This window comes from Alligator mississippiensis, chromosome 8 (genome assembly GCF_030867095.1).
Source record: "Alligator mississippiensis isolate rAllMis1 chromosome 8, rAllMis1, whole genome shotgun sequence".
Lineage (NCBI taxonomy): Eukaryota > Metazoa > Chordata > Crocodylia > Alligatoridae > Alligator > Alligator mississippiensis.
The window spans coordinates 42,716,701-42,787,588 of record NC_081831.1 but is presented as its reverse complement, the minus strand read 5'-3'; the positions used below and the strand labels follow the sequence as shown (position 1 = coordinate 42,787,588).

At 49.4% G+C, this 70,888-nt stretch overlaps 1 protein-coding gene across 4 annotated transcripts; it reads left to right on the top strand.

The window, feature by feature from the left end:
• Positions 1–23,733: 23,733 nt before the first annotated feature.
• ARL13A (ADP ribosylation factor like GTPase 13A) lies at positions 23,734–48,160 on the top strand. 4 transcript variants are annotated; one of them, XM_059732720.1, is made up of 10 exons: positions 23,734–23,873; positions 27,265–27,371; positions 29,648–29,718; positions 30,921–30,973; positions 31,087–31,170; positions 41,968–42,173; positions 43,663–43,708; positions 43,860–44,067; positions 46,237–46,335; positions 47,650–48,160. In XM_059732720.1, exons 2-10 carry the CDS (start codon positions 27,313–27,315, stop codon positions 47,724–47,726), a joined length of 903 nt encoding a protein of 300 aa, XP_059588703.1. In that variant the 5' UTR covers positions 23,734–23,873; positions 27,265–27,312; the 3' UTR covers positions 47,727–48,160. The 4 variants fall into 4 exon arrangements, with proteins under 4 accessions (XP_059588703.1, XP_006266076.1, XP_059588702.1 ...); XM_006266014.4 differs by adding an exon at positions 38,330–38,435 and having other exon boundaries at positions 23,736–23,873; positions 30,921–31,170; XM_059732719.1 differs by lacking the exon at positions 27,265–27,371 and adding an exon at positions 38,330–38,435 and having other exon boundaries at positions 23,736–23,873; positions 30,921–31,170.
• Positions 48,161–70,888: the final 22,728 nt, after the last annotated feature.

The following is a 70,888-nucleotide window of genomic DNA, read 5'->3' as shown; positions in this document are numbered from 1 at the left end:
CTACAACCTGCCGGACATCCGACTCCCCAGGTACCTCTCCACTTTTACCTGCGCTGCTACATCCCCCTTCCCCACCCCAGCCTGTCCCTGTCTCCATTTCCATTTTCACTAACTGGCTTTCTTGCCTGCATTGCATGCCAGCCTTTGACTTCTTTATTATTCCTTCCACCCATAGTCACATACACACCAACTGCAGGTGCTTACTCAGCCTGAGAAAGGGTTTTTCAACCCAAAAGCTAGCATCCCAGGCAGCTAAGCTGAGCTCACCTGGAGCCTCACAACTCCACTGCAACCAGCAAGTCTCAGGCCTGTCAAAGACGTGACAGGTCTGGGCTTTTCCCAGTCAGGACTGTGTGTGTGCATGTAGTACCTGGAGGGTATGGCACCTCCTACCTGCCTTTCACCAGGGGGAGCCTTGGTCCTGGCATTTACAGGGCTGTCGTGCTGCCAGCAGTCCCACCAGGTCTCCCTGACCCTGGCAGAGTGCAGTTTTAGTGGTCATGCACAGGACCTGGGGCCTTCTCCTTCCCCACAGCTCCAGCCCATACCTCCAAGTTCATTCTAGCATGGAAGCTCAGGGCATGTTCTTCCCCTGCTAGCTGGTGATGCAGTGAGTACCCACTCCAGCTCTGAAAGTGGGGCAGTAACGGATTTAAAAAAATAAAATGGAAATAGGTGCAGACGGAGTGAGGAGGGTGGCACTCAGTCCATCTGCAGGTGGAGCTTGGGGAACCCCAGAAGCAGGAGGTTCACCTTCAGGAACACCAGCTGCTCCATCAAACCAGGATCCAAGCAGGTGCGGTGGGGTGTCACAACATCCTCAGCAATGCTGAACACCCTGTCTCTTGGCGCACTGGTCGGTGGACAGGACACGTGTTCCCGGGCAACCGTGACCTGATCCTGCCACATCTGGCTGTGAAGTAGTGCCACCTGATATCTAGCCTGAATCTACTCTCAGTCAACTTATGGCTGTTATTCCTTGTTACTCCCGGTAGTGCTCAGGGGAACAGGGACTTTCCCATTGCCTGCTGGTACCCCTTGGCCAGTTTATAGATGGGCACCAGATCCCCTCTCAGCCTTCTCTTGTGAAGGCTGAACAGGTTCAGGTCCCGTAGCCTCTCCTCGTAGGGCCTGCCTTGCTGCCCCCGATCATGCGAGTGGCCCTCCTCTGGACCCTCTCGATGCTGGCCACATCCCTCCTGAAGTGCAGTGCCCAGAACTGGACACAGTACTCCAACTGCTGCCTGACCAGTGTCGCATAGAGGGGGAGGATCACCTCCTTGGACCTGCTCGTGATTTATCTGCAGATACATGACAAGGTGCACTTAGCCTTCCTAACCGTGTCCTCATATTGGCGGCCCATGTTCACCTTGGAATCAATAATGACTCCAAGATCCTTTTCTGCCTCTGTGCTGACGAGAAGAGAGTTCCCCATCCTGTAAGTATGCTGCTGGTTCTTCCTCCCCAGGTGCAGTACCTTGCACTTGTCAGTACTGAAACCCATCCTGTTCTCATCCACCCACCCCTGTAACCTGTCCAGATCTAGTTGCAGCCTGTCCCTCTCCTCTAGCATGCCCACTTCTCCCCACATCTTAGTGTCACCTGCGAATTTGAACAAGGTATTTTTCACCCTCTCATCCAAGTCACTGATGAAGATGTTGAACAGTGTGGGCCTGAGGACCGAGCCCTGCGGAACCCCACTGCCCAAATCCCTCCAGGTCGAAAATGACCCGTCCACCACCACCCTTGGCCCACATTGGCTGCGACTGGCATGGAGAAGACTGGCTGGTGCTGATGCTGGTGCTGGGAGTGCTGGCACGGGTAAGTGGATCCCCCTCTTTCACATCCCCTTGCCTCTGCCCTTCTGCCTCCTTGACTCTGTTTACCAGTACCTGCATCCAGGGATTGAGGGTTTTGGTGCTGCCAGTGCACATGCTCCCCTTCACCCTTGGGTCACACATGCCTGCCAGCATGTGGACCATACTGGACCGCAAGGGATCAAGCCACTTTCTGATGCCCTTCAGCTGCCCTACCAGTGCCTGCACGTCTGGTGACAGCTTGCCCCAGCCAGGAACACTGATCACCTGGAAGTTCTCCATTTAGCTCTGAAGTTCCCTCACTTCAGGGATCACCTAGCAAAGGAGAGCATTGCCAGTGCTGTGAATATCGGTGGCTTTGAGGAAGGGCTTGTGTGCCACACAGTGGATACGAAGGAAGTTGACATCATGAACGGCCGTGACCATATTGGCTCCATTGTCGGTGACCATTGTGGCAGAAGGCCACCTTTGTTTCTCCCCAAAAACTCTGTTCTGTGACAATTTGATTAGGATGGGCCCAGCAGAGGAGACACACCTTTACCCTATCTCTTTAGGTAACCTGAGCTGGATACATTCCTGAGGGAGTGGGGAAACCTGCTCCCTCTGCCTACATGACTAGTATCACATACCTGGGTGAGGGGCTTCGTCCCTGGTGGGCTAGAAACTGCCAGTCTTCCCGGCAACTAGTGATGTATTTCAAATTGGTTGGCTGACAGCCAACAGGTGCTGGCCTCCATTGGACCAGGTAAATGAGGTCACAAGGGCTATATAAGTTAAGGACTGCCCAGGAGGTGGGGGCAACAACGATGAGAGAGACTCAGAGACAGAGAAGAGCTGAACCATCTGAAACTTGCTCTCTTTCTCAAAACTCATGATGAAGGAACTGCCTGCCTTCAGAGGGAATCTCCACCTACCTCTGGATGATACTTGTGAGTAAGTTACCTGAGATCTAACTAGATATATAGCTTGTAGTAACTCAGATGCATGATCAAAAGCTACCCAGCCATGCCAGTTTGCTCTATGGGATTTCTCTGATATTGCTCTACCCTGTATCCTATTCTAACCCTACCCTTTGTAGCAAATAAAGTTCTCCTTTGTACCTAGTGTGGGAGACTTATTGGGAGTGAGTCTAGATTATGCCTGGGGGTCCCTTGGTTCAGCTGACTAAGGGAGACCGCTACTTGTGCTTCTGACTGAGGGAAGCATCCCAAGTTCTTGAAGTGAATCAAGTACCCTCGAGGGCTACTAGGCCTATGTTTCCCAGGGTGCACAAAGCCAGAATCAAGCCCAGCCCTGGGTGGTGGCAGTGGAAACCTAGGCTAGTGATGTGCTCCAGAAAGGGGGTTGGCCAGACGTGAGGCGCCCCCAGGGAGGCACTCGGAGCCTGGAAGGTGGTCAGGCTCAGTGAGGTGGGTGGCTCAACGCAGGAGTGCCCCCTACTGGCCCGCCACAACCATGAACCCACAGGTGAACTTGCTCTGTCCAATGAGCCACCCTTGTACCATGTGGTTCATGGCCACCATGATCTCCCTTGCCAAGTGGGACTCATCCAGTACCTCGGTTTGAAGGAGATTCCACTGATGGCCTGACTGGTCACACGAGTGCCCTGTAAGGGAGAGGTAGGCATGATCACCACCCCGGCTGCTCCAGATGTCCGAGGTGAAGTGCAAGGCTACCTGCGGCCCTGCCTTGCGCAGCTCCTCCCTCAAGTACACCCTGCATGCAGGAAGGGCACCACCATCCTGCTAAAGGTGGTGCGTGTGGACACTTGGTAAGATGGAGCCCCAAGCACCGTGAGCCGCCTGAACCCTGGCCGCTCAATTAAAGAGAAGGGCTGGCTATCCAGAGCAAGCATCTCCCCAATGCTCTGGGTGATCTCACTTGCTCTTGCAACGTGCCCCCTTCTGTCTGCAGCTTCTCCCCCCCCACTTTAGGGTGGCTTGCCTCTGCTTTGGAGGTATGGGGGCTTTGGAGCAAGTGGGGGACTTCCCTTTGGGCATGTTCACACTGGTGCCAGGCTGAGAAGGAAGAAGGGCAAGGAGGTGATGCCTCCTGAGATGCAGCAGCATCATCGTGATGGTGACGTGTTCACCTCCTTGCCCCAGCTGATCTGCCTTTGGCAGTGCTGGCAGATAGCAAGCCTGAGATCATCTGCCACCTCAAAATGATCCCACACTACACTACTCCCCCTCTTCTAGGTTGAGGATGGGGTTCCTGCCTTATCCCCCTCCTCAGCAGGCTGAGGCACAACAGCAGGAAGAGCTGACTCAGCTGAGCCACTTGTCTGAGCCTCCACAACCTCAACCTTAACAACCTCTGGAGTGGGAGACCTGGGTCTAGGGGAACTTTGAGGGGTGTAGACTGTAGAGCACAAACTCAGATTCCCCTCGTTCCCCAGAATTTCTTTAGCTGGGGTGCTCAGGTCCCCTGGTTCCAGTTGCAGCTCCTCCTCTGGCAGTGGGAGGCTCATGCTGGGAGATGAAATTGTGGTGGAGGAGACTGTCATTTTGCTGCTGGTGCCTATTTCTGGAGTTAGGTGAGGTAGTGCAAGTGCAGGGACATGTACTGCTCCCACCTCCTTGCTTCCACGGGCAGCAGAAGCCTCATGGCTGCCAGGAAAGAGGATGCAACTATGTTGCAGGGGGGCGAGGGATGGACTTGCAGATCTAGCTCTCCCCTTACCCCTTCTAGCCCCTCTCCTCTCTCGCCAGAAGACCTGGCACCTGCCTTTCCAGCATGCTTCATATTAATCCTTCCCATGCTTGAAAATGTGTCTGTGTGCAACTACCTAATAATATAGTATATATCTTCTTCTTCTTCTTCTCTGATATATTATGTCTGACTTCTTCTGTGTTGTGTTTTACTGTTCTGTATTGTGTACCTAAAATAATATATCTTCTTCTTTTTCTTCTTCTTCTATGACTGACTTCTGTGTTGTGCATGTTAATCTCATTCTGAATCTCTATCTGACTTCTGTGTAGTCTGTAGTCTTATTGTAACTGTGATTAATAATAATAACTTTATATAATCTAATCTGATTTCTTCTTCTATGACTCTGACTTCTGTGTTATGTTAATCTGAATCTGTGACTTCTGTGTTGTGTTTACTGTTCATAGATTCATAGATTCATAGATGTTAGGGTCGGAAAGGACCTCAATAGATCATTGACTATGACGCCCTGCATAGGCAGGAAAGAGTGCTGGGTTTAGATGACCCCAGCTAGATGCCTATCTAACCTCCTCTTGAAGACCCCCAGGGTAGGGGAGAGCACCACCTCCCTTGGGAGCCCGTTCCAGACTTTGGCCGCTCTAACTGTGAAGAAGTTCTTCCTAATGTCCAGTCTAAATCTGCTCTCTGCTAGCTTGTGGCCATTATTTCTTGTAACCCCCAGGGGCGCCTTAGTGAGTAAAGCCTCACCAATTCCCTTCTGTGCCCCCATGATGAACTTATAGGCAGCCACAAGGTCGCCTCTCAACCTTCTCTTGCGGAGGCTGAAGAGGTCCAGGTGCCCTAGTCTCTCCTCATAGGGCTTGGCCTGCAAGCCCTTAACCATACAAGTGGCCCTTCTCTGGACCCTCTCCAGGTTATCCACATCCCTCTTGAAGTGCGGCGCCCAAAATTGCACTCAGTATTCCAACTGCGGTCTGACCAGTGCCCGATAGAGAGGAAGTATCACCTCCTTGGTTCTTTTCGTCATGCGTCTGCTGATGCACGATAAAGTGCCATTAGCTTTTCTGATGACTTCGTCACACTGATGACTCATGTTCATCTTGGAGTCCACTAGGACTCCAAGATCCCTTTCCGCTTCCGTGCCACCAAGCAGGTCATTTCCTAGGCAGTAGGTATGCTGAACATTTTTCTTCCCTAGGTGCAGCACTTTGCATTTCTCCTTGTTGAACTGCATTCTGTTGTTTTCTGCCCATTTGTCCAATCTGTCCAGGTCTGCTTGTAGTTGTTCCCTGCCCTCCGGTGTGTCCACTTCTCCCCACAGTTTTGTGTCATCCGCAAACTTGGACAGAGTACACTTCACTCCCTTGTCCAAGTCGCTGATGAAGACATTGAAGAGTATCGGTCCAAGGACCAAGCCCTGCGGGACCCCACTGCCCACACCCTTCCAGGTCGATACCGACCCATCCACTACGATTTTCTGGGTATAACCCTCTAGCCAATTCGCCACCCACTGGACTGTGTAGTCTTCCAAGTCACAGCCTCTTAACTTGTTCACCGCTATGGTGTGGGATACCGTATTGAAGGCCTTCCTGAAGTCTAAGTAAACGACATCCACCCCTACTCCTGCGTCCAGGTGTTTTGTAACCTGGTCATAAAAAGAGACTAGATTAGTCAGGCATGATCTACCTGCTACGAACCCGTGCTGGTTTCCCCTCAGCATAATTTTTCCTGCCAGGCTTTCGCAAATGTGAGCCTTGATAATCTTTTCAAAGACTTTGCCAAGGATGGAGGTAAGACTGACTGGCCTATAGTTGCCTGGGTCCTCCTTCCTCCCCTTCTTGAAAATGGGGACCACATTGGCCCTTTTCCAGTCCTCCGGGACCTGGCCCGTGTGCCATGAGTGTTCAAATATTCCCATCAGTGGCTGTGCAATGACGTCAGCCAGTGCCTTCAGTACCCTCGGATGGAGCTCATCCGGGCCTGCCGACTGAAACGCATCTAGTTCCTCCAAGTGACTCTGCAACATCTCAGGGTCAACTCTTGGTAGTCTGGCGCCCTGCTGCTGCCTCTCTACAATCCCAGTGAGAGATTTGTCTTGCCCCTCACTTAGGAACACTGAGGCAAAGAACTCATTGAGGAGTTCAGTCTTGTCCCCCCTGTCCGTCACCAATTGCTTATGCCCATTTAGTAGAGGTCCTATTCCACCCTGGGCCTTCCTTTTACTCCCTATATATCTGAAAAACAATTTTTTGTTATCCTTAACTTGGGATGCCATCCTCAGCTCCATGGTAGCTTTGGCCTGTCTAACTGCCTTCCTACAAGCACAAGCAGAGGAGGTATACTCCTCTTTAGTAATCTCTCCCCATTTCCACTTTTTATATGCCCGCCTTTTAGCCCGCAGGCTGCTCTGGATTTCTCTGGTCAGCCAAGGAAGCCTTTTGGCCCCTTTCCCCCTTTTTCCCTGCATCGGGATCGTCTCCCTCTGTGCCCAAAGGATCATTTCCTTAAGGCACAGCCACCCTTCCTGGGCTCCCATCTCTTCAAAACTCCTACTCTGCAGTGCGTCCTTGACTAAACACCTGAGTTCATTGAAATCAGCTTTCCTAAAGTCTAGCACTTTCACCCTACTAGTTACCTTACCCACTCAATGTCTTATGAAGAATTCTATTATTTGGTGATCACTGTCCCCCAGGTGACCACCAATCTGTAGGTCTCCTAACATGTCATCCACTGTTGCCAATACCAGGTCCAGTAAGGCATTCCCCCTAGTGGGACCATGTACCTCCTGCATCAGATGGAGGTCCTGTACACAGGATAGGAACCTGCGTGAACGGTGGGACTTTGCTGTCTGCGTCTCCCAGCAGATGTCTAGGCAGTTTAGGTCCCCCATGACTACCACCTCCCTAGTTTTTATGGTCTCCGAGAGCTGCCTCAGGAGCCCCAAATCTAGTTCTTCCCCTTGGTGTGGGGGTCTGTAGCAGACCCCTACCACCAAATCCCTTTCTCCTTGACCTCTGTCACAACCCAAGGGTGTGATTTTGTGTGTGCGCGCTTTGGCACTGCTGAATTATTTCCCGCCACAAGGAGCTTTCTTTGCAGGGTGCATTTCTCAGTTGCAAAGAGAAAACCCCGGTGCAAAGGAGTTCCCGCCACCCGCATGCAAATTTGTGTCCCACTATTGGCTAGTTCTAAATTATTCCCACTTGGCGGCTAGCGATTGGCTTGCTAGCTGTATAAGAGGCTTGAGCGGTTTCCACCGAAGTCGGAGGACTCCACAACCATCTCGTGGAGGAGGAGGACTTCACGTCTCGTGAAGAACTCTAAGCGCTGTGGAGCCTAACGGACCCAGCGTGTGCCTTAAGAAGGCTATAGGGGTCTGATCAACCTCTGGCCTCTCCCCGTCGCCTAGCACAATCCCTTGACGAACTCCTTCCCTGCGCGCTTATTCCACGGAGCCAAGCAAGCTTTGTGTGTGTGTATCCAGAGCTCTTCTCCGAGTTGTTTTCTCCGGTTGATTCGACGGGCTCGCGGTTTTAGAGCTTTCAGCCGGATTGGACTAGAGTTCGTGAGGTTAGAACTCCTCCTCCGCTCTTCTTTCCTATCTGTAACTGCAACTCAAGCAAGTTTTCCTGCCTGCACCGCAACCATCTACGGTGTAAGTAAAATAATCTTTAATCAACTGCTACGCGTCCGTGCCTAATTCTAGTCCGCCGGCCGGCATTCCCCGACCTGCGTGCCAGGGCTGCTGGCCACAGCCCATGCCGTGCGCCTCCGAAGGCCTCAGACCGCTCCCGGCCCGCACAACCTCCATGTAACCTAACCCACAATCCTTCTACTTTCTCCTCCTCCGATTCTGTTTTGGTAAGGGTTGATGTATATCGCTCATTGACATAGAGCGCAACCCCTCCCCCTCTCTTCCCAACTCTATCCTTTCTGTACAGCTTATAACCCTCAGTGTGTACCGCCCAGTTGTGGGAAGAATCCCACCAGGTTTCTGTTAGTCCTACTAAGTCGTAGGTGTTTTCTGCAAGCAGGAGTGCTAGTTCATCCTGCTTGCTCCCCATGCTCCTAACATTGGTGTACAGGCACTTACGCCCTGTGACTGGCGCCTTTGTTGTCCCCCGGTTCTGATGGGCCCAAAGGGCCCCTTATTGCTTACCTGCTTATTGCTTACCTATGGTGTACTGCTGGCCGCCCCATGGATTGCAGGGTCCCGATGTTCTCCTTATTCAGGCTGGGCTGTCCTTGTGGGTGCCACATGGTTTGGTGGTCCACGGCTTCCCCTGCCCTCATCTTCCCCTCCCTCCAACGAGCCTAGTTTAAAGCCCGCTGGAGGAGATCCGCCAACCTAGAAGAGAACACACGCTTACATTTGGGGGACAGGTGAAGCCCATCCCAACTGAGCATGTCTCTCGTCGTGATGTGCTGGTCATTGTCAAGGAAGCCGAAGCCTGCCTCAAGACACCATTGCCGAAGCCTGTTCTGTGTCGTGTACCTAAAATAATATAAATATATCTTCTTCTTCTTCTATGACTCTGATTTCTGTGTTGTGTGTGTTAATCTCAAGCTAAATCTCTATCTGACTCCTTCTTTTGTGTTGTCTTTAGTCTATATGCAACTAATTATAACTAATCATATTAATAACTAATAACTATATATAATTTATTCTTCTCTGAATGTCTGGCTTTTTTCTTCTTCTATGATGTATGTGTGTGAGTGTGTGTAATGTGTGCTTCCCTGCACAGTGATGGATCACACTGCCAGGGAAAACACAGCTTTCTTTTTTAAAAGTTTTGGGGAAAAAACCCCAAGAACAAATATAAATTGAAAAAAATGGATTGGATAGGGATAAATACAGTAGAGGGATTCTAGATAGTAAGCTAAATTAAGCTATATCTTATCCCAGGGGTGGGCAAAATATGGCCCATGGGCCAAATCCAGCCCACGAGGCCATTCTATCCGGCCCGCGGGGCCCCTAAAAAAATGTAGAAAATTAATATTTCTTTGCCCTTGGTTCCTGTCAAAAATGACAGATACCAAGGACAGTAGGACCCAGGGGAAGCCCAGTGGGCTCCAACAACAGCAGGCCCCTCCCCCCCCCCCCCCCCCCCCCCCCGCTCGAAGCCCCAGCTGGGGCTTCTGGCCCGGGACCACGTGGCTGCCCTGCTCCTAAACCACAGGTAAGTGGGAGGGTGGGGGGAGAAGGGCAGGGGGGACCCCGGGCAGGGAAGGAGCGTGGGGGAGAAGCAGCCCCTTCCCCACCTCATGGCTGGCACCCTGTGCTGCAGCTGGTTGGAGCTGCCTGTGCCTGCTCAGGACAGCCCTGTGCAGGCTGTCAGCAGCTGCAGCAGGAAGCGCCGGCCATGGGGTGGGGTAGGGGCCGCTTTTCTTCCCGTGCTCAGCTTTTCCCTGGGCTCCTTCCCTGCACGGAGAAAAGCAGCCCCTCACCCACCCCATGGCCAGCACTCCCTGCTGCAGGTGCTCGCAGCCCACACGGGGCTGTTTGGAGCAGACACAGGCAGCCCCAGGCGGGCTGCGAGCGGCTGCAGCGTGGGGCACCGGGCATAGGGTGGGCAAGGGGCTGCTTTCTCCCCTCCCCCCCACGTTTAGCACCACCTTGTAAGCCATTCTCACCGCCAAGCAGGCAGCAGGGCTGGGTTACAAGCTGGTGCTGAGCACAGGGAAAAGCAGCCCCTCGCTTGCTGTGTGGCGGGTGCCCTGCACTATGGCTGCTCGCAGCCTGCATGGGGCTGCCTGTGCCTGCTCCAGACAGCACCACGTGGGCTGTGAGCCTGCAGCAGGGAGTGCCAGCCATGTGGTGGGCAAGGGGCCGCTCTTCCCTGTGCTCAGCACCAGCTTCTTCCCTGCCAGCAAGCAAGGGGTCGGGGCTGTGCGCTGGCCCCTGCCTGTACCGCGGGGCTGGGGGGCACTGGGTGTGAGTTGGCAGGGAGCCAGTGGGAGCACAGGGCCCACACTGGTGCCCCGGGGTCAGTGCTGGCGGGGCCCAGAGCAGGATGGCAGAAGTTCTATGGAGCCAGGCCAGCTCCCCATCTCCCTGCTGGTGTAGCCCAGCCCAGCTTCATGGACCCTTGCCAGCCTGCACACTGCTTTGGGCCCCATCGGTGCTGGCCCTGGGACATTGGTCCCAAGACATTGGGACATTGGTCCCAAGATGGTGACCAGGGGGCAGGGCTACCCATGCAGCCCTCGACAGCCTGCCAAAACTGGGTAAGCGGCTCTCCGCCCAAAATAATTGCCCGCCCCTGTCCTATCCAATTCTTTCTAAGAACAAAAAGTAGTAGGCGACTGACTAGGAAGCCAAGGCAGTTCAGTATCTTTCAGGTGCTGTTGCTCAGTCAGGCAGAAACAGCTCACAAAAAACACAGAAAGCCTGCAGACAGAGGCTTATATGCTGTTTCTTTGTCCTTCCCCCAGACACCATGATTGGAAGGGGACTCAGGGAGAGATCATAGTCACTAGCCAGCTAGGGATGTTAGTACTTCCCCCCTGCTCCCCATCCCTCTTCTCAGTTTCTGTTTCCCTGAAAGACTACCTCCAAATCTCCAAATCTTTTCGGAATCTTTTCCAAATCAATTCAGAGGCTCCGAATCGATTCGGAAAGTTTTAAGTTTCTCCCGATTTGATTCGGATTTGGAGATTTGGCCTCCGAATCGGGCCGAATCTTCTCTGAATTGAATTGTGAACCGAAGCTTTTCACAGCCCTACTTGCTAGGTTACCACATATCCTGAGATGAGCTCTTCGGATGAAAAGCAATAGTAAATAATTCTTAAATAATAAGAACTTACTCCAGTCCTCAATTGGTGTAAATCCCTGTTGTTTCATGAACTTCAATAGGTTTATGCAAATTTAAATGAGGTGGGGATGTGGCCCCTTATTTATTTATGAATATCACCCTCATAGCTTATGTGCATCAACAGATCCCTCCCTCTTGTTTTCTCGGTCCTGTTTTTGACAGATCTGTACCAGCTGCATCTCTCCCTACCATGCCCACCTGCTCAAGCCTGCACTTTCAGTGGCTCCTCTGTAATCTCAGCCACATCCTCTATCACGCAACATGGGATTTCAGATGCCACTGGGACCTTTTGAAACACCCCATTTCCTGGTGACTTCAGACTTTCATAGTCCTGTACATTTCATGGTCCAGCACTTCTTGGGCTGAATGCCCAGGTTTCTACAGCATATTGCTTCTCTCACCCCCTTACCCTTGCATTTCTCCTGCAGAGTTTGTCATATGAACTGACCCCACACATATTGTATCACAGGAGCCTGCAGATTAATCTCTCCAGATCCATTGCACTTTGCTTGCTCTGTCCTGTCCCTTTGCTGCTTCCTTCTTTTTCACCCTCTGCAAAAAAAAATATCAAGTTACTTTGAAAATCCTAGCATGTAGCCTTCTCCAAGTCACTCATGTGTAAAAGAGATATGGGATCTTAGGGACAGGAAGCATGGGTGTGTGATGAAAGGAAACCTGGTGAGGAGAGATTAGAGGCCAGGAGGGTTTCAAAACGAGGAGCCCCTGCTTTCAGAATCCCTTCCCTACTTTGTTGTGCTCTTCTTCCTATCCCTAGAAAACAGTTTTCAGCTAACATCCTCTTGTGCTTTAAATATATTATAAACAAGCCTGGTGCACATGTGCACAGATTTCGATGCTTCCCTGAGGCATGGTCTTCCCCCATCTGTATGATAGTGTAGTCAAAGGATTGTAACGCACTTACTAGGCTGATTATCCTTGAACAGCCTGTTCCTTAGCTGAGTCTCAGTATTGCATTTTCTTCCCATCTCCACCGGTGAGATCAAGAATCAGTAGCCCCACTTGGGGCTTCCTTGTCTCCTGAAATGAGGGAATTCCAGCTTCTCTTGCTGACCCTCTGTCACAGAGCACTGAGGTGCCCTGCTCCTGAAGAGGGGAAACTGCTAGGGAGGGAGCCCTAGCAGTGACTAAGGAGCCCAGCTGTGGGTTGCCAGGGCAACCAGGAGGTCAGCTGACTGAAAGGGGCAGGGCTTGGCTCCTATATAAAGCACAGACCGGAGGCCAGAGGCAGTTCTCTGCCAGTGGCCCAAGGGGAAGGAACTCTCTCAGGAAAGAAGGGTGAGGCTTGACTACGGAAGCAGCGTTTTGACACTGCTGAGGGAAAAAGTGTTCCCCGGTAGGCCAGACTGGTGTTTTAGCCAGGCGGCTTCAATTTATGTTACAGCCCAGGGGCTTGTGTTTTGTTGTTTGTTACACCGGTGGTTTGGGTGAGGGTATTAGGGGTTGGAGGAGGCCTCATAGGGGACCCACAGTAGTGTGGGGACCCCAGCGCCAGTAGGGCGCAGTGTACGGGGTACATAGACCCCAGCCCCAGAGAGGAGCATTCTGTGAAGCCCCAGTGTGGGCACGGTTAGCCCCAGATAGGGGGCAGCATTATTAGGAAGCCTAAGTTGGGCACGGTGAGCCCCAGATATGGGGCAGCATTATTAAGGAGCCCCAGTGTGGGCACGGTGAGCCCCAGATAGGGGGCAGCCTCACTGAGGAGCCCCAGTGGGGGCACAGAGAGCCCCAGGAGAGGGCCGCATTATCGAGAAGCCCAGTGTGGGCACAGAGAGCCCGAGGAGAGGGCAGCATTATTAGGGAGGCCCAGAGAGAACAAGAAGGGGCCAAATAGTGATAAAATTGAGACAACGGCTATTCCATCGGCGAGGTGTGGACTGCGGTGTAGGGGAGGAAATGGAGCTGCAGATAGCACCCCCTAGCAGCGGGGCAGTACAAGGGCAGCCTCCCGCTAATTAACACCAGTTAATCAAGTAAGAACAAGGCATAGCAGGCGAGTAGGCGGGCGGTTGCCCCAGGAACAGGTGTGCGGGCCACATTAAGGTCGGCCCAGAGTCGATACCTGTTACACCCTCCTATGCTCATCTGACTGGTCTTCAGTTTTCTATTTATCAGTGGCACAGGTACAGTAAGCATAAGATTCCCCATTGATGCATGACCTATGATCTGCAACTGCAGCTTGGAGTAACCACTCTGTTGTTGTGATGCATCTGGGTAACTTTGACTATAACTTTTGAACTTTGATTATATTCAGAGTCACAGGAACTGACTCAGATTCTGATTCTTAATTTGTACCTGCTGCACTGAGCTACTGAAAGCATTGTCTGCTTGAAATACTTTGTTAATAAGAAATCTGTTTAGTTTACCCTATCTTGTACGGACCCCTGAGGCTGTAAGCAGTCCAGACAAGGACAATACATGATGTTGAAAGCCAGTTAGGTTGTTTATTTCTTATGTGTAGAATAATACAATAAACATGCTGCCAATGGGCTTAAAACAGGAAGCCTTGCCTAGAAGTGAACTGGGCAGAAGGAGTTCATGAAGCTGGTCACTGCAGGACCAGAGGTAGAGAAATGGTTTGTGGTCTTGAAAGTTGCTTGTTTCCTAATATGTGTCCAGACAAAAGGACAGGGCTATTAAACCTTAGTACACACTGCAAAATAAGGATCATCTGATTGAGCAAAATTAGTGGGATCCAGAGAACATTGACATAGCATTATGAGGAAATGCAATGTGAAATACAAATACAAGGGAAGTGCCAAAATCTATATTTCTATGTAATAAACATGCCAGAAAAAATAGAACGGGGACTGAAAGTATTCAAATAACTATGCTTGAAAAGAGTCCTAAAGGTAATGGAAGCCAGACAAAAAGATCTCACAGCAGAAAAAAACGGAGATATTTTCTGATACAACTGGAGGTATGGGAGGTCTCCCAGGACATTGTAAATTAAGGTGCCCCCAAAAGCTGTCTCCATCAATGTATGTATCACAATGACTGCCATTAACAAGAGGACCAAGTGGAGAGCAACTCCAATGTAGGTCAGAGTTGGGTACTGTATAAATGAAAAGGTGAAAAGTTCACTGAAATTGGTGATCTTTATGGTTGCAGTAGAGAAGAAAAATACTGGTGTGATATAGATAGTAGGCCTGTGCAAGTCGGCAGCGATCTGATTTGGCTTGGATCCGTCCGTTTTGGATGCCTGCAGTCCGATCCGGAGCTCCGGATTGGTTTGCCGCTTCAGAGATCCGGCTATAGGGGAGATGAATAAAATATATATAACTTTGTTATTTTAGCACCAATCTGGGTGCAACTTGCAGGGGTAGTAGCCTCTGCTGACAGCATGAAGCCTGCCAAGTTTCAAGAAGATCGGTGCAGGGGTTGGGGGGAACTGCACCCCAAGCTGCTGACAGGCAAAACTCATGACACAAATGACCCTGCGTGTGTTAAGGTGCAGGGGTGGTGGCCCCTGCTCAGGCCATAAAGCCTGCCAAGTTTCAAGAAGATCGGTGCAAGAGTTTGGGGGGAACTACACCTGAAGCTGCTGACAGGCAAAACTTGGCATGTGAGTTGGTACTTCTGTCTTGGGGCACAGGGGGGTGAAATCTAGTGCAGCCCTGGGTGCTGGGCCCTGCCAGGCCAGGAAGCCTGCCAGCTGTGAGTGTCTCGCTGGGGGACTCTGTCATCTGGGGCCCTGCACCCCAAACTGCTGAGAGGCAAAACTCGTGATGTGGGTGGTGACATTGTGTGTGTGTTAAGGTGCATCCTTCCTGGTGCTGGGGCCTCTGCCCAACATGGCAGTGTGTCCCAGCGAGGCCTCCTCCACCCCTACAGCCTCATGCCCGGTTCTCTGCTTTACGTGACAACAAGTACAATAACTTAGCTGGCTCAACACCAGTAACAGCAGCAGCAGCATCAAAGGTACCCAAACAGAACTGTCACAGAGCCTGTCGTTTTATAAAGGAATTGACAGCGAGAAGTAAAGATGTTGTGTTGTGTTGTGCTGGACAGATGATGCAATTCATGGTGTGCAATAGCTTATCTTGTGTTTCTATGTCTATATGTAGATTATGGAAAAAAAAAAGGAGTACTTAAAAAAAATGTATTTTTTGGAAGCTTTAGGGTTGAAAACCCCTTTGTCAGGCTGAGGAAGTACCTGCAGTTGGTCCTGGATGGAAGGAATAGTAAAGAAGCCAGAGGCTGGCCTGGCCCGCAATGCAGGCAAGAAAGCCAGTCAGTGAAAATGGAAATAGAGGCGTCAGGGGGTGAGGCTCTGGTGTGGGGTAGGGGAGGCGTGGGATGTAGCAGCTCAGGTAAAAGTGCAGAGGCGCCTGGGGTGTCAGATGTCTGGCAGGTCGCAATGTGCCAGAATTCCACTGTGTATATTGAGTTCATGAGTTTCTATACCTACTACCTAAGAGACTGATGAAGTGCAGTTCATAGGCCCAGCTCTGAAAAGTGGTTTGTACATTCAAACAAGCGCCTAACCTCATCACCAGAACGGAAGCCAACTTCCTACAGCTCAAACACAAAACCTGCCATCTCCAGTACCCTCACAAACTGCACACTAGAATTGATCAAAGACAAGAAAACCCAACTACCCGTGGGGACACATTCCTCACCAAAAAAAATACTCTGCCTCCAGTCTCTCAGGCCTGATCCTGAGAGGGAACAAATTACAATGCAAACCACTTTTCAGAGCTGGGCCTATGAACTGCACTTTCACCAGGGGATCGTTGGTCCTGGCATTTACGGGGCTGCCGCACCACCAGTAGTCCCACCAGGCCTACCTACCCTGGCAGGGGGCAATTTTAGTGGTCATGCCCAGGCCCTGGGTCCTCCTCCTTCCCCATAGCCCGAATCCCACACCTTCAAGTTCATCCTGGCAGGGGAATGAGATCAGCAGGGACATGTTCTTCCCCCGCTGGCTGGTGATGCAGTTAGCGCCCCCTCCAGCTGAGAGCAGGGCATTACTCATCTTTTAAAAAATTCAAAAAAGGAAATTGGTGCAGACAGAGTGAGGAGGGTGACACTCAGTCCGTCTGCAGGTGGAGCTTGGGGAACCCCAGCAGTGGGAGGTTCACACTTAGGAACACCAGCTGCTCCACCAACGTAGGATCCAAGCAGGTGCAGTGGGGTGTCACAACATCCCCAGCAATGCTGAACACCCTCTTGCTTGGAACACTGGTTGGTGGACAGAACAGAAGTTGCCAGGCAACTGTGGCCAGATCCTGCCACATCTGCCTGCAGTTTGTCCAGTAGGCCAAGAGGTCACAGTCCAGTGGCTCCACATCCTCAGCAAGATAGGTAGCCACTGTAGCCTCAGCGCTACCTACCCAAGGCTGGGGTCTGGTGTGTTTGGACCCCAACATTGAAGCCATGCCCATGGCCCACATTGGCAGTGGGCAGCGTGGAGGAGACTGGCTGGTGCTGGTGCTGGCACCGGTGCTGGTGCTGGGAGTGCTGGCACAGGAAAGTGGATCCCCCTCTTCCACATCCCCTCGCCTCTGCACTTTGGCCTCCCTGACTTTGTTCACCAGCACAACTGCGTCCAGTGATCAAGGGCTTTGGGGCTGCCAGTGCACATGCTCCCCTTCACCTTTGGGACAGACATGCCCACCATCATGTGGACCGTACTGGACCGCAAGGGATCCAGCCATCTCCTGATGCCCTCCTTCAGCTGCCTCACCAGTGCCTGCACATCTGACAGCGGCCTGCCCCAGCCAGGAACACTGATCCCCTCGAACTTCTCCATTTTGTTCTCCAGTTTCCTCACTAGGGGGATCACCTGGCTGAGGAGGGCATCACCAGGGCTAATGGTCTCGGTGGCCTCAAGGAAGGGCTTGAGGACCAGCAGGATCTGGCAGATGGTACCCTACTCAGCTCTGTTCAGGGGAGCACTGATCCCAATCTCTCCAAGCAAGGCGATCTCATGGATGGCCTTCTGTTGCTCCACCAACCTTCGGAGCATCAGGTATAGGGAGTTCCATTGAGTCTCCACATCCTGTATGATTCTGTGCTGTGGGATGCTCAGGCAGAGGCCTGTTTCTCCCACAGCATTTTCCCCCCTTGATGCTGTGGTGGAAGTAGCCTGCCACCTTCCTGCATTTCGAAATCAGCTGGCTTGTAGCAGTACTGGTGATGGCGCCATCACTGGCAGCCCTGTCCCACTCCAAGGCATCCCTCACTATTAGGTGCAGCCTATGTGCCACACACGGACAGCCTTCACCATATTGGTCCTGTTGTTGGTGACCATGAACCCGCGGGTGAGCTCGGCCTTCCCAATGAGCCACCCCTGTACCATGCAGTTCATGGTCCCCATGATCCCCCTTGCCGTGTGGGACTCATCCAGCACCTCAGCTTGCAGTAGAGCACACTGATGGCCTGACTGAGTGCATCAGTGCCCTGTGAGGAAGAGGTAGGCGTATTCACCACCCTGGCTGCTCCAGATGTCGGAGGTTAAGTGCATGGCTACCTGTGGCCCTGCCTTGCTCAGCTTCTTCCTCAAGTAGTCCCTGCACACCTGATACAAGGAGAGCACCACCACCCTGCTAAAGGTGTTGCATGCAGGCACTTTGTAAAATGGGGCCAGAAGTGCTACGGACCGCCTGAACCCTGGCCGCTCAACTAAGGAGAAGGGCTGGCTATCCAGAGCAAGCATCTCCCCAATGCTCTAGGTGATCTCGCTCGCCTTGGGAACACACCCCGCTTTCTGTCCACCTTTCCCCCACTGATCCAGGGTGGCCTGCCTCTGCTTTGGGGGTAAGGGGGGTTTGGAGTGAGCGGGGGACTTCCCTTTTGGCACACTCGCACTGGTGCCAGGCTGAACAGGAAGAAGGGCAAGGGGGTGGTGCCTCCTCAGATGCAGCAGCATCACCGTGGTGGTGAAGTGTCTCACGTCCTTGCCCCATTTCATGTGCCTTCGGCAGTGCTGGCAGATGGCAAACCTGGGATCATCTGCCACCTCAAAATGATCCCACACTACACTACTTCCCCACTTCTGGGTTGAGGGCGAGGATCCTGCCTTTTCCCCCTTCTCAGTAGGCTGAGGCTGAACAGCAGGAGGAGCTGCCTCAGCTGAGCCACTTGCTTCCACAACCTCAGCCTCCTCTGAGGTGCTGCTTTCCGGAGGAGACCTGGGTCTAAGGGAAACTTGAGGGGTGTGGAGCACAAACTCTGTTCCCCCCTCAGTTCCCAGAATTGCATGAGCCAGTGCACTCAGCATCTCTGCTTCCAGCTCCAGCTCCTCCTTTGGCAGTGGGAGGCTCATGCTGAGAGCTGAAATTGTGGTGGAGGAGGTAGTGATTCCACTGCTGGTGCCCACTTCTGGCCTGAGCGGAGGTGGTGCAGGTACAGGGCTGTCAGGTGCAAACACTGCTCCCACCTCCTGGCTTCCACTGGCAGCACTGATGTCACGGCTGCTCGGGAATAGAATGCGTCCGTGTCGGGGGGGGGGAGCGGGGGGGCTTACAGCCATAGGTCTCCCCCTACCCCCTCTCCCTCCCCTGCCAGAAGACCTGGCACCTGCCTTTCCAGCATGTTTCATATTGATCTTTCCTGTGCTGCAAAAGGTCTGTGTGTGTGTGTGAATCCTTTTGTATTATGTGTTTTATTCTCTCTGTTGCGCACGTGCACTGGCCTCTTCTTTGAATGTTTGCTTCAATGTTAATGGTTATGTAGAAATTGTGTGCTGTCTATCTTCTTCTGCTATGAATATCTGATTTTTCTCTATATTGTCTCTGTCTGTTTATGTGTGTGTGTGTGTGTGTGTGTGTGTGTGCAAACAATCTGTGCTTCCCTCCACAGTGATAGGTCACAGTGGCAGGGAAAACACACCTTTCTTTTTGCAAAGTTTCCAAAAAATAAGGGCAAATATAAATTGAAAGAAATACATTGAATCATAATGCTAATAATAATTTAATAGAATAGCTAAGCTAAGATAAGCTAAGCTAAATCCTACCCATTCCTTTGTAACAAGAAAAAGAAGCAGGCAAGTTCAACTAGTACTGAGCCAGAGCAAGCCGCAATGTCTCAGTCTGAGTGTTCCTCTCTCACAAAGTTCCAGACAGGCAACAAGCTGCAAAAAGGTACAGAATGCCTCAAAACAGAGGCTTTTATGCTGTTTCTAGTCCCACCCCACAGACGCTGGCATTGGAAAGGTAGCCAGTGAGAAATGTCAGTCTTCCACCCTGCTCCACCTCCCCCTCTCCCTTCCCCACTCCCCCTCCCTCTTCTAATTGTCAATCAAGGCATCCAAAGCGTCTGAAGCGGATCCAAAGTGCTTTGGACGCTCCAACCCACTTTGGATAACGTTACGGAGCCTGCACTTCGATCTGGGTGTGCCACTTCAGATGCCGAAGCGTCCGAAGCGGCGCCGGATCCAAAGCAGGGTCCGAAGCCTCACACAGCCCTAACAGATGGGCATTGAGCATTGATACCTAAACAAAGAAATAATGTGGTAACAATACCACCTACCATTGCACAAAGCAGCAGTTACAAGCTCTCTCCAGCAAACCTATTCAGTGTAATCTGTATTATAGTTGAACACTTTCAGATCAAACTGAACAAATGAGCAACAACACTCCATTTGGAAGAGGGGTATGGGTTGTAGTTGGGTTGGTCTAAGGACAGAGGCGGACAAGGTTCTTTGGGTAAATCTGATATCGTTTACTAGACCAACTCAAATATTTGGAAAAATTCTTCTTTGCGAGCTCTTGGGTATACATACCCTTCGTCAGGCTGAGGAGGCATCTGCAGCTGGTGTGTGCTCTTTCTGGATGGAATGAATAGTAAAGAAGCCAGATGCTGGTGTGCATGCAAGAAAGCCAGTCAGTAAAGATGTAAATTGAGGAATCAGTGGTTGAGAGACAGGTTGGGGGGGAGTGGGGAGAGACAGCAGAATGAATGTAGCTGGTAAATAGTGGAGAGGTACCTAGGGAGTCTGATGTTAGGCAGGTTATAATGTGTCATAAATCCAATGCCTATATTTAGTCCATGATTTTTTGTATCCAGGAGGTTGATAAAGTGAAGTTCATAGGCTCATCTGTGAAAGGTGTTTTGTAAATTCCCTTTGAGGATAAAAATTGAGAGATTGTGAGAAATGTGCCTCTGCAGGTAATTGGGTATTCTTGTCTTTGATAGATTTCTGGTATGCATTCATTCTGGTGCACAGTTGTTGTTTGGTCTCTCCTATGTATTTTGTATCAGGGCATTTGGTGCGTTGGATGAAATATATTACATTTCTGGAGGTGCAGCTGTAAGATCCAGGAATGCTTATGGTTCTGCTGTGAGGTATAGTGATTGTGGGGGCAGTGAAGATGTGTTGGCAGGTTTTACATTTCTTGTCATGGGCTGTAGGAAGTTTGCTTTTAGTGATGAGGTTAGCAAGGTTTGGTGCTTGTTTGAAGGCTAGGATGGGTGGTTCTGGGAGGATCTCGCCTGGAAGAGGGCACTTGAAGAAAACAGCTTTTGGAATATCATCTACACAAGACATATTCCAGAGAAAGGTGTATGGAAAAACAAGGAGGATTGACATGCATTGAAGTCAAACATCTATGGCATCCTAATACTTGGTAGGATGACTCAGAAGTTGAAGAGAGTGCTACAGAAAACTGAATCACAGTAACGTGCAATCAGTGGAGACAAAGTAAGTTATTTGGCCAAATTTTAGCAATGGACCTGAGGCATCAGACCTGATTCCAGTAAAGAGTAGGGCCAGGAAAAGGATTATTTTCCCTAAAAGAACTGTAATATATACCAGGGATGGTGGTTTACCTAGCAAGAGTAATAGTAGGATAGGATGTCTCTGCAAGAACATAAAAGGAGACAAAAAGGACCAGTAGAGGGATGGCTGCATGAAAGATGTCATAGGCCTCAAACCAAAACTAAAATACTGTGATGAAAACAAGGGAATAGCATTACAGTTGCATCCCACGCATCCATTGGAACAGCAGTGTTGCAGGAAGGAGTTTAAGTGACATACAAATCAAGAGTACAGACACCAACACAGTGAAATTATGTTGAAATGGAGAAAGAATTATTTGTCATTGTCTCTGGATGTTGGAAATTTCATCAGTACATACAGATTATGCAGTATGGAATGACATAGATCACAGATCCCCAGAGAATACTTCTGACAAACCTCTAGCTTCTGCACTGCCGAGACTTCAGAGCATCATCTTAACTAAAGAAACAAAGGTAGAATTTGAAAGTGAAATGCAAGCCCAGAAAAGGAATTACTGTCAGATCTTCTTTTGCCAACTTTGTAGAAAAACAAAATGCAAAAGAAGAGGAAGACACAGAGGAACTGGTGCGCATGATACTACTACACATATAAGTATTACTGAATAAACTGGCAGAAAGAGTGAGAGAAACAGAGATGCAATGAAATGAATCTTTTAAAAGAAAGAAAAGAAGTCCAACATGAAAACAAGTTCCTTTGACAAGCAAGGATTTTTGGAATGAAAAGATAGAGCTGACTGTAGAGAAGGCTGTAATGTCAAAACAGAAGAAAATATCAGTACTGAAGAAAATGTGTCCTGAGATTTAAAAGGTATGACACTAGGCAAAAGACAGGCAAAAGACGCACTTTTCTGATCCAACATGAATTCACATACAGGTGGAAAGGTCAGAAATTGTTGCATTTGTGCAAAGTACTAGAGACAGAACTGAAGGAACCAATGATAATTCATAATGTACATAGCAAAGTCTGGCAGCAGTTCATGGTGCCATTTCAACCAACCCAAGCGCAGTCATCCAGTGATGCCACAGCTATGCCAACAAGTACAAGAAGTAACATTCACTCTCTATATGGGAAAACAGTCCGACTAATAGGGTGGAAGGATCAAGATACATGTATTCTACTATTACACAGGAGTGCTAGTATCATAATTAGCATCTCCAGTCTTCTTTTGTTTATAGGGGGATTGTGTTTGTATTAATTAATTAGGTAAGGGGCAGGGGGGAGGGGGGTGCATGATCCTTTCAAGAGAGGCAGGGGAGGTGATTCTAAGGTACTGTCTTGGTCTTTGTGTCTATGTTGAGCAGAGGAAGTTTGAGAAGACTTGTTAATAAAAAAGTCTTTTTACCTTGATTTTACCCTATCCCATGTGGATTTCCATTGCTTTGAGAAAAAACATTGCTTCCAAGGGTGACTTGCTCCCCAGGTCCCCTCAGTAGTTGGAGTTTGCTTTTTTTGACATCTTTGATTTACCGTATTTCATAGTGTATAACTCAAGGTTTGGAGCCAAAATATTTACCTTTTAAATTTCCACCTTGACTTACACACTGTGACAATACTTTTGACCCCAGTGCTATTCCATCCCAGCCCCAGCCCTTGCCGAACCCTGGCCCCAACTCAACCCAATACAACTTTCTTCACCTACTGACAGCATCCCTGTCACTGGAGGCCCTGGGGTCTGGGCTCAGCCCAAGCACAGCATGTGGGCACTGAGCCCGGCCCCATCCCCTGGCAAGCGGTGCTGTCTGGGCTGAGCCAGCCAAGCACCAAGCCCGGTCCTGTCCCCTGTGAGTGGTGCTGGGCTGGCGCAGCCCCATTCCCTGCAAGGGCTTGGCGCTTGACTAGCATGGCCCAGGCAGCACCTCTCGCAGGAGATGAGTGCCAAGCCCAGCTCCACTGCAGCACAGGTTCACCCTCCCCTCCCCCCCCCCCCCCCCCCCCCCCCCCCCAATCTCCCAGGTGCCTGGCTCGCAGTGAGGGCATACAGGGGCCAGTGTAAGTCAATTCGATATTTCTAATCCAAAAAGGTCTGCTTATACACTGGATCTATGAAACTCCTAAATTTTTGGATCAGAAAAATGGCCTCGATTTATACACTGTTTTGACCTGTACACTGTGAAATATGGTAGATATTACCTGGGAACTGTTTCTTTGTATTTGCCTGAGAGCTTCTGGATTTTCCCTTTTCCTAGGTCCTTTGCTTCAGGCTGGTTGATTTTTATTTCTAATGTGAATAATGTAGGTATTGCTGAGTATGCACCGTATACATGTTATTTGAGATGGCAGATTCTTATTCATTCACTATTAACTATGTTTAAAAAGCACTGGTAGAGAAATAAGGTTCACACAAGAAGGGCTTCTCTATAACTCATGAGAGAGAGCTGCTTTTTGCAGGTACTACAGGCAAATGAGTAGCAATCCAAGGATTAGGCCATGGAGTGACCCCTGCAGTGATTTGTTACAGAAGATACTAATTCACCTGGAAAACCTAAATGGCCAATCAGAGTGCTCCCTTTCTCCAAACCATGTAAAAGCAGTGATAGGCCTGATGGCTGCTTTTTCCGCGGCTCATGGACGTTGCCTTATGGGTAATGTAGTGCCCTCTCCTTCCAACCTTGTCAGCCACTCAGGGAGAGAGAGAGAGAGCGAGCGAGAGAGAGCACTTTCAGAACTACATTTCCCAGAAAGCAGAGATCTCTTGATCTGAGTCCCCCTGGGATTAGAGAGGCCACAAATAGTGAACAATTTAAATCCAGATTAGGTTTAACCAAATGTTGCAGGAAGGAAGAGACGTTAGACGACCATATGTAGCCGGTAAGAGACTCTGAATTGGAATTTTAAGAGGAGAGGAATGGTCTTGTTTTCTGGCTGGAGCTGAGTTTTAGTTGCCAGGAGTTATCACTACAGCATTGGGAGGGTTGTTCTTGCTCTCCGGGCCTGTGTGGTCAGTGCTAGGAGGGTATACTCATTGTTTAGAGCATTGAAAAGGAATTTGGTAGAGGGTGGTGGGCAAAGATGGTGGCTCTGGACTTGGGTCTTCTGCTTTGCTGAGGTGGAAACAGAGCTGGTTTTTCTGTATAGGAACAGGCTGTTGTCTAGGGAAGCAGCCTGTCAGGGGTAGAAGTGCAGCAGCTGCAGGCCTTTTGGGAGGGAACACGCATGTCATTCCTCAAAATGAGACTGGAAAAGGGGTGGCAAAATGACCGTTACTTCTCCAGCTGCTTTTGTCTTTCTTCCCATGCACACAGGGCCCCACAAGCCTATTCTTATACTCAGACTGCTGAGTTGTACCAGTCTCCAGGAGTGGCTCTGCAAGGCCTCAGTGGAGGAGGGGCTACACAATGTGTGTAAGGGTGCCAGAATCGCATGCCTGTTGATTTGCAGGATAGGGGGAACTCGGGTTAGTGGTGACAAGAGTTATTCTTCATCAGAGCAGGACAGTGAGAAAGCAAGATGCCCTGCTCTGCTTCACCCATGTGCAGTGAACATTCAGAGAGGTATTCCCACGGAGGAATGTCTTATCACAGGGGGGTGGACAATTATTTGGGCTGGGGGACCATTTAGGGAATTACACTGATCTGTTGTGAGCCAGATCCCCCCGCCCGCTGCCATTGCTGGTGCTGCAGCACCAGAGCCGAGCGGAGCAGGGACAGATGCAGGCTGCCCACTGAGGGCTTGAGGCTCCCCACCCTGCTACCCTTCCCCAAGGAGCCCAAATCCAGCCACACACCCCCTGCCCACCCAGCAGCAGCGGAGGCACAACACCATGCCGCTGTTGCCCCCGCTGCTGCCGGGCAGACAGGCAGCACCTTGCCATGGCGGCACAGCCAGCATGGGGGCCCCCAAGGGCAGGGCAGAAGGACAGGGAGCCCCGAGCCTGCAGTGAGCAGCCCACATCAGCCCCCACTCTGTGCACAAATCTTGGGGGGCACATGCCCCTGCCTAATGGATGAGATGCCCATGGCTCCGTCCCACTTCATACTCCAGCCCCATGCACCACCCTGACTGGACAACACCCCCAGCTCCTACCCCACTCCCTCCCTCACCATGGGGTCCTTGATCGCCCCCCCCCCCCATAGACTTACCTGCAGGGAGCTGCTGTCCAGGCTGCCTGGCTTTGTTCCCGTACACACATACACACCCTCTGCCTCCTGCTCCTGGCTGCCCCTTGCAGGATGAAACACTGCCAGTCTGCAAGGGGAAACCTGCTGTTTCCTACAGATCCCTGCACAATACTGCAAATCTGGAACAAATGCTGTCCTGCAGTCATGCAGCCTGGGACCAGGACTTGAGGTTCCCATTCCTGGACTGTCCCGCCCAATTAGGGATGGGTGGTCACCCCCGGCTCACCAAAACTCCCTAGTGGCTCTGCCCCACGCCCTGGCCCTGCACTGTCATGGTGTTCCCAGCCTCAGGGTCTCCATGGATACCAGTCTGGGACCTGCGCAGGCTGGGAGGATGGGATAGGGTTGTGAGACAGGCGAGGAGTGGCATGGGGGAGCAGGACAGGTGGCCAGGGCCAGGGCCAGGGCAAGGATTGTGGAGTGGTGACAGTGAAGGGCTGGGGCCTGGGCCAGAGCCACAATCTGCTCTCAGCATGCGTACACTTGTCTGCAGAACTAGCATCTATCACAGGGACCTACAGGGAGTGGATCTTGGCTCTGTCCCCAGTCCTGGCTCCATGCTGTCCCTGCCCCATGATACCAGTCCCAATCCCAGCCCTGGCCCTGGCCTTGCCTGCCCCTCCCACTCTGTGATATTGCTTCCCACCAACCTGTGGTGCCATCCTATCCACCTGGCTGAGCGCATACTGCCTGTACAGGTCCCAGGCTGGTCTCCATGGTGACCCAATCCACCCGCTTCATCTGATGCCCCCAGCAATGGGAGCAGGGCAGGCAGGCTGGGGTGCCTGGGCAGTGGGAGCCACTGCTGCTGCCAGGGCTGCTGGGAAGCAGGGTTTGGACACTGCACTGTTCCAGCACTACTGCACACCCAGAGGCAGCAAGACCAATTGCACGCACAGGACCTCTGCATCTGGCCAGGAACCCACCACAGGCCGGATTAAATCCTTTAGCGGGCTGGATCCAGCCTGTGGGCCATATTTTGCCCACCCCTGTCTTATCAGCATCTCTGAGTTATGCAAAGAAAAATAAAGTCTTATAGATCAGCAATGGAGTTGTTGTTAAAATTAGTATAGTTAATAGTCTCTAGCATGTGAAATATTCATTGCAGTTAGTACAGTTGTTGTCCTGGTGCTTTGGGTCCCTGGTTGGCACCTAGCTCAATTAACATGGTGCTAGCTGTTTCTGCTGCCTGGTAGTTCTGATGCATGCAGACAGTTCATTGATAATACTCCAATGGAGCCTTGTGGCTTTAGTTCTATTTTTCGTAGCTGTGATCATTATCTTCTACTTTTAGACATCCTGTCTCTTTTCCATAATGGGGTAGTGCTGAGTAACCTCAGCTAAGGTTGCAGCCCTCTGCTAGAGGAGTCAGAAAGAAAAGGGCAGGAGGAAGGGGGAGCATCAAATTCACTTAAACCCAATTATAGATTTCCACCAGCCGCGCTGACTTTCCGGTCCTCTCACGTAGAAACACCAATGGGTGGTGGCCAGAAACTGTCAAGTTCAGAGAACTTGAAAAAGGTTCAGAGAAAAGTTCCAGCATTGAGGATGCTCTGAACCAATGGACCCTACAAAACTAGGCCAATTTGTGGTGTTGATTATTATTAGGATTATAGGCTTCACTCATGGACCAATCCCCTGTTGTGCTAGGTGGTGCTGTAGAAGCACAGAACAGAAAGGTGATCCCTTCCCCAAAGAGCTTGCAGACCAACTCTGAAGGCATGTTGGGAGCATGTGGCTGGAATCAGGGATTTTAGGAGCGAGTAACCCTGGCATTTAAGCCTGACATCTCTACAAAGGGGAGGAAAGGGATTGTAGGCTACCAAAATCCTTCTTGGAAGTCACTTTGTGGTGAGGAAGTGGGGAATCCTGGCCTGTTTGGAAAAACCACATTGAGGAAAATTAACTGCAGTCTTATGGATAGAAGAAAAAGCTGGGAGGATGAAGCAAGGTGCAACTATGGTGTCTGTCTCCATCTTCTGTGAACCTTTTGCCAGCTGTCTGGCCTTCTTCCTTGGGCACTGTGCTAGCCAGCAGAGCAGGCAGGAGAACGTATTGTTCATGATCTCTGGTGTTCCTAGGTGTTCAAGGCGAGAGGCAGTCCCCTTTCTTCACAGGCTTCACGGAGTATGTTCCATCTCTTCTCTCACTGTTGGGCATGGCTGCAGACGCTGCAGGAGCCAGTCAGGTAAATCATGAGGACTCAGTTGCTCTGTGACATTTTGTGTGGTAACTGGCGTCAACCTTGTGTTGGAAGTTAAGTGGTGAGTACCTGTGGAGGAAGTGTTAGGATCTTGGCTCCTTTGGGTGTTTTAATGACAGGGATTGCTTTGCATCCTTCACCTTGAGGAACTGTACCCTGTTGCTCACCCTGTGCAATTCTCCTTCTACTGTCTAATGCCTGAGAGAAAGCACCATTTATTTCTCCAGCTTATAAGACTGGCTGTGTTGTCCCAGAGTGAATAAACAGCACTGTGTGACATCCCATGGTAGTGTTTCCAGGCCTTTTATTTTAGTCGTCAATACAGTGATGCAATATTATAGACAATAATTATTAAATGCTCATTTCAATGGGGAATATTTTCAAAGGTTCCATCTGGTACCTGCCCTGGGGGGGAAGGAAGGCTTGCCCCCTGTGGCAGATCCTCTGGTAGAGTTTGGCAGAGCCCAGAAATTCCATTACACAAAGGGCCTCCAGTTCTTAGTACCTGTCTTGGTTTCCAGTCAGAAGGCAATCTAAACATTTAGAAATTCTCCTTGAAGGAAAAAAAATATTTGGATTGATGAAAACCTTTTAATTGGACAAAACCCAAAATATTTGAATACTTGGACATTTGTTCCTTCTTCTTTATTAGCATTATTATCTATTGTATTATAATATCGCAATCATACTAGTGTATAATTTATACTTACATAATAATATATTAGATAATAGTCCAAATGAAAAGGAATTTCTAAGCAAAACCTTGAAATTCTTCATTCTGAAAATACCAAAGCAGGTTTTCCTCCCATTTGTGTCCACACCAAAATTTCAGTTAAATTGGCATGAGTTGGGAAAGCCTGTAGATTTTGAAGGCACTCTCTTTTCCACGGGAAACTGGTTCTCTTTAAGGTTTTCCAAGCAACTCTGTTCTCCGGCACTATGTTTAATTTAGGCTTAAACAACAGAGCAATAAGGTTTTCATCACTTCCTCTAGGGAGAGGTAATGCTGTTCTCCACTTTAACAGACTTCAGGATGAGGAAAAGTTCTTTGTTATTTAGCCTTTACTCGGTTTACTCCCATTTCTTTGAGTAACAGCTGTATGCAAGGGGCTTTCACAAATATATGCTCCTTACCTGGTTTCTGATGAATTGCCATAGTGTTGTTTTGTTCTTGCAGGTTTTTGGGGGGAACTTTTGAAACAACAGGAGACTTTGCTTTCTACCATTGCCTCTAACGGGTCAATTCTTGAGGTAGAATTTCCTGTTGCCTGGGAATCAGGAGCTTCCTTTGTATGTATGCTGTTTGTGGTCCCCTGTTCTAGGCCTGCTGTAAATAAAATGACTTATTTTTAGAATATACCTGAACTCCACTGATTTCTCCTACATGGGGACAGACAAGGCTCAAACTGCTCAGCCCAGGCACAATACTTGAGCCTGCTTCTCTTCTGCCTTACCTCCTGTCTTGTTTGTTCATACATGTACATCAATGTAAAATTCTCACAAGTAAGATTTTTCCACTCACAAACCAGCACAAATTCTGCTCCTCGCCTGGCAGAGATGTCAGTGGCTGCGCGAGATGCCTGGCTAGGGAGAACTGGATGCTTGTCCCTAGAAGACAGTGATTTGAAGGGAGGGCTGTGGGGGGATGCCCTGCAATGAATCCAGGTATCCTCCTTCAAGGAATTTTTCAGTGTTAGCAGCTGAGCCCATGGTTCTCAAGAGCTCCCTTGGAAATTTTTTAATCTGTGGGAATAATGCTTGAGAGATGCACCTATGTGGCTGAGCGGGAGTCCCTTCATGCAGTCACCCTCCTTGGAGGTATTCAAGATGAGGCTGGACAAGCACTTGTCAAGCTTGTCTGAGCCCAGTAACTTCCTGCCTGCAGCAGGGGACCGGACTTAATGATCTTACAGGTCCCTTCCAGTTCTATGAGTCTATCATTTAAGACCCCGTAGAGCCAGACTGGGTGAGGTATTGGAAAACCCAGTGCTGGACACAATCCTATCCTGGCCTCTCTGGGAGATGACCTGAAATGGCTTTTCTGCATTAGTGCTACCCTGGATGAGCCATCTTTTAGTCCTTTATCCATAAAGGGCCAAATTCTTCCCTGTTGTAATCCCCATGACTTCAGGAGTGATTTAGGCCTAATCATAGGGGTTATTGGAATTATTCTTTAAAAGGTCTGAGACCATTACAGACAGTACAGCCCTGTTGCTTGTAAGAACAGTTCAGGCTAATGTTGACTGTTGTTTCCTTACCAGAAAAATGACCCTCCTCATTGTGGGCCTGGATAATGCAGGAAAAACATCCCTGGTGACAGAAATACTGAGAGGTGAGGAACCAGCCATTACCATTCACTGGTGGGGTCTGTATTTCGGTTGGTCTTAGAGGCACTTAGATCACTTCAATGCAACAAGTCTCTTGTTCTTTGCAGACAACTTAAAACGTTAGCCATGATTAAGGGCATGTGATTTTTGTGTACTTTCAGGTATTCTTTTCTATGCTGTACATCAGGCAGCACCACAGCAACCCTGTGAAGTCAAAGTCAGATCCTACCAGTGTCTTTGGGCCAGAATAGCTGGGTTCTTTCTTAGATAATTATGTAGGTGCTGCAAGTGGTCTGAGTCCAGCCTGGGGAATGCAGTCTCAGCCTATCTAACATACTGTCCATGTGGCGTTGGTGCCAAGCCATCTCAAACATCAGTAACTGGGTTACACAGGACATAGGCTCATAGGTTTAAGAAGAATATGGGATATGCTGGCAAATGGAGTCCTAATAGGTACTGGACTTAGACACCCACATTGAGCACTCAGCTTAGTCATGGTATATGATCTCTTGGAATATCTGCAGGTACCAGTGTCCTGGATTCCTGCCCAGTTACTTGACCGTTCTCAGATAACAGGGCCACACAACTGGGACAGAGATATTCACATGTCCCCTGGTGGAACCTCCCAGGTTTTAGGAGAGATCTGGGTGCTGGGGGAGGGTGCAATGAGCACCTAAAGTCCTGACACTGACCTAGACCCACTTACTGCTTGAATCCCCATGCTAAGGCAGGAAATAGATGTGAGACAAACATAGCCAGGGGGAGTCTAAGGGACTTGCATGGCCCCCACTACTATAGTATCAGAGGATCTCACAATCTGTAATGCACTTCTCTCTCTCATTTATTCCCACTGCCACATGGTGTGAGGGGCTCAAGCGAGGTTACCAATTACACAAGAAATAAGGTCATGCCTAAAGAGCCTCTGTGGCACAGAGGGAGCAGCTATGTCTGTGTCTGTTGCAATCCCAGCTGAGGGCCTTAGCCACTGGCCGTCCCTCTACTTTAAGTCCCTATTAAATAAGGCCCTGGGTATAAGACAACACCCCTGGACAGGGTAATTATGGTACACTTGGTATTTACCAAACTGGCCACTGTGTCCCCTTTAAATGAGAGCAGGAAGGTAGCTGGGTATTGCTACAATCCATACCTGGAGACAATGCTCAATGAGCGTTGGTTATTGTGAGGTGTTTTCCCTTTCTCCCTGCAGTGCTCCCCTGTGACTTGCTCCCCACAATGAAGCCAAACCAGACAGAACTGAAGGTGAACAGGTTTGAAGTCTCCCTGGTGGATCTGGCTGGTGGGCCACGGTTCCGGGGCACATGGCGCAATCACTACAGTGATGCTCATGGGGTTATCTTTGTTCTGGACTCCAGCGATGTGGCACGGATGGAAGAGGTCAGGAGGACCTTGTCCCGCGTTCTGAGTCACCCAAAGATTTCAGGGAAGCCCCTTTTATTGTAAGGCTGAGTTTTGCTGCATTTAAACTGCCTTTGCTATTGTATATCCAGGTGGGAACCCAGGGCAGTGTTGGGGATCATAGAGAAGTAGGGCTGGAGGGACCTCTATAGGTCATTTAAGCCAGCCCCCTACCTGAGGCAGGATCATCCCTATCCAAACCATCCTAGATAGATTGCACAGGTGAAAGCCTGTTGCACCCCCACGAGCCCTGGGACCGCCAAGACCCCTATCAGGATCCTAGCGGACCCCCGAAAACCCCCAGCATAGCCAGGAGGTAAGCGGGGCCCGCAGTGGGAAGGAGCTAGCACAGCTTTGGGGCAGCTAAGAGGAGCTGAGGAGGGTAATGCCCCCCCCCGCCTCCTACTTTGCCCAGCCCCCCAGGGAGCCACGTGCCTGGTGCCACCCAGTGCATGAGACAGGGGAAGCACTCACCTGTCCCCTTCTCCGGTGTGGAAGGGACGACCCCCCCCCCCCCAGCCCCTCAAGAACGGTGCAGCAGGCCCTACTGCACACGCACAGGGTTTAAAAGAGCCCACCAATGACAGAAGCCGCAGTTTGGCCCTGGCTCCAGAGCGAGATGCACGGGCAGGAGCCTGTTGTGACCCTGGGACCCCCAGGACCTCCATCAGGACCTCAGCGGACCCCCAATGACCCCCAGCATAGTGGGGAGGTAAGCGAGACCCGCAGTGGGAAGGAGCTAGCACAGCTGCGGGGCAGCTGAGAGGAGCCAAGGAAGGTCAGGCCCCCCCCCCGCCTCGGCTCCTACTTCACCCAGCCCTCCAGAGAGCCACGTGACCGGAGCCTTGCGAACAGAACATGCAAACAGGCACGCTCTTGGGCCAGCGCGCGAGTTAGCATGGCAGTTTGTGCAGGAGGGCATGCAGGAGGGGCATGAGGCCATAGGCGGCAAGCCCCAAGGGAACGGTTGGTACAGTAGTAGCCAAACTACTACCTGTGCAATGGTGGGTGGGACACGTTGCACCCCAAGGTTCCCCCCTGAGGCTGGATCCCTCCCCTCTGGTACTTCCAAGGCCTCCCCCCCAGACAGAACCCAGGGTTCTGGCCTCCATTCAGATGGGGCCCCTGGCTCTTGGCTGTGGGGGCTGCCTACCATGACTCCAGGCACATGGGATCAGGAGCATTGCAATCTCCCCTTGTGAGGTTTGCTCCATATTGGAGTCTCTGGAATCTCAGATAGTGGAGCTCCAGACTGGTGCAGAGGCTGCGTACTATCAGGGATGACAAACAGGAGATTGACTCCTACTGCCAGGCCCTTCACCCCAGGAAAGAAGAGGGAAGACCTAGGTTGCCTGCCAGGACCAGGGAGGCTAAGAGGCACTCCCATACTGTCCAGCCAGGGGGCTGGACAAAGGTTATCTCCAGCCCCAAGGCTCATTGTACCAGGGTCACCCCCCCCCCGGATCTCTGCAGCAGGTACAAACCTCTTGCAGCACCAGTAGAGCCTGAAGAGCTGCCAGCTACTGCAAGTGAGGAAGAAATGCAACCACACAGAAACACAACCATACAGAAATGAAACACAGAGTGGTCATTGTGGGAGACTCCCTCCTGAGGAGGACAGAGGGAGCAATCTGTGGCCCCGCCCCTTAGCCCGGGAGGTCTACTGCCTCCCAGGAGCCCATATCCAGGATGTGGCTGAGAGGATCCCAAAACGTATCCTGACCACTACCCTTTGCTCCTTATCCATGTGGGCACAAATGACATGGCTTGGAGCAATCCCAGCCAGGTCATGAGTGGCTACAGGGCTATGGGAGTTGGGGGTACAGGTGTTTTTTTTTCCTTGATCCTTCTGGTTACAGGTCACGGGCTGAGCAGGGAGAGACAAATCAAGGCAGTTAACAGAAGATTGTGGCACTGGTGCCATTGTGAAGGCTTTGGCTTCTATGACCACAGTCCGCTCTTCATAGAGAGATGCAGTGGTCTGTTGGGAAGAGACAGCCTCCACCTCACTCCACTGGGGAAGAAGCTCTTCTCAGCCAGAATGGCTGACCTGCTTGACCAGGCTTTAAACTAAGCTCGCCAGGGGAAAGACATACTTACTTGCCTGTACACCAATGCTAGGAGTTCGGGGAATAAACAGGAGGAACTGTTCCTTATGCTAAACAAAAATTACTACAATCTCACAGGGATAATGGAGACCTGGTGGGACTCCTTTTATGACTGGACTACGGGTATAAATGGCTATACCCTGTACAGGAGAGATCATGCTGAAAAAAGAGGTGTGGGCATAGCTCTCTATGTGAAGGAGAGCTACACATCCCTACAAGCTGATGTGACGGGCTAGCTGGCAGTGACCTAGCCCAGGGGTTTTGAAAGGGCAAAAGATGATTGGTGGACTTGGGATTCCCTTTCCTCACCAATCTGGTAATGATTTGTCCCAGGGGTTTTGAAGAGGTAAAAGATGATTGGAGGACTTGGGATTCCCTTGCCTCAACAATCAGGCCCCAGAGACTCACCCTCCATGTCCCCTGATTGGCCCTTGGGTCACCTGGAGGGGGATAAAAGGGGCAGCGCGGCTGACTCAGGAGAGACCAGCGAGGGATCATGAGGAAGGAGCTTCAAAGAGCTGGCAAGAGCCGAGCCAGCGGGGCGGGAGCAGTTGCCCCAGAAGAGCCTGAAGGAGCGGGACCTGCAGGCAGCAGTTGGACCCTCAGCAGCATGGCGTGCAGCCGGCAGAAGAGGCTTCCTGCTGGGCTCCAGGATCCCCTACGAGAGGCTGTGGCCAGCAGGAGAGACTTCCCAGCTCCAGCAAAGATCTGAGCAGCGACCTGAGAGGTTCCCAGCCCTGCTTCCAGCTCCTCCAATTAGAGGCCAGGCAGCTCGACGTGAGGCCAGGGCTCCGGGAAGGTCAAGACCCCTAGCAGCTTGGAGCAGTGCTACCAGTGGTGGCTATGTGGCAGCATTTCTGCTTACTATGTGGGAAATCTGAGTTTAAGTCCCAGCTGGGGTGACTTTGGGTGAATGAGCTAACAAGAAGCAAATCTTCTTGCAGTGGAAAGGGGCCATTGTGCTTTCCCCCTTTCTCCCCCTCCAGGTACCTAGACCCTATATTTCCTTGTCACTTGACATTTTGTATTTTGTGCCTTTTTATATTTCACCAACCAGTATTGTTTGCTCTGCTGTTTGTGTTTTATACTTTGTTAACCCTGTCTTTTGTCAGTGATTGTAAGTGTCTAACCTTTGTTGAATCCTGCCCCCTTGGGGCATTGTAGTGTTCACTATACCCCCTGATTATGCCTGATGTTCCCAGTATTGTTCCCTCATTAAAAGGTATATGGTTAAGTCCCCATTGGTGGTCTGGCTCGGCTCTATAGGGGGAGGAGAGTCCCTACACCTCCCACAGAGCTTGTGCACCTGCTTTGATCCCTTCAGTTGGAGAGGGGGTACCTCTCCCGGGTTGGAGTACCGCCCGGGTTACACTGAGATTGGTACCCAAGGAGGATGACTGGAGACACTTTGGGTTAGAATATGAAGGGAATGTAGTGAAAGGGATACAATGGTAGGAGTCTATTACAGACCTGCAAACCAGGAGCAAGAGCTTGACCAAGAATTTACCAGGGAACTGGCTGAGGCTGCCCGCTCTTGGTACATGGTTCGCATAGGAGACTTCAACTACCCAGACATCTCATGGGAAGAACACTCAGTCTCAAAGCTTCCTTATATGCATGGATAAGCTCTACCTGTTCCCAGAATTTTATGAGCCAACAAGAGGTAAGGTGCTGCTGGACCTGGTACTGGCCAAAGGGGATGATCTAATCAGTGACCTAAGAATTGAAGGGAAGCTGGCTGACCGTGACCACAAGTTGATCACTTTTACTATCCAACTCAAAGCTGGCAAGTCAGGCAGCAATGCAGTAGTCCTCCACTTTAGGAAAGCTGACTTTCATAAACTCAGGAGGCATGTTCTTGAAGCCCTGAGAGGCCATGATTTCACAGGGAGGGGAGTTCATGATGAGTGGTTGCTCCTTAAGGAAGCGATCCTAGAAGCACAAGGGAAGTCCATCCCAACCCATAGGAAAGGTGGTAAAAGGGCTAAACAACCCCCTTGACTCAACAAGGAATTTAGGACCTCCTACATCTAACAAGAGAGACTTATAAAGGATGGAAGACAGGAAACACCACTAAGGAGGAGTATTCTGCGTTGTTCCTCACCTGCAGGGAGCAAACTAGGGAAGCCAACACCACAACTGAACTCCAGCTGGGTACACGAATCAAGGACAATAAAAAGTCCTTCTTCAGATATGTGGGGAGTCCAAAGAAAAACAAGGGCAGCATTGGAACCCTGCTATACCAGCTGGGGCAGCTGACTACCAACACCCAGGAAAAAGCCAGTCTGCTTAATGATGACTTTGCATTGGTTTTCCACCAGCCCAAAGGTACCACCCTGCCTAACGTGATGCAGGATGATAAGGGTGAGGAATATATGCCCACCATTGGCATGGATCTTGTGAGGGAGCATCTTGAGAGGCTAGACCCCAACAAATCAGCTGGTCTGGATAGATTGCATCCAAGAGTGTCAAAGGAGCCGGCAGACATCATAGTGTGGCCACTGGCAAGGATATTCGAGAACTCGTGGTGCTCGTGCAAAATACCTGAAGATTAGAAAAGGGCCAATGTGGTGCCCATCTTCAAGAAAGAGAGGAAAGAAGACCTGGGAAACTACAGGCCAATCAGTTTGACCTCAGTCCCTGGGAAGATTTTGGAAAAAATTATCAAAGAAACCATTCTTGACAGGCTACCAGAAGGCAACATTCAGGTTTGTTGCAGGTAGGTCTTGCCTGACCAATTTCATTTCCTTCTATGACTAGGTGATGTATCCCCTGGAGAAAAGGGAAGAGGTTCATATCATATATTTGGATTTAAATAAAGCCTTTGACCTGTTGTCCCATGATATCCTCATGGACAAATTGGGCAACTGCGGCCTCAACTACTGCATAGTCTGATGGCTGGGGAGCTGGCTCCAAGGTTGGACTCAGAGAGTGGTAGTTGATGGAACTGAACATGGCACTCGGTGACTAGTGGCATCCCCCAAGGCTCTGTTCTCGGACCTATACTCTTTAATATCTTCGTAAATGATCTGGACACTGGTGTCAAAAGCGCATTGGCTAAGTTCGCTGACGACACCAAACTTTGGGGAAGAGTGTCCACACTTGAGGATACGCTGGTGATCTAGGCCAAACTCGATAGGTTTGCAAGGTGGGCAGATGAAAACCTTATGGCATTCAATATGGAGAAAAGCAAGGTGATTGTAAAAAATCACACTTATAGGCTCGGCAATGCTACACTCACTAGCACCATGACCAAAAAAAACTTGGGGGTTGTGATTGACCAGAAGAAGATCATGAACCACTAGTGATACTGTGTCTGGCAAAGTGAACAAAACTCTGGCTTGCATCTACTTGCATGTCATCCTTGCTCTGTACTTGGCCTTGGTGAGGCTGCAGCTGGAATACTGCATCCAGTTCTAGGCTCAACAATTTAGAAGCATGTGGAGAAGCTTGAAAGAGTTCAGAGGAGAGCCACGTGCATGATCAGAGGGCAAGAGAACAGGCTTTATGAAGAGAGGCTGCAAGCCATGAGACTCTTCAGCCTGGAGAAGTGCAGGCTCAGGGGTGACTTGGTGGCAGCCTATAAGTACATAAAGGGTGTGCATCAGAATCTGGGGGAACACCTGTTCACCAGAGCACCCCAGGGGACGACAAGGTCCAACAGTCACAAACTCCTGCAAGACTGTTTTAGGCTGGACATAAGGAAAAACTTCTTCACTGTTTGTGCCCTCAAGGCCTGGAACAGACTCCCCCCAGAGGTGGTGCAAGCAACTACTCTGGACACTTTCAAGAAACATTTGGACGCTTATCTTGCTGGGATGCTTTGACCCTTCATGACTTCCTGCCTCTTGGGCAGGGGGCTGGACCCGATGACCTTACGAGGTCCCTTCCAACCATAATGTCTATGAAATCTATGAAATGTCTATAAACTAACCTCTTAGAAAAACTATCCTCATGGGGATCCTGCTGTGGCAGATTAAGTTTCATTAGGGTCCTGGGCCTGGGCACCCCCCTGACCCTTGCCCTGCCCTGGAGCCACGGGCTCTGTCTTCGGCTAGTGAAATGGGAGCAGCGGCCAGAGCAGGACACACTGCCCCCAAGGCCAGGGGCAGGAGCCTCAGCCACCTGCGGGTCCGCACTGGAGCCACAGCCTGGTCCCAGGCATGCAGGACCCCACACAACACTGCCCTTTAGCTGGGCAGTGCCGAGGGTGTGAAGCCACTGCCCACTGGGCACATGCGGCATGGACTGAGCTCCAGGGGTGGCCCCTTGCCCTGCCATGGTGTAGTCCAGCTGCTGCAGCACCCAGTGAATGCACAGGATCACAGCCAGCCCAGGCTGGGACCTGGCTGCACTGGTGCTGTTCCATCACTGGCAGGTCCTGGCCACGCACTGCACCCATCTCCACTCCCTGCCACCGGCAGCTCTGGCCACTTCCTTAGCTCCAGCATGGTCATGCCCCACACCCCACCTAGTACCCAGCACCCATACCCTGCCTCATCATGCACACCTGGCCCAGCCCAGTCTGGCCACTGGTTTCGTCCTCGCCAAGCTGTCCCCCGTCCCCCCTGTGCCTGCCCTTGAGGCATCCAGGGGCCCTGGGCCCTGGCCCAGCTGGCCCATGTGTTAATCCGCCTGTGCTGAAACCACATGGATGCAGGGAGCCCAGGACCTGAATGCGCATGGAGATGAATTACTCTCTCATCAGAGACAGGATGGTCCCCTTGGGTTGGGCCTTTCTGAGATCATTAGGAACTCAGTGTAGGTGATATGAGCCCTGAGTGAAAACAAAAGAATTCCCTTCTTCTGTCCCTTCTCCTTTTTCCTCTTTCCTGGGACAGAGTGCGCCCTACAGTGGAGAGCTGTGGATTCTTGTAAACCTCCAAGTTCTCAGACCATGGGCATGCATGCCATGTTGCCTCTGAACAAACCAGGGACACAATACCACGGCAGCCTAACCTGATCCGCTCTTCTTAGCAATGATCCATACCTATGACCCACCCTTTAGAGAGCAGGACAGCAGCATTTAGCTCTTGTAGGAGCTCTGTTGGCCATGGAGGTCTCATTCTTATTTCTGCATTGCTGATCCCAGGCTGGCAAATAAGCAAGACAAGGTAGATGCTCTCCTCCCATGTGAGCTGATCGAGTGCCTGTCCCTGGAGAAGCTTGTGAATGAAAACAAGTCTCTGTGTCGCATTGTAAGTATGAGATGAGCCTGCCCAGTATGAAGTAGTTGCTTCCATTGCATCAGCACCTCCAGTAAGCCCATACCTGAAAGATCCCAAGACAGTGCAGGGGCATGAATGTGGCAAATACAGAAGCAACAAATCTTGGGTAACTTAATGTGTTTTGCCTCCCCTCCCCATCCCCACTCCCTTAGTATTGCAGCTCGGAGACTTTCTCATGCTGTTTGACAGGAAATAATAATCATACTCAATCTCTAGTGTCTCATCACTGCATATAATAGGCAGCTGCTTTGAAATATTTGGCCCAATAAAAGTGAGACAAAAATCCCCTTCTATCCAAGAAAAGCAAATAAAACTCTGGCTTGCATCTACTGATGCATCTCCAGTAAGACCCAATAAGTCATCCTCCTGCTGTACTCAGCCTTGGTGAGGCCGCAGCTGGAGTACTGCATCCAATTCTGGGCTCTGCCCTTTAGAAAGGATGTGGAGAAGCTTGAGAGAGTCCAAAGGAGAGTCATGGGCATGATTAGAGGGCAAGAGAACAGGCCTTATGAGGAGAAGCTGAGGGACATGGGACTCTTCAGCCTGGAGAAGTGAAGGCTCAGGGGGGACTTGGTGGCAGCCTAGAAATATATAAGGGGTGTGCATCAGGAACTGGGAGAACATCTGTTCACCAGGGCACCGCAAGGGATGATGAGGTCTAACGGTCACAAACTGCTGGAAGATCATTTTAGACTGGACGCAAGGAAAAACTTTTACCATCAGACTCTCCAGTGTCTGCAATAGTCTTACCCCAGAAGTGGTGCAAGCACCTACTCTGGATACCTTTAAGAAATGCTTTGATGCTTATCTTGCTTGGGTGATCTGACCCCAGCTGACTTTCTGCCCCTTGGGCAGGGGGCTGGACCCCATGATCTCACGAGGTCCCTTCCAACCTTTATGTCTACAAAATCTACGAAAATCCTTGCAAAACAGGCTGGTAGATTGGATGGCTGTGTATGTGTTTGTCACTGCTGCCCTCTACTAGACCTGCTCAAGAGTGCACAGTGTGGATGATTCTAATATTATAAAAGCCTAAGTCTGTCTGTCCGTAACACTTTAGTCACACTCTGGCTGACAAACAGCCAATCAGAGTGTGAAGAAGCATTCGTACAGAAGGCAGCCCCCTGCCATGATGGTGGGGACACAGGGTGAAAGGGGGGTGGGGCGAGGCCAGCAGGGCTCCCTGCAGGTAATGTGGCGGGGAAGTGGGCCTGAGCCTAACACGGGGGAGGGGATAGGGAGCAGTCCTAGGTCCAATGTGGGGTGGGGGTGCAGACCCCAAGCAGCAGGAGGGAAGGGGGAGCAGGCCCAGACGGGCGGGCGGGGATCCATCCCCGCCCACTCCCCCCACCCCTGTCATTCTTTACAGGCAATTGGCTAGTTATTACAGTAATTCCTCACAGCCAAGGTCAGTAATCACTCCCTGTTACTGCTACATGCTCCACAAACAGAACAAAAGGATGGTCCCTCTCTGTGGAGTGTTTGCAGTCTAAGAGAAAAGACAAACAGAAGGGCCCAGGGGTCAGTGTTGGTTACCAGTGGAGTCAACACACCAGCACCTTCCCTGTTGCCATGGTTTTTGTAGGTTTCATGGCCTAGGAAAGTTTTGAGGGATGGTAGAGTGACAGCTTTGCAGATGTTTCCAGAGAACTCCTTGTAGGCAGCAGAGTGTAAGGGACCAGGGCATAGGCAGTCTTGCCTAATGGTTAGGTCACCAAGGGAAAGCAGGGTCTGGGTCTAGGTCAGAGGGTGGGAGCCACATACCACAGCCAGGGAGAGATCCAGAAGCAGAGTCCATGACACAGTCTAGTGTCAGAATTGGGGGGTCAAATGAGTACCAATCTGGGGGGCTGTAACAGGACCTGTGCCCTAGGGGCAACCATCACAACCCCTGATGGTAACTCAGCTCCTGCTGCACTGTATCTCTAAGGTACCCTCCCTTTGCTCTTGTCTGCCATACCTTGATTTTATTAACAAACTTGGAAAGAGAGGCTGCCTAAGGGTCTTAGGGCAATCGTAACCTGTCCTCTTTACTTGCGGATCCTTCTCAGATCTCACTGTTCTCAATCAATCAGTCTTTCCTCCTAGGTGGGCCTCCTTTTCAGTCTCTAGCCAAGCTCCACCCCTCCTGGGGCCAGGCTTTCTCTAGCCCAGCTCTGCCCTTCTTTGGGTGCTGGGCTCTCTCTAGCTCCTTTTCTGCCCCCCTCTGAGTGTTGGGTTCTTGTTAGCCCCTTCTTTGCCCGTCCTGGGCTGTGGGTCCCTGACCCTCATCACCACCCTTTGTGGATGGCTATACTACCGCTTGCCCTGCCCCCTTTTGCTCACTCCCTGAGCTGTTTGCAGGTTTCTCTAACAAGCTTTGCTTACTGGTCTTCCAGGTAGCCTGTGGACCTAGCAGTTGTAGCCTTGCCTTGTCTGCCACACAAGACTGCCTTGTACTACCGCCAGGAATCTGCTAGCACTGCATTAGGCTTCTTGCTCCTCACGCTGGTTACTTGTGGTATTGCTGTTCAACTAGCTTAGCAATAGGCACTTCTCATTTATGAGCTCTGGCTGCCTATCCCTTTACAGCTAGCTGCCTTTTTATCTTTCTGGGCTCCATTTGCCCATACTTTTCCTCTGTAAGTAACAGGAGCCATAAGCTACCTGTTACAGGGGCAGTCCATGGGGCAAAATCCAAAACCAGAGCCAAACCAGGAGTCAAGAAACAGACCTACAGAAAAATCCAGAGCCAAAGTCCAGAAATAAGATGAGAACCAGAATCAGGATGCAGGAGGCTTGCCACAGCAAAACTGTTGACAGTCCTGCAGACCCAGGTCCCTAGCTAGTGCCAGATGGATAAGTGGTGCTCCCAGCAGCCAATCAGGATGCTTACTGCTCCTAAACTGAGGCAAATTAGCTGGGTCTTGCTGCAGTACTTGGTCCAGGCTGCCTGTCTGTGCAGTGTCCCTGGCAGCACTGGGCCCAGGCTGGTCTGCCTGCTCAGCATCCCTGATGCAGAGGCAGCATGGAAGAAAGCAAGCAGTTGTTTGCAAGCTTTAGAAGTGGGCTTTGGAGTCTGGTTTCACTGGGAGTCCACATCCCTGATAGCAAATGAGAACTGAGAGCAGGGATGCGACAGGCCAGAAAGCAACTTGAAAGAAGAGACAAGCAGGTTTTGTGTGGCATGATAGAGGAGTTGGAACCAACAGAGGGGTGAGCAATCAGTGCAGTGAGTCAGGAACTGACCTCTGCAGCAGCAGCTGCATAGACAAGAAAGGGATATCTGCACTTGTCCAGGCTGGAGTGGGAAGAGGTTGCAGTCAGTAAGGGGTGAGGCAGTGAGAGCTTGGCTGGAAGTTGTAGTATGGCAATGTTATGCAGGAAGTCAGGTGCTGATGTAGCTGTGTGAGGAGATACCCAACATCCAGCTGTTGTGTGCAGATGTTTTCCTCACTGCCTTGCCATTGTGTTGCAGCTGCAGACACTGACCCAAGCATTCTCCTCTCTTTGTGTCCCACAGGAGCCATGTTCAACAACCAGGAATCTTCATAAAAGCCAGTACCGGGCCACCCTGCAGGGGCTGCACTGGATTCTGCAGACCATTGCAGTCAACTACAACTTACTGTCCACCCGGGTACAAGCAGACTTCCCTGAGCAGCGGAGCCCCCGCAAGCAGGAGGCTCCAAGGAAGACAGAACGGGCCCACAGTCAAGCCCAGGAAGAGAGGTTTGCTCTACAAAGCATTAATATTTTGAGCCATTGCCCAGACTATCATCCAACAGGAGCAGCATTTTCATTCCAGATCAGGGCAGGGAGACAGTAATGCCCAGGAAAGCCCCAAGGGCAAGGAGTATTGTTCTCATTCTGGTGTAAGATAGGTGTAACTTGGTTGAAGCAGAAGGTTGTTTACTGCTCCTAAACTGAGGCAGATTAGGGTCAAACCTGTTTGACCCTAATCTGTTTCCACCAGGGTCAAACCTGTTTACAGATAGGAGGGAACTGAGGCCAGAGGAGACACTAAATCACAGCTGAAAAGAGTTGTGCCAGGCCTGTGCTGCTCCCTCCGGGCTAGAGGCAGAGTGAGTCTGTGCCACATGCAGTAACAGTGGCCATTTCAAAGGACTTCAGAGTTAGCTGCAAGCTTCCCTCTCATGGCAGGTTCTCTGGTTTCAGGAGCCCTGAAACCCAGTGTGACCTGCCCAAGAGAGAGCAGCTGTTCTCAAAAATGGGAGGATGGGAAAGGCAGCCATTTTAGCTGTCATGGTGAACACTGGTGTGGCAGGGGAGCATGTGAGCACAGGGAACTGCTTTGCTATTTGGGTGTCGGGTAGGTTTCAGAACCAACAAAGACCCATCTCAGAGCCCAGACCAAAGCCAAAGACCCCCTGAATTAATCTTTCAGTGTGTTTGGAGAGAGGGGGAGGGGATGGCTGCCATTCAACGAATGGGGAGAACCTACAGAGTGGTAGCCTCAGCACTACATGAGCTCTCTGCTGCCACAGATAGCATAGCCTGGGTTAGGCTTCCCTGGTTGACTGGCCTAGGGGATGCTACAGAATGAGGAGAGCCTTGCACACTATCTGGGTGTCTAAGCCAGTAATTCTTAACAAGACTGCCATGGCACCCTAGGTGCCTTGAGATCTTTTCAAGGATGCTGTGGGGTGCCACTCTTTGTTAGCACTGTTAGATGCATAAGCTTGATTTACAGAATAAACCCAGAGATTTAAAATAGGAATCCATAGTGTCACAAACATTCTGACCTGCTCTGCGGGCTTTCACAGGTCTTTGTAACAGAAGAATTGCTCTAATATTTTCTCTAGTTAAAAAAATATTAAAACCAAGAGCTGGAATTTACTGAGGGATACCTTGACTCTAATGAACAGTGCCTTTAGTCTGACTAGATGTGCCTCGAGTCTAATGAGATTGAGAACCACTGCTCTAAGCCTTCCCCTCCTCAGCTGGTCCAAATGCTGTTCTCTCCATAGGGAGCAGGCCCTGGAGACAGAATATCACCTGTGGCCTGTTTCAGAAACATCCCCACTTGTTCTCAGAATGCACATATTTAGCAGTATCTTCTTCCTTGCCACAGAGGAGCATCCAAAAGTCCAGGGTTGCGGGGATACTGCTGCTAAGAGCTCTGGTGGGAGAACTCTCCCAGAGCTAGGTTTTGTTTTGAATTTTTTGTCATTTCTTGTTATGCCTCACTGCCTTGTAGGGAAATGCTGACCAAGAGAGAGAGTTCACAAGGAGGACGTGCCAAGGTAGGGGAATACAAGCTTCTACAGCCCATCCAGAATGTCCTCAGTCAAGTAGTCTGTCTCTGCTGAAACCTTTCCCTACCTGTTGCTACCCCTCTAAGCACCCCTGCTGACAAGGTCATGGACTTTTCTCCACCTCTTCTTGGCCCAAAAGGAGGAAGGCACAAAAGTAATCAAGAAGAAGAAGGTAAAGGTGAAGGTAAAGAAGAAAGGATTAGTGCAGTCCAGGAGCACGACTGAGGAAGAGGAAGGGAAACTGGAGGCAGGAGAAAACAGGGCAAGTGCTGGAATTGGGCTTCTCCACAGCAACAGAGTTGGACAAGAGAATCCATCCTCCCAAGAGACAGCTCCTCCCTTCGCAGGTAACATTGAGGGGCAGGTGGCAGCTGGGAAGGAGGTGCTAACTCCACAGATAGGCAGTTGTCTCCCTCCCCTTGCCCTGCCTGTGAGAATTGTGGGAAAGCTCAGCTGTTACCTAGCCCTCACCTGCCAAGGTTATTGTGAAGTGGTTTATAACCAAGTTAAGAACCACCTGCAGGACTCTACCCAGGTGCTCCCATCTAGGAGGGCATCCAGACCTTCCCCAGGACATTGATTTTCAATGGGTGTGATGATGACCTGATCCCCCACTTCTCACCTGAGATTGAGATTTCCACCAAGTCTGCTGGGGCACGTGGTAAGCCTGTTGTCTTCCATAACCTGCAGTGTTGCCTGTTCTTCACTCCCTTGAGAATAGAAGTTGGGAAGTCCTTGTGCTGCAGCCACTAGTACACTGCAATAAAGACCACTGTAGTACCTAAGGAGTACTGAGGGTCTCTGGGACTTGAATCTTTAAGTAAACCTGAAGTGAGTGCTGCAGTGCCAGGCCTGTACCCTGCACATCTGGTCCATGTAACCCACATGAAGGGCCAGTTCTCTTCTGGTGAGTGTCATCACACCCTGAACCCACTCAGGGGTTACAAGACCTTCTAACCCACAAGAACTTTCACTACATGGTTAGTCACAGGATCAGGTGGGCACCACTTATCTAGGTGGCTGCAGACACCTCATCTTTGTTTCAAAAGGGAGTAGTTACTTATACTACCATCCACTCCATGTACCCTTACGGTAGGGGTTGCTGTCTTGGGGAGAGGTACTTTTCCTTTTGATTAAATAATGTTTTGGAGCATGGGCTAAGTTTGAAAATGTAGGGAATACTCCTACTGTAGAGTTTGATGTAGATGTGTGAGGTAATAAATTAGATCAATAACCTCAGTGCACTTTCTGTTAGGAGTATTTATAAAACACAAGCCTGAAAATAATAACCTCACTTTGAACTACATGACATCTTTCTAGGGTGTTTTGTGAACTCTTGAAGATTAAGATTTATGGTAGGACTAGCTCTGCTCTATAGAGACATCAATTAAATTTGGCCGTAGTTTGAGGTGCATCTACATGTGTGCTTTACTGTAATTTGACTAATTAACTCTGCAGTAAAGCATCACCATCTACATGTCCACCCTATTGGGGCACAGTAAATACTATGCTACAGCAGAGTTTAGTGCGCTGAAATGCATGTGTAGATGGTGACTGGGGCTGGTTGGGGCATGAAGGTGCTACAGTGCAGGGGCTGCCTACTGGCTAGACCCATACCATAGCACCTTCGAGCCCCAGCCAGCCCCGCTGCAGCACGTTGAGCCTGGGTGGAGCAGCTCCTAGCTGGCAGATTGACTCCCTGGGCCTCCTGCCAGCCAGGGCTGCTACGCCACAGCTCAGCATGCTGCAGTCCTGGGTGCACATGTAAATGCTGTGCCTAGGAGCAATAAACTCTGGCACAAACTGCACCAGAGGCTATTACTATGTGTTAATTGCACATGTAGATACACCCTTCACACAACTGCAGTTAAGTCAGGACCATTGGGCACAGCAGCTACAAGGAGTGAATTTTGGACACAGCAAGAACTTGAAATTCACTCAGTGCAATTCTCAGAGGCTTTACCATGAATGACGTGTACCCCTAGCAGCTGGGGGGCGTGGTGGCGGTGGGAGCACGGCAGCGGGAGCGGCAGTAAGCAGGGGAGCTCCCGGAGATGCCACCAGCGCTGTTGGCGGCCCCGGGGGGGGTGTGCTGACCAAGGGTTGGCAACCACCTGCAGCCACCGCCAGCAGCGTCGGCAGCGGCCAGTGGGGATTGCAGACCACCCACAGACGCCACCGGCGATGTCATTGGCAGGGTGGCGAGCGGTGACCTTTTTGTAGGGGGTGCACCACCATGCTCAGGGGGTGCACCCATGTGCATCCCCTTCGCATCACCCCTGGGCTTTACTTTAAAATCAAACTGTTATTTGGAGCATTTAATTGGAGAAGTACAGTAGAGGTGGTGGGAAGAAGAAAGGAATATTTTGCTGACTAGTTTTGCAGGTGTCACTTTGAGAACAAACAGGGGGATTATAACGTCCTCAGACATGAGAGATTTCCCAGGTAGTTCAGTGACAAAAAAAATCCATTAATGTCTAAACATCCAATCTCATTTTATTTCCTTTTATATCCAGGGAAGAGCACAAAGAAGAAAAAGAAGAAAATTAAAAATAAAATCAAGTCCCAACAGTCATCATTGGAGCCATGGACTGAAGACATCTCCAGTACATTTGGTCAGTATTTTCCAGGTGCCATTAAAGAGGTTGCAGGCCAGGTCCTGCAGCTCATATTACTGCAAGGAGTGGGAGAGTTTCAGACTGCACTGGCCTTTGTCAGAAAGGGTCATGAAGTGTTAAGATCCATCCTACTCCCCTTGCAGGTTGCTTTCAAACTGCTTAGGAACAGTTCTGTGCGTCTACATTCAGTTCTCCCCGCTGCTCTTGCAGTCTGTATTGTGTGGGGAATGAGATGGGTCTTTATGTCTGGGGTGTATTGAGCATTTGCTCAAATGTTTTTTTGCAGCTCAGTGTGTAGTTTGGAAATACTGTACATTGGCTAATTATAGTTACCTAGGTGGATATTGGAGACCAAGGAGAGCTTAAGAGTGAGGCTGAAGAGATCTAGGGTTTGGGGACAGCCTTGGCAGAAGGAAGAGCAGTTCAAACTTAGAGCTGCCTGACAGTTGTCCTTCCCAGCTCATATGAAAGATGTATTTGCAAAAGTACATTTCCACTGTTTGCACCAGGTAAGTGACTTGATTCCACCAAAGAACTTCTCCAGGCAGACATCTCATTTTGCTCTTTGGTTCTGGTGAATGAGACTGATGGTTTTGTATATGTTGAGTGAAGTATACTATTGACACAGTTTGCTCTTTCTAAAGGTGGGAGGGGTGTATGCCTTTGAGAGTGTTTTGGAGATTGCTTTGGTTCAGATGGGCAGCTCAGACTCTTTCAACTAAGCAATTTGAGTCATTGTCTTGCTAGACTTGAAACTACCCTTTCTAAGAGCTAATCTGTGGCAGAGGGCAATGGGCAAGGCTGCTCGCAAACAGCAAGAATGAGATTCCTATCTGTACCATGCTGCTGCACTCACTGAAGAGAAAGCTAAGTGCTGCTTCCGCTCTGTTCAAACAGGAATAGGAAAAGATGCTGATAGAGGCCACAGATGTATAGCTCCCTGTTGCCTGGGAAACAAGGAGAGTCTTATGGCTGAACTCAGCATTACCAGTGGAGTCCTATGCTATTGTAGGGCCTGATCTAAAGCCTCTTGAAGTCAATGAGAATCTTCGCAGAGCCTCTAGGGTCACTCTAAAAAATCACTGAGTCTGTCCTTTTTCTTGACACACCCTGGAGCCTCCACTGGCAGCCTCAAAATTCGAAGGGCTGCGGATGAGGCTATTTATCTATTGCCCAGGCATAGTGCTGTGAACCTGCAGTCACTACTGCCTGAAGAGCATGGGAAGTATTTGTTGTCCTGCTGAGCTGCAGGATTGAACAGCTTTCCTTTTTAAGGTGTGAACATCTAGCTTTCTCTTTTTCTCTCCTCAGATTTATATCGAAGGGCAGTGCTGGCTCTGAAAATGCGGCAAGAGCAGAGGAAGCAGTTAGCTGCTGTCACCCCCTGAACAGAGTGCCCCTGCACTGACTGCCTGAGTGCCATCCCTCTAGGCATACTGAGGCGAGGGCAAATTGCTGTGCACCCCACCATCCTTGGTTTGAGGTTCCAAATTTTTGTCTCCAAGTGCAATGTCTCTCTCCCTTCAGAGCCAGGTGAATCCCACATGGTCAGTGTCCAGAAAGTCCCCAGCATGAGCCTGCCCAGCCAGTATCAGCTAAGGCAGGTTGACTGCCAAACCTCTTGAGTAATCACCAAGGATTCTGGATTATCCAGTTGGAGTCTCAGGTAGCAAGCCTTTGAGATGTAATGACTCATGTCTTCTTCCAGGGGACCATGGGAGCATTTGGGATTCATGCCTAGAAGCTGATGGTTCTTCTGTAAAGTCAACTCAGCAACCTGGCTGCAGACAAGTGGCTTTGATTAAAAAGGAAATGCAACATTTTTGCAGCTGACCAATTTTCTTGTCTATATTCCGTCTGTAAAACTGCCTCAGATCTGAGGGGCTCTGTGAGGAAAGATCCAGTCAAGTCCTCTTGGTCACTGGTCCAGAGAAGAGGGCTGAGCACATGAGAGACTCACGCTTACACTGAGCCTCAGACTCTGCCCAGCTGAGACCCGTGCTTACACCCTGCTTGCAGAGTGATCTCAGAATTAATAAATTATAGCCAAAGGGAAGGGCAAATGAATGAGCACCCTTTTAGCTCAAAACCAAAAAGCTGAGAACAAAATTAATCAAGACAGCAAGAGACAAAGCGAAAAACTATCAAATGACCCATGTACTGATGCTAGGAGCCAGGGATATAAATTAAAGGAATGAGTTATTCATTAGGAGCCTTAAATGGTACCTTAGTGATACTGCTGGAGCCATATGCAAAGATTCACATGGCTGTTGTTGAAACGTTAAAACACTGGTTGGATCTCATATTAGAAGGATCCAAGGAGAGGGGGTTTCTGGTACTATATACTAAAAATCCAGGTCAGTGGCAGTGTCTACATGAGATACTTACTGTGCAGTAGCTCGTTACTAGTGCACAGTAGCGTCACAGGGCACAAACCATGACGCAATGCTACTTTGCAATAGTAATGAGCTATTGTGCAGTCAGCATCACCAGGAAGATATGCGGCAATGCTACTGCACAAGTAACACTGGCTACTGCACAGTCATTTAGTACTTAGGTATGCAAGTACTAAATGACTGCACAGTAACAACTGCAGTCAGTGTCTTGTATAGACGTGGCCAGTGACAACTTAGGATCAGATGATCTTGAATGCTTCTGGGTCAGAGTCCTAACCATGCCATCCTCAGCTACCACGGAGCTGAGGATGGCATCCCAAGTTAAGGATAACAAAAAAAATTGTTTTTCAGATATATAGGGAGTAAAAGGAAGGCCCAGGGTGGTATAGGACCACTAATGAATGGGCAAAAGCAATTGGTGACAGACAGGGGGGACAAGGTTGAACTCCTCAATGAGTTCTTTGCCTCAGTGTTCCTAAATGAGGGGCAAGACAAGTCTCACAATGGGATTGTAGAGAGACAACAGCAGGGTGCCAGACTACCCAGCGTTGACCCCGAGATGTTGCAGAGTCACTTGGATGCATTTAAGTTAGCAGGCATGGATGAGCTCCATCTGAGGGTACTGAAGGCACTGGCTGATGTCATTGCACATCCACTGGCAAGAATATTTGAGCACTCGTGGCGCATGGGCCAGGTCCTGGAGGACTGGAAAAGAGCCAATGTGGTCCCTATTTTCAAGAAGGGGAGGAAGGAGGATCCAGGCAACTATAGGTCAGTCAGTCTCACCTCCATCCTTGGCAAAGTCTTTGAAAAGATTATTAAGGCTCATATATGTGAGAGCCCAGCAGGAAAAATTATGCTGAGGGGAAACCAGCATGGGTTCATAGCAGGTAGATCATGCCTGACTAATCTAGTCTCTTTTTATAACCAGGTTACAAAACACCTGGACGCAAGAGTAGGGGTTAACATCGTCTACTTAGACTTCAGGAAGGCCTTCGATACGGTATCCCACCCCATACTGGTGAACAAGCTAAGAGGCTGTGACTTGGATGGTTACACAGTCCAGTGGGTGGCAAACTGGCTAGAGGGTCATACCCAGAGAGTGGTGGTGTATGGGTGTATTGACCTGGAAGGACGTGGGCAGTGGGTCCCGCAGGGCTTGATCCTTGGACCGATACTCTTCAATGTCTTCATCAGCAACTTGGACAAGGGAGTGAAGTGTACTCTGTCCAAGTTTGCAGATGATACAAAACTGTGGGGAGAAGTGGACACACTGGAGGGCAGGGAACAACTACAGGTAGACCTGGACAGGTTGGACAAATGGGCAGAAAACAACAGAATGCAATTCAACAGGGATAAATGCAAAGTGCTGCACCTAGGGAAGAAAAATGTCCAGCACACCTACTGCCTACAAAATGACCTGCTCAGTAGCAGGGAAGCGGAAAGGGATCTTGGAGTCCTAGTGAACTCAAGATGAACATGAGTCATCAGCGTGACAAAGTCATCAGCAAAGCTAACTGTACTTTATCATGCATCAGCAGATGCATGACAAAGAGAACCAAGGAGGTGATACTTCCCCTCTATCGGGCACTGGTCAGACCGCAGTTGGAATACTGCATGCAATTTTGGGTGCCACACGTCAAAAGGGATGTGGATAACCTGCAGAGGGTCCAGAGAAGGGCCACTTGTATGGTTTAGGGCTTACGGGCCAAGCCCTATGAGTAGAGGCTAGGGCACCTGGACCTCCTCAGCCTCTGCAAAAGAAGGTTGAGATGAGACCTTGTGGCTACCTATAAATTTCATCATGGGAGCGCAGAAGGGAATTGGTGAGGCTCTACTCAACAAGGCGCCCCTGGGGGTCACAAGAAATAATGGCCATAAGCTAGCAGAGAGCAGATTTAGACTGGACATTAGGAAGAACTTCTTCACAGTTAGAGTGGCCAAAGTCTGGAATGGGCTCCCAAGGGAGGTGGTGCTCTCTGCTAACCTGGGGGTCTTCAAGAGGAGGTTAGATGGGCATCTGGCTGGGGTTATCTGAACCCAGCACTCTTTCCTGCCTATGCAGGGGGTCAGACTCAATGACCTATTGAGGTCCCTTCCAGCCCTAACATCTATGAATATGAATCTATGACAAATCCCACATAAGATGGGGCACTTGTTAGTGGCTGCTGCAGGCCATGAAATCAATTTAAAGAACTCTTTACACATATATCTACATGGAGGAAGGAAAGAAACCTGGTATCATGGGGGCTTCAACCTGAGAAAAATGCTGGATATCCACGAAGGACTTAGTTTGCATGGTCATGCAAAAGAATTAGTTCACCCTGCAGTTTTGCAGTGCAGTAATCGCCAGTACAGAACAGTAATCTTAAACTGGGTTCGTTGGGGGGATGGGGATGTTGATGACAGGGAGAGGGCAGAAACAACAAACCTCAAGCCAGGTGCTGGAACAGTCCAGGTAAGTACCAAGGGCCCCACTAAGCAAGCATCAGAATGGGGAAGTAGCAAGGGTACCTAATGGGGGGCTTAGATGCCTCTATACTAATGCTAGAAGCATGCGGAACAAGCAGGAGGAACTTGCATTCCTGCTTGCAAATAAATAATTTGACCTGGAAGGGCTAACAGAATCTTGGTGGGATCCTACCCATGACTGGGCAGTGCACATTGAGGACTACAGGCTGTACAAACAGGGCAGAGTGGGGGAAAGAGGGGTGGGGGAGTCGTTGCTCTCTATGTTAAGAAGCAATATACATCTTCCGTAGTTAAATGGCCCAGGAAGAGGGGTAAATTGAGGTACTATGGGTTAGGTTACAGGGGGGGGTTGGGGTGAAAGGGACTTGGTAGTGGGGGTCTACTACAGACCCCCACACCAGGTGGATGAGTTAGACCTGGAATTCTCGAGACAGCTTTCAGAAGCAGTGAGCTCAAAGGACCTGGTCATCATGGGTGACTTTAACTTCCTAGACATCTGCTGGGAGAAACAGGCAGCCAGGTCTTAGTTGGGGATCTGCAGGTGCAAGGTAACCTAGGGGATAGTGACCACCTATTGATAGGGTTCACTATCTGGAGAAAGGTGGGGAAGATAACTAGTAGGGTGGAAGTGCTAGACCCAACTTCAACAAGCTCAGGAGATTAGTTAGGGAGGGACTGACTGATAAAAGCCTTGGAGCGATGGGAGTCCAGGAAGGGTAGGTGTTTCTCAAGGGACTAATCTTGCAGGCACAGAAAAGGACCATCCCAGTACACATAAAAGGGAGCAAAAAAGCAAAGAAACCCTCTTGGTGGAGCAGGGAAATCCAGGAGAGCCTGGAGGGGGAAAAAAAAAAAAAAAGAGAGGCCTATAGGCTGTGGAAGCAGGGGGTGCAACCAAAGAGGAGTATACCTGCTTGGCTCAAGCTTGCAGGGAAGCAGTGAAGAGGGCCAAAGCGGAAATAGAGTTTAGGCTGGTAGCAAAAGTTAAGGATAACAAAAGTCATTAAGTACATTGGAAGTAAAAAGAAAGTGCAGGGTAACTTAGGGCTCCTTCAGGATGAACTAGAGCAACTGGTAACAGATGGGATGGCCAAAGTGGAGCTTCTAACTGATTTTTTTGCATTCGTGTTTCTGGACACGAATACAAATACGCATCCCATTGGGTCTTCAGGTAAGCCCAGTATAAATACCAACCTACCAACTGTTCATGCTGACCTAGTAAAGGGGCATCTGGAGGGGTTGAATGTATATAAGTCAACAGGCCCCGATGAGCTTCATCCTACGGTACTTAGGGAATTATCTGGAGTCATAGCGGAACCACTGGCACAACTGTCTGAGCACTCGTGGCATTCAGGACAGGTCCCGGAGGATTGGAAAAGGGCCAACGTGGTCCCTATTTTCAAGAAGAGGAGGAAGGAGGAACCAGGTAACTATAGGCTAGTTAGTCTCACCTTTATCCTCGGCAAGACCTTTGAGAAAATTGTTAAGGATCACATTTGTGGGGGACCAGCGGGTAAAATAATGCTAAGGGGCAATCAGCATGGGTTCATAGGAGGCAGATCTTGCCTGACTAACCTGGTTTCATTTTATGACCGGGTCACAAAATGCTTGGATGAAGGAACAGAGGTAGATGTCATTTACTTAGATTTTAAAAAGACCTTTGACACAGTGTCACACCCAATTCTTATAAATAAACTAAACGGTTACAATGTAGATTATTACACAGTTCAGTGGGTAGAAAATTGGCTTGTGGGACACACCCAGAGTGGTGGTGGATGGGTCGGTTTCTACCTGGAGAAATGTAGGCAGCAGAGTGCCCCAAGGCTCTGTCCTGGGACCGGTACTATTCAATATCTTCATTAGTGACTTGGACAAGGGAGTAGAAAGCACACTGTCCAAGTTTGCTGATGGCACTAGACTGGGGGGAGGTACACAAACTAAACAGCAGGGAGTGAATCCAGGCAGATTTGGACAGGCTGGGGAAATGGGCCAAACAGAATAGGATGCAATTTAACAAGGATGTTAATTTAACAAGTTGTTCCCATATGTCATGTGTTGCACCTGGGGAGGAAAAAAAATCATCAACGCTCCTATAGCCTGGGAGGTACCGCTCTAAGTAGCACAACTGCAGAAAGGGATCTTGGAGTCATAGTCGACTCCAAAATGAACATGAGGCCAAGCTCTGTGGCCCGCCCGCCTGTCACCGTGACAGGGGGCCTACTCAGGGCTGAGCTCTTCATGGCCCGCCCACCTGTCTCTGGGCAACCGCCCGCCTATCTCGCCCGCCATGCCTTTGATGATAATTAGTTCAACTACGATGTTAATTAAGCAAGAGGCTACCCATTGTAATGCCCCGATGCCAGGGGCGCTCTGCAGCTCTGACCTCCCCTAATACCACAGCCCAAGCCTCACAGATGGCATCATGGTGTTCATCTCTTCCGGCCCCCACGCTGAGCCCCAGAATCTTCTAAACAGGACCCCTCTACGATCCCTCCTGATCAGGCGGCCTCTCCACCTTCACCCGGGCTACTAGCCCTCCCGAAGCCATTTTCCCCTCTTGGGTGTGGTCCGCCCGGGACCTCCGACTGGCCCTGGCCCACCTCCAGGCCAGTCGGGACCCCAGGCCCCTGGCTCATAGGCGTCCCTCGCGGTGGGCCCCTGGCCCTTTTGACCTTCTCTGGTCCTGGCCCCAGCATGGGCCAGTCGAGGGTACTATCCCCTTCAGGCTGGGTCTCTAGCCCCTCACTCTCTCCTTGGGCTCATCGCACTACTACCCCCTTTTTCCTGGGGTCACCACAGCATCACGCCCAGTAATCATTCACTCTCTCAGGGTCCACCCTCTGGGCCCCTCCACATACGCAGGGTTACCCACCCGGTGGTGGGAGCTAGGGGTTAAGGCGCCCCAACCCCTTGCTTGAGAGAGTCCAGAGAAGAGCCACGCGCATGAGCTTGAGAGAGTCCAGAGAAGAGCCACGTGCATGATCAGGGGTCAGGGAAGCAGACCCTACAATGACAGGCTGAGAGCCCTGGGGCTCTTTAGCCTGGAAAAGCGCAGGCTCAGGGGTGATCTGATGGCCACCTACAAGTTTATCAGGGGTGATCACCAGTATCTAGGGGAACGTTTGTTCACCAGAGCGCCCCAAGGGATGACGAGGACGAATGGTCGCAAACTACTACAAGATCGTTTCAGGCTGGACATAAGGAAGAATTTCTTTACTGTCCGAGCCCCCAAGGTCTGGAACAGTCTGCCGCCGGAGGTTGTTCAAGCGCCTTCATTGAACACCTTCAAGATGAAACTGGATGCTTATCTTGCTGGGATCCTATGACCCCAGCTGACGTCCTGCCCTTTGGGCGGGGGGCTGGACTCGATGATCTTCCGAGGTCCCTTCCAGCCCTAATGTCTATGAAATCTATGAAACCCACCTTTCACCAGGGTGATAACTGGCCTGGCATTTCCTGGGGGCTCCCACGCCACTGAGAGCCCCACCAGACCACCCACTCCCAGCAGGGTGCAGTTTCAGGTCATACCCAGGACCAGGAGGCTTCTAACCACCCCTTCAGCTTCCCCTTACTTCCAGGTCATTCACAACAGCCCTACAACCAGGCAATGTTGCTGTCTGGCCTCCTGCAGCCAAACTGCCTTGTTTATATGGTCAGCCCATGTCTCAAAATGGCTGCCCTAATCAGGCACCTGGAGGCTGCCAGCTCCAGGCCCTTAAAGTGGCAGGCACACACAATGCACTGCCACAATGAGGTTAAAAGTAAAGCTAACCACACTCTTTCTGGCATAAGTAGGTGCATCACAAACAGGTCTAGGGAGGTGATACTTCCCCTCTATGCAGCATTGGTCAGGCTGCAGCTGGAGTACTGTATCCAGTTTTGGGCACCGCACTTCAAGAGGGATGTGGGTGGCCTGGAAAGGGTTCAGAGGAGGGCTACTCATCTGGTTAAAGGCCTACAGAAAAATCCCTATGTGGACCGACTGGGAGACCTGAACCTCTTCGGCCTCTAGAAGAGGAGGCTGAGAGGTGATCTCGTGGCCACCTACAAACTCATAGGGGGGGCCAGCAAGAAATAGGGGATACAATGTTTACCAGGGCACCTGTTGGTGTAACTAGAAATAATGGCCACAAACTGGAAGAGAGCAAATTCAGATTGCACATCAGGAGAAAATTCTTTACAGTGAGGGTTGCCAAAATATGACATCTGACCCCAGCAATCTTTCCTGTCCAGGGCAGGGGTTTGGACTCAATGATCTAATAGGTCCCTTCCAACCCTAGTATCTATGAAACTATATCAGGATTTGAACCCATGCAAACTGAAGCTGGAAGGGAGCTCATGCCTCATGAAGCTTGTCCTTGGTTATATAGAAACGATGTGACTAGTTGGGCATGATAAAAACCCAATGGGAAGGAATATCCCTTTCTTTATAAGGTCTGTGTCTAGAAAACCACGTCCTCTTGCTTAGATCTTCCCATTTGTGCTTTCTGTTAATCTTGTGGAGTTGAGCAAAGCCTCAATCTACAATTAATCATTCCAGTAGCTGACAAAAAATATCACCTGAACCCCTACAATGTTAAATGAGCCTTTCGATTAATGTCTGGTGGGCTTTCTGAGTCTGGTGGGGCCATGTTGAGAGATGTTTCTGAGGAAACTGAGGAAAGATCAGGAGATGCTTCCTCTATGTTGAGACATCTTGTTCAGCAACAGGGGAGTCTGAAGCATTGCCAGCTCCTGCATACAAAAGGTACAAAAGAGAATGGTGGTGTAACCTATCTGTGCACCATGTATCCCATTGGCTCAATCCACAACTGGGCTCAGGGCACAGACTAATCTTAGATACTTTACTGATACCAAGCTCCCTGTACAATACTCCAGCAGGAAGTAGGTGTCTAAGATAAGGGTCCACAGAAGAAAGCACACCAAGTGAGAACCTGCCTCTGCAAATCAGTGGGACCCTTGAGAAGTGTATGGGTGTAGAGGAGTGGGTTTTCTTTCTCTCAAAGCACAGGAGGCAGAAGAGCCATGGCCTTTCTATCCCACTGCTCATTGAAGAGAGCACTCACACAGGTGCAGGGGCCCAGTTTAATTTTCTCTTCTGCTTGAACCTGTCTTTCCCATGGCTTAGCTAAGTTCTCTTCCCATTAGACTACAGGGGATCCTGGGTCAGAGCATGGTCTGTCTCTTTTGTTGAAACTGTTCCACTTTGCACGGAATGTTTAAATATGTTGTGGGCCAAAAAGAGCCTGACTCTATGGCAGGGGTGGGCAAAGTCCAGCCTGTGAGCCAGATTGGCCTGTGGTGGACCCCATTTCCCAGTAGTCCCTGCCTGCATTGCTGTGGCTGGTTTCCATAGAGACCCCAGCAGCAGTAGAGCTGTGACAGTGCGGGGCCAGGATTTCCATGAGCATGTGGGCAGTGGATCGCAGTTCTGCCCTGGCTCTGGACACAAACTGGCACCACTGCAAGATCCCAACCCTGGCCCTGGAGCAGCTCCCCACCCAGCCACGCACTCTGCCTGCACTGCTGGGGTCAGTCTCCATGAGAACTTGGCCCTGCACTGTCATGGCTCCAGGGCTGCTGGGGTCTCCATGGAAATTGGCTGCAGCAATGTGGGTAAGGGCTGCTGGGAAATGGAGTCTGGCCACCAGCTGGATTCACCATTTTGCACACCCCTGCTCTACGTTCTAGTCATTAGGGAGGATGAAAGGGGCTGAAATTTAAGTAGCCTCTCTCCCCTTACTACTAGACTATAATGTCATGCTCCCTCTCTGGTCTCTTACCCCAGCCAGAATGGCCATCAGCAGGAGGGGGCTAGAGCTCCAGCACAGGCTGTCCTTTGGACTGATGACTGAAGCACTCATCTTGGAGGTGGGAAATGCAGGCTGAAATCTCCTTTGGTAAGAGAAGGCATGGGCATTAAACCTGGGTCCCCTGTGTTCTGCTGAGCTTTTGAACACAGGGTTGGGATTTGTACTGGGCCCAATCCAGCAAGTGTGCTCTGAGCATGCCCACCAGGGTCGGTCCTCAGGCAAAGTAAGCACTTATGCTGAGACATGAGCTAGGACCTAGATGCTAAGCACTGCCCAGACGTACGTAGCTCTACCCATTCCCAGAAATAGGCGCTTTACTAAGAAACTCTCTGGCTTCTGAAGACTAGGTACTTTCAGAGCCAGCCAGCAGCTGAGTTGGGGTTTTGAGTATCAATATTTGGACTTGGTGTCTAAATAGGGGGCTTAGAAAGGACTTATGTAGAGACATGTATCCTCTTGGATGGGGAGTCCTTACATCTGAGGTCTCCACAGGGTGAGGCAGGCTGCACCAAGAGAAAAGCAAAAAGAGTCAGTGTGTAATTCTGTCTTATTTGTGCTCTTCAGGGCTATACAACTGCAGAATGGGAAATTGGCAGTGCTTCATGAAGAGATGAGCTGGAGTGATTAGCCCCTTCAGCATGCAAATTAGGGTTCTGCAGTTTTTCTCAGTGGTTTTGTATGCTGTAATCCAAACTGCTGGACAGTGCCTAGCTCTGTGTGTTCAACTGCTTTCACTCTTAAAGGAAACAAGATGAGATGCCTCTCCAGCCCTGGGCCATTCTTTCCAGAAGAGCATGCAGGCATCTTCCTAGAGAAAGAACAGCACCCTGTCATTTCCCTTTAACAAATTCAAACAAAACCAATCTCCCTGGACCCTTTTAGAGCCAAGGCCATCACTAAGTATCCAGCCCTTATGCTAATGAGTTGCAGCTGTTGTACTGGCTCCGATCTTCTCGGGCATCTTCTTTAGCTCCCAGCTTGTGGGCAGTAATGAATGCCAGAAGGGGATGTGAAAGCTTCTCTGGGGAGTTGATGACATTTTCATGAAAGAAATGGCTCATATTTTCTACTCTAGGTACATAGTTCAACATTTGAACCATGTCACTGAAGACGATAAGGGTTCATTACTTAACTGTAAGTGTTGGCTGATGCTACAGATCCTTTTGAGCGTGTTTGTCTAACTTTGGGAAAGGGAGACATTTTGGGCCTGGTTCTCAGCACTGTTGAGAACGTGCAGCTTCTTCTGAATTCTACTGTAGTTGTGAATACATAGTGCACTTGAACACCACAGCCTTTGATTGTCATGTGACAGGAGATGGAACAGATGAGAGGAGGCTCTTGTTTCCAGGACTTACGATAAGGGAGGTGAGGGGAGAAGCGAGCCCTGATGAATCTTCAGGAAAGAATAGCGAGGAGATAGACCTATGGAGCTAGATGGGATCTGATATGCTCTATGCCTGATCCCTTTTTCCTTTAATGATCTGCTCATTAAGGTTGGACTCTGCCAAAAGCAGTAGTGTAGCAACAGGGTGCGGGGGGCATGCCTATCTTTGTCTTTTATGTCCTCTATGTGTCTTCCTCTATTTTTCTCTTGAAGAGAAAAATAGAGGACATAAAGGTGTCCGGTTTTGTATCAACAGAAGACAACCAGACTGTCCTCTATGATGGCCACCCTAGGAAGGGTGCAAATGGAAGCCTTGGCCCCTGGGTGCCAGAGACCCATGCTATGCCACCGGCTGAAAGGCCTGCTTCTTGTGTTCTGAACTCCTGAGTTAAGCATACAAGGGTCCCATTGCAGATCCTAGCATTGCTACTTGGTCAGTGACCGGCAGGGCACCGTCGGCTCTCAGACCCACAAGAAAATGATGCTTAAGAAGTAAGTTTCTTTGCTACCTCATCTTAGGAGAGAGGAAAATATGGCATTATTCAATGTTGCAGACGTTTTATCTGACAAGGAAAGGACCAGTCTGCTGTTGTACATGTTTCTGGGGGCTGAGTTGAAAATGCAGGATGATAAACATGGGGGTTTAACGCCAGTTAGAGACCCTGGTGATGCCATAAGGACAGTTTAAAGCTGGAGTCCTTAAGTGGGAATTCTATCCTGCTATAACCAGAGTTTGAACTAACACATGGAGCCATATTTTGCATGGGAACCTCAGGTCTTGCTTGTTCCAAGCCCTGACCACCACATCCCTGTTTCTCTGAGCAGCTCACTAACTTCACTGCGCTATCTCTTTGTTTTTTCTAGCTCCTCCCACTGTGCTTCCTTCCTGCATACCCCTGCTGTACTCTCCACCTTTCCTGTAAATGCTACCTCAGCTTCACAGCTCTCTATCCATTGCTGACAGATGCAGGCACATGTAACACTATTTTAAACACATTTACCTCCCATGTGCCAGATGTGCCTTCTGTATCCTGAGCTAAATTCCTGTCAGACAGTAACACAGAGAGAGCATCTGCTGAATCTCAGCTAATTTCCATTCTGAATTCCTATTTGTTACACCAAACTTCTAGCTCATTTTGTCCAGATGTGTGTAAATAAAGGGTTTGTCTTGACTGTAGCAGTTGCCTACATTTTGAATTACTCCAGTAGGGCTAGATCAAATGGAATGACTACAATCATGCTCCAGCTGCTACCCATCCAGCTTTGGTGAGCAGAGCAATTGGATCATATGTGGAAGAGCTATCATAGCTCAGGGTATGTCCACACTGCAGTTACTGCAGCTTGTGCAGATGCATCCAAGCTAGTGCCAATCTCCAGACATCTGCCATTAGTAGAACCCCAACTGGCATGTTTAAGGCTAGCTTGTATGTACCAGTGCTACACTACATTCCAGACAAACCTTCAAATTGCTACTTCCCTGCTGCATTTTTAACTTGAGCTTTGACCCTGATTGGCAGGCCAGCTAGCTTGTGTTTAATTGCTACTTAGCTTGAGGCTTTTGTGTATGAATGTAGGACAGGTCGGGGACAAAATTCAAACCATACTTCAAACAGAGAGGTGGGGACAAGCCCATACAACCCGAACTCTAGCATTACCTAACTCTTAAATCCTTGACTTTGCAAATTGAATAATGTTTTTATGTGTAATCAGATTTAAATTTGAAGCTTTCGCTGTTTAAATCATTACTGAAATCAACCACAAGTAAAGATCTCAAACTGTCTAGAAAGCAAAATATCAGCCCATCAGCTCTGTCCTGTGTCTTTCTGCCAGGCATTGCTTTTCCAATGTTTTCAATAAGGCTTATAAGGAAATAATATCATTATAAATAATAAGAAAGTAACACAATTTAAACTGTAGATCAAATTTTCAGTCCTCAGAGCTGTTGGTTGTTCAGGGCTTGGCCTGTCTGGACCTTGTCTTTTGCATGACACTCAGCGTATTGTCACAATTGAAATAGTTACCTTAAACTGTCACTGTCCTTGCTCTGAGCAGATGGCAGATCTGGGGGCAAGGACAGGTCTGATACTGGCTCAGGAACAGCAGAGTGAGTTCTGCCTCTTCCAGGCTCTGTAAAGCAATTACATTCACTTCAGTCCAGAGTCCAACTCTAGACCTGTTCATCTTCACCCTACCTCTTTACCTCTCTGGAGCCTCTTTTGCAAATTGATGCTTACTTCACCTGAATTCTACTGCCCCATGCAGTAAAGGCAAGGGTAGCAACCTGTGTGGGCAAGTTTTATGGGCAAGTGATGACGGCAGTTCTCTGCCTTTATCAGTGTGCACAACATTGACCCAGGCTAATGTTTTCAGTAGTTTAAAATTCTCATTAGATTTTCAGATTAAAGCAATATAGCAATGGAGGGTTGTGAATTTTTTGATTCTCACCACAAGCTACAAAATAACCTAAGTAATTCCTGCATTAAAAATTAAGTAAGGGAACAAATAATCAAGATAGGAAAAATGGTGTAAAAGAAGGGAGGGAGAGTGAGTCCCTGCACAACAAGAGGACAGGCAGAATACAACACACCAGCCCCCTGTACTTCCACTGTCAAGAATGCTACACATCTCCAGCATTCAGCTCTGTTTTCAGTATTGGCCATCAATTCTCTAGGTCAATGGTGCTTGGCCTTTGGCTCATGGGTCAGATTTGAGCAATGAAGCAGTTTCATCTGGCCTGCAGGGCTCCCCGTACATCTGGAACTTTAGCAGCAGGAAAGCAGGGGGTGCATTAATTGCTGCTCCCCTAATGCCACATTTCCAGAACTGTGGGTAGTGCCCTGGGCCAGTTGATTTGGCTTTGGATGTTACACAGGCCAGCATTCAGGGTTGGGCTGCCATGCTGGATCATTTCTGTAGATCAACCCTGTGCACCAACTCCAGGGGATCCAATCTGCGGAGCAACCCCATGCCATCTGTCTGGCCCAGGGGGCCAGACGCCTGGGCACTGCTGCTCTAGGTAGTCCTTCCTCTGATTCTGTTTCTGACATCTGCAACATCTCTCAGCTTTATGCAACCTTGTGGAAAATCACAAGAGTATGAAAGTGAGCCACACATCACTTGAACCTGATCCTGCACTCAAGAGATGTCAATACAGGCAGTCCTCGACTTACAACATTTCGAGTTACAACGTTTTGTACTTACAACGTTTATAAATTGACACCCTGTTTCAACTTTCTGATGTCAGTTTTGACTTGCAGTGCTTGATCTGATGCAATGCCACACCAGTCAACAAGTTTGTTGCATTGCCCATCTCCCTGGAGAACATCTATCCAAACTTCCTTGGACACTTTCTTAAAGAAAGCAGACAAGACTCCAAAACAACCTGCAGCCAAGACTCCTGAGAAGACTCCAGCCACAAACCCTTCAGAAAGTCCAACCAAGAGCCCTTCAAAAAGTCCAGCAAAGTCACCTCAAAGAAGTCCTTCCAAATCAATATGCCTGCTATTTACAGTATAACTACATTAATGTAGCTATATTACACATCTATAATTGATTGAGAAAAAAGTTCTTGGTTATTTTTGGTGCAAATAGGGCATTGGGCCTTGGTTAGGAACCAATCCCCTATTTATAACATTGTTTGTTTCTTATGGGAAAATTGGTTCCGAGTTAACTGTATCTTAAGTCAAAACGTTGTTTCAGGAACCAATTGTGTCCTACGTCCGAGGACTGCCTGTAGATGTTTTATCTTTGACTTCTATGAGAACAGGATGTAGTTGACTGTCTTGCATGTGCCACATACCTTGTATGGATCCTCTTGCTTAGTCAGCTGAGAAGCAATTAAAATATTCTGCGCATTGTCTGAAAAAAGTGCCAGATTCTCCTGATCATCCTTGATTATAACTTCAGGAGCAGAGTTACCTAAATCTTGGCAAAGTTTGTTTGAAGACAGAATTATTTCCTGCCTACTACCAGTGCTTGCCCTGGCTTCTGGTAATGAAGTTGCAGTTACTGAACAAGCATCAGCATCTTCTCCACCTGTGTTGACTGGATGGATCTCCGAAAGCAAGGAGGAATCTACTTTTATAATATATTATTTATTCTCCTTTTCCTGCTGCAGATCATTGTAATCTTTTTCCTAATGCTCTGTATCAAAGATCACCAGCCGTACCCAAACTCCATGCTTGTTTTGGACATCTTTTAAAAGTTCCATGCCACTGATGTCAGGGTTTTTCAGGTTCTGAAATGAATTTCTGCACAGGACCTGCAATTGAGGACAGCACTTCTCAATAAAGCTGCAATGAAGAGTCATTTTTCTTTTTTTGTTTGATCACCAAATAGTGAAAAATAGAACATATCTAGGCTGTTTTAGATTTGTGTATAGGTACATTGGTTTTATTTCACTTGAATAATCAAAAGAATCAGAAGCTAGTAGGAGAAACATCTCGTTTATTTTATATTTAAAAAAAACAAACAAACCTCTCCTGCAATGATCATAAGAGGGAAGAAAGCTGTTATGGACTCTTAACACCAGTGAAATTACTGGGATCAGCCTGTCACCTGAAATATTTGCTAAGTTTACCAACCTCATACCATGTTTGGGGCCAGAGAGAGGGTTATCACCAGACCCTACTGTTCCTTGCCCAGGATGAGCAGCTCTGTGAGCCATTTGATGTGAGACAGCAGGATGATCTGAGAAGCACGGCACCCCTCAGCCTAAAGAAGGATGTCCACTCTGGTTCCTCATTCCTTGTTACTAATGAGTTTAGGAATGCCAGGTAGAAATCCTGATTCCAAGTTCCCAGTGGTAGCCACAGCTAGGAATGCTACCCCTCTGTTAATGAGAAGGCCTGGTTTGCTACCAGGATGTTGATGATACTTCTGAACATATAAAGGATCAGTAACCAACATTTTTTTCCTTAGTCTGTATTCCCCTTTTTATTGCATTTAAACTTTCTGTGTGAAAATAGATCAGAATGGAATATCATAAGAACATTGCAATCAGAAACTATTACCTTCCAAGTACTATGTATGAAAATGGACATCAGCATCCAATTTAGAAAAGGACTTAGAAGCAGGTGCTTCAAATTAAACATTTATCTAAATCCAAAAGAGCACATGCTGAAAGAGCACATGCTTTTTAGTTGCTTTGCTGAAGTAGGGTTCTGCACCCACTCCTGCAAAGTGCTTATATAATAGATGAGTACTCCTGCTAACTTCTGCATGTCTGGCATGCACTTAAATACTTTCATGGATCAGGGACCTAGTGAGGTTATAATGAACAAATTTTAACCAGTCTGAATATGAAAAATGGCTCCTTCTGTTCACTTAATTTCCTTGGGCTTACATCTAGCCATCCTGAAGCAGTTATAGAGGACCATCTGTGTGTCTTTTTCCTTTGTTCGTAACCAATATCCGGGACATTGCGGAGAGGATCCCAGAGCTCCTCAAACCCACAGGCCACTATCCCACGCTCCTAATTCATGTGGGCACCAATGACATGGCTCAGAGCGCTCCCAGCCGGGTCATGAGGCGCTACAGGAATTGGGGAGTGGGGCTAAACGGTCTGGGGGCACAGGTGGTGTTCTCGTCGATCCTCCCAGTCTCAGGCTATGGGCCGAGGAGGGAGAGGAGGATCCACATGGTCAACCAAAGACTGCGGCGCTGGTGTCGTCGGGAAGGCTTTGGCTTTCATGACCACAGCCTGCTCTTTGGTGAGAGAGGCAGCGAACTGCTGGGAAGAGATGGCCTCCACCTCTCTCCCCTAGGGAGGAGGCTCTTCTCAGCCAGACTGGCTGACCTGCTCCACTGGACTTTAAACTAAGCCTGCTGGGGGACGGGGGGACTACTGCCACTGCTGGCCCGCTGAGCAATCCTTGCAAAGCCAGCAGTTCACGGCACTTAAGGGAGCTCACCCCAGCCCCAGCCCTGGTAAAATCTGTGGGCAAGGAAGGAGCCCCCCAGGGGACACTTGCCTGCCTGTACACAAATGCCAGGAGCTTGGGGAATAAGCAGGAGGAACTCATCCTCCTGCTCAGTGCAAATAATTATGATGTCATAGGGATAACGGAGACCTGGTGGGACTCCACCCATGACTGGACCACGGGGATAGATGGCTATACCCTGTACAGGAGGGATCGTGTAGAGAAAAGGGGCGGGGGGGTGTAGATCTCTATGTTAAGGAAAGCAACGCATCCCTGCAAGCCGATATTGGTGACCAGGGTGGACGGCTGGAGACCCCCTGGGTTAAAATCCGTGGGGAACACGGCACAGAGGACACAATGGTGGGAGTCTATTACAGACCTCCCACCCAAAGTCCTGAGCTTGACCAGGAGTTTGCCCGGGAACTGGCTGAGGCAGCATGCTCCAGGACCATGGTTGTCATGGGTGACTTCAACTACCCAGACATCTCGTGGGAGGATCGCTCAGCAAAATCTGAGCGGTCGCAAAGCTTCCTCTCGTGCGTGGATGACCTCTACCTGACTCAAGAAGTCTATGGGCCAACGAGAGGCAAAGCGCTGCTCGACCTGGTACTGGCTACTGGGGATGACCTAGTCGGCGACCTAGTGATTGATGGGAAGCTGGGTGACAGCGACCACGAGCTGATCACCTTCACCATCCGCCGAAAGCTGGCAAGTCAGTCAGCAACACGGAAGTCCTTGACTTCAGGAAAGCCGACTTTGACAAGCTCAGGAGGCTTGTCAGTGAGGCCCTAAGGGACCATGACCACAGGGAGAGGGGAGTTCAAGAAGAGTGGTTGCTCCTCAAGGGAGCGATCCTCAATGCACAAACTAAGTCTATTCCATCTCGGAGGAAAGGCAGCAAGAGGGCACAGCAGCCCCCCTGGCTCTCCAGGGACCTAGCAGACCTCCTGAGGCTAAAAAGAAAGGCCTACAAAGGATAGAGGATGGGAGTCACCTCCAAGGAGGATTATTCTGCACTGGTCCGGTCCTGTAGGGAGCATACCAGGAAAGCCAAGGCTGCAACTGAACTTCAATCAGTTTTGAGCATCAAGGACAATAAAAAGTCCTTTTTCAGATATGTGGGGAGCCAGAGGAAAAGCAGAGGCAATGCTGGACCCCTGCTCAACCAGATGGGGCAACTGACAACTGACGCCCAGGAAAAAGCCAACCTATTAAATAGGTACTTTGCGTCAGTCTTTCCTCAGTCCCATGGGATGCCCATGCCCGCTACGGGACAGGGAAGTCTGGGTGAGGGTGATCCCTTGCCCTCCACTGATGCTGACTTCGTGAAGGAAAATCTTGAGAAGCTGGATACCTTCAAGTCGGCTGGCCCTGACCATCTTCACCCCAGGGTACTCAAGGAGCTGGCGAGCATCATAGCCCAGACTCTAGCACGGATCTTTGAAAACTCTTGGCGCTCTGGTGTAGTGCCCGAAGACTGGAACAAGGCCAGTGTGGTGCCTATCTTCAAGAAAGGGAGGAAAGTGGATCCGGCTAACTATAGGCCCATCAGCCTGACTTCTATCCTGGGGAAGATCTTAGAAAAGTTTATTAAAGAGGCCATCCTTAATAGACTGGCCGACGCCAACATCTTAAGGGATAGCCAGCACGGGTTTGTTACGGGTAGGTCTTGCTTGGCCAATCTCATTTCCTTCTACAACCAGGTGACCTATCACCTGGACAAGGGAGAAGAGATTGATGTCATATATCTTGACTTCAAAAAAGCTTTCGATCTGGTTTCCCATGATCACCTCTTGGAGAAACTGGCCAATTGTCACCTTGGGTCCTCCACGATCCACTGACTGGAAAATTGGCTCTGGGGTCGGACCCAGAGGGTAGTAATTGATGGAAGTCACTCATCGTGGTGTCCTGTGACCAGTGGGGTCCCCCAAGGCTCTGTCCTTGGACCCGTATTGTTCAACATCTTCATTAATGATGTGAGAAAGAGACTTGGGGGTCATCACTGACCACAAGATGAACATGAGCCTGCAATGCGATGCTGCGGCTAGTAAAGCGACCAAAACGCTGGCTTGCATCCATAGATGCTTCTCAAGCAAATTCCAGGATGTCATTCTCCCCCTGTACTCGGCCTAGTGAGGCCGCAGCTGGAGTACTGCGTCCAGTTTTGGGCCCCACAATTCAAAAAGGATGTAGAGAAGCTTGAGAGAGTCCAGAGAAGAGCCACGCGCATGATCCGAGGTCAGGGAAGCAGACCCTACGATGACAGGCTGAGAGCCCTGGGGCTCTTTAGCCTGGAAAAGCGCAGGCTCGGGGTGATCTGATGGCCACCTATAAGTTTATCAGGGGTGACCACCAGTATCTGGGGGAACATTTGTTCACCAGAGCGCCCCAAGGGATGACAACTAGGTCGAATGGTCATAAACTACTACAAGACCGTTTCAGGCTGGACATAAGGAAGAATTTCTTTACTGTCTGAGCCCCCAAGGTCTGTAACAGCCTGCCACCGGAGGTTGTTCAAGCGCCTACATTGAACACCTTCAAGAGCAAACTGGATGCTTATCTTGCTGGGATCCTATGACCCCAGCTGACTTCCTGCCCTTTGAGCAGGGGGCTGGACTCGGTGATCTTCCGAGGTCCCTTCCAGCCCTAATGTCTATGAAATCTATGAAATATCAGCATCCACAAAACTCTCCCTTAATTCTGATACTTTTCTTAGCCCTGTTAGGCTTAATTCAGGCTTCCCAGAGTCCATTGCATTTGGTGTTTCAAGAGAGACTGTTTTTATGGAAATAACTATTAAATGTTCTGTCACAATTTCTGGATTTTTAGTATTGGTCTGTTTCTGATATAAGGGTGTGGCAGGGCACTGTTGGTGCCTGCCATTTTAAGGGCTGAGCCAAACAGCCATCAGGTGCTTGACTATGGTGGCCATTTTAGAAGTCTGGCCACCTATATAAACAGAGCAGTTGACGGCTGGGAGGCCAGGCGGAAACACTGCCTGGCTGTATGCAACATCTTGGAGGTAAGGGCAGGAGTTTAAGGGGATGGTTTGGAGGCTCCTGGGCATGACCTAAAAATTCACCCTGCTGGGAGTAGGTGGTCTGGTGGGGCTCTCACTGGTGTGGGAGTCCCCAGGAAATGCCAGGCCAGCTACGACACTGGTAAAAGCGGGGGTTGGGGTGCCTTAATAACCCCAGCTCCCACAACTGGGTGTGTTACCCCATAGTAGGGCCAAGAAGGCAGACCCAGGTTAGAGAGTGGGCTAGAGGCTCAGAAGCCTGACTTGAAACACCCTGGACTGATCAATGCTGGGGTGAGGGCTGGAAGGCTCAAAAGAGCCAGGGGCCCAGCATGAGGGACGCCCAGAGCTAAGGGCCTGGGGTTCAGACCGCCCTTGGAGGTGAGGCCAGGGCCTGTGTGGCCAAAGGTCCTGGGCGGGCAGTCACGCCTGAGAGGGAGAATTGCTCAGGGAGCTAGGCAGCCCAGAATGAGGGCAGAGCAGGCTGCCTGATTGGAAGGATCTGGCTGGGGTCTGGACTGGAGGATTCTGGGGCCCAGCGTGAAGCTGGTGGCGTTAAGAACTGTGGATGCCCTCTGTGAGGCTTGGGCTGCGGTGTAAGGGAGGAAAGGAGCCTCAGGTAGTGCCCCCTGGCATCGGGGCAAGAATGGGCAGCCTCCCACCTAATTAACACCTTAATTATGTATCATCAAGGCATAGGAGGTGAGGAGGCGGGTAGCTGGCCCAGAAACGGGTGGGCAGCCTAATGACAGACCGGCCCCAAGAAAGCCCGTTACAAAGGGGTTTTTTCAGTTGGTATATCTTCTACTTCTGGTGGCACTTCTTTTGTTTGTTCACTTGTTTTTAGCACGGCAGAGCCTTCTGTCTCCTGTTTTGCTATACTGGAGACTTGTGAAAATGCTCTGTCAACAAGTCTTTGAAGCTCAGTAGCACTGGGGCTTTCTGTTGGTACATCCTCATGGATAGTGAAATTTAGATTGCAAGTGGAGATTTCATCCAGTATTATGCTGGCTGCTTGTTCTGGGAAAACTCTTCTGGAGCTTGTTACATCATTGCAATGTCTTGCTGAGAGCTTGATTCTTGCAAGACATTACTCAGAGCAGAATGGACCATTTGATTAACCATTTCTTCAAACTTTTCATTTGAATCTTCCTCTTTAGTTCCTACAACACCCATTTCATTTTGAGACCTTTTTTCTATGGGCTGTTTAAGTGGGTCATCAACTTCACTCACTTCACTTTCTGCCAGTCTTCTGTGCTTGGGATCTGTGCTACAAAATGAGCTTAAAATTGTAGACACAACTCTATTTACTAGGTCTTCTCTTAATGTCTTGGGTGACAGACCATTGGCCAGACATAAGGGCTCACTTGGCACGAGCTCGCCTTGCTCTTCACACGCTGACCTCCATGTCACTTCCCCTTTGGAAGACTGCTTTGTGTCCTGTGCAGAGAAGGGCTTTCTTAAGAATGGCCTGCCAGCAGGTGGCAGAGGCCTTTTGGAAATACAGGCTTTTTCTTTAGTTTTTGTTTCCTGTGATATCCTAGAACACCTCAGCCTGGGGCCTGCAATGTAGTAAGGAGACTTTTTTTGGGTTCCCTCTGCTTTGGTGTAAGCATCCCAGTCAGAGAACTGAATGACTGTTCGGAGTATATTAAATGGAATATCCTCTTTGATTTCTGACTCCTCCTCAGAGTAAAGCACCATTCCAGGAACATTAATTAGGGGGCAAGCTTTTCCTTAAGGTATTTTCATTTCTGCAGACCATACAGCACCCTAACCAGCTTTATTACTTGCAAATGCTCCCCAGGCTTTTCCACCTGCAGATTTCCAAACTTCAGTTCTGAAGTAAATTCAGCCACCTCTTAACTACATTGGTCCAATATGGTCCCAATTATCTCATCTGTTATGTTTGTTTCACTCTGATTTTTCTATGTTCTGCTGGATGATTTCAAGAACTTTATAAATGGCACGACTAACATACATGCTCAATTTTGAATGGAGTCTCTCTGAATTTTGAAAACTGCATCTGGTCTGCTTTCCTTTGTAATCAAATTACTTACTCTTGATGCATCTGAAACTTGAATGATTCTAACTCAGATGGCATTCTTTTACCTGCTCCTGGCATCTTACAATCGATAATTTGAGATGACAACATTTCTATTTCATTTGCTCCCTGGGTGGAGAGTGGCATTGTGGTGGGAGAAACCTCCCTAAGGTCCGTTGTCTAGCTGTAATTTGATTGACAGACAACGCGGGTAAAGAAAGACAGCTGTTTATTTGCTCGAGCAAAGACCATAAAGCCAGCAAAAGGCAAAATGGCCCCCCCTCAAGGGTGAGGCGATCTTTTATACTTCTTACAACAAAGCAAGACTATATGGTTAACAAAAAGCAATACTTGGGGCGGTGCTCTACAAATCTTTGTAACAGCATATTTCTATTAAGCTGAACTAGCACTTTTTAAAAGCTAAAAGTTAAGTAACAGTAACATTACATTAGCAAAACCTTACACAGTAGAAGATACTTCTCAAGGACACAACCAGTAAGCTCAAACAATGGTTTCTCTGTCTTATCTTACTTCTAGCTGTAGCTGATTTTTTTTTAGCACACAGACACAGATTCACTTTTTAACTCAGAAAATGCTTGTTGCAGTTAAAATGATTACTTGACACAAGCAAAGGCCTAGCTATCATTCTGCCTTGTGGTCAGCTGCATTACTAGGCCACAGGTCATGCCTTGTATTCAGCTGTAAAGCTAATACTTCTTAAAAATCCAAATTATTGTAAACCTAACAGTATGCTTTCAGAAAACTATTCTATTTCAGGGCAATGACAAACCTGCGGACTACAGCATCTGTTGTGTACTAGAGAAACTTCCTGTTGAAAATACCTGTATTTCAGAAAATTTGCAGTTTAAACTGAAAGGCCACAGATGATTCTAGCACAACTAGAACGTTTTCAACAGTCTTTTTGGCTACTTTATCAATAGAAGCCAAAGAAAGTGTTCGGTTTTAAATGGCTAATTCAGATTGTGCATGACTATTTCTTTCTGTTTTAAAAGTTCTGTTCATTTCCCTAGCAGAGTCCCACTCTTTTCTTTTTGTTAGAAGTTCTTGATCTGTGGCAGTTGCTAAGCCAGACACCAAAGACTTGAGAAAGTTCTCAGAAACACTTGCTACAATCTCTTTAGCAACTAATTCAGTTTCCTTCTGAGACTTTTCCTAAAAAATCTCAGGATAATCAGTTCTTTTAAAATGACTACAGAACAATTTTTCACTCAGTTCAATGAGAGCCTTCTTTAAAACGCAGACAGAATGCTCCAGATCTCTTACCCTTATAAAAACATCCTTTACAACATTCTCAGCTACCTGTAGCAGGTTCAAGCTGTCATTGTCGTGAATTTCTGTTACTGGTTACTGGGCAAACAATTGTTTTAAAATGCTGCTTTTGGAGAGATCTTTTATGAAGTCTGAATAAATATCCCCTGAAATCTGTGGTTTTGGGGTTTTTGGTTTTTAGGGGGGGGGTTTGGCCTGGCATCTTGTATTG

What these genes read in the sequence shown, in the direction of transcription:
- ARL13A (XM_006266014.4), top strand. Translation starts at nt 27,313, where the DNA reads ATGTTCCATCTCTTCTCTCACTGTTGGGCATGGCTGCAGACGCTGCAG. An exon ending in GGTGACAGAAATACTGAGAG is followed by an intron (nt 29,719 to 30,920) that starts GTGAGGAACCAG and finishes TTCTCCCTGCAG; the next exon opens with TGCTCCCCTGTGACTTGCTC. An exon ending in TCAGGGAAGCCCCTTTTATT is followed by an intron (nt 31,171 to 38,329) that starts GTAAGGCTGAGT and finishes TGCTGATCCCAG; the next exon opens with GCTGGCAAATAAGCAAGACA.